Below are 72,089 nucleotides of genomic sequence, written 5' to 3' on the forward strand. Positions count from 1 at the left end.
TGAGGACTGTCATAGAAGTAATCTACCTTTTGTGGCCCATAGAATCTAGAATCTTAGGATTAATGTCAGTCAAAGGAATTGGCAATCCCATTTATGAAGATAAGCTGGGGAGCATGTGGGTGGCTCAGTCATTAAGCGTCTGCCTTTGGCCTAGGTCATGATCCCAGGGTCCTGGGTTGGAACCCCGCATCGGGCTGCTTGATCAGTGGGAAGCCTGCTCTTGCTCTCTCGTTCCCCCACTTGTGTTCCCTCTGTAGCTCTCTCTCTCTCTCTCTCTATGTGTCAAATAAATAAATAATCTTAAAAAAAAAAGGATCAGTTGGGGGAGGGACATTAGACATAAATCATAATCCCAGAAGAATTAGAACTTGCAGAAACCTTTTGTTTAGATCACCTAAAATATCAAAGCATTGTGTTAAATTAGATTTCTTCCATACAGAAGGCTGAGTTCTCTTTGGTCAGTAAGTTGGAGAAAGAGATTTACTGCAGACACCATTATACCATCAGATTTAATGCTATTTCAGGAAAACAGTGTGCAAACAGTATCAGAAATCGTTTAAATGAGTTAAAATATATTTTTTGCCAAACAAACTTTTTATCTGCATGTATTCAACATTTAAAAATGTTTTTAAAATATGATTTTAAGTAAAATAGTTCCTAATTTTGATTAATCAGCTTTTAAACAAAATCTATACTGCCAACAAGTAACTATTAACTTCTGTATAACAAATCATAAATTACTCCAAGCATCCTCTGTTCAGTGTGGGTTTGGTAGCTGGACTCTTAAGGAAACATCTTTTCCACTGAGGAAGTAAATTGGCTCTTCTGTCTGTAGCTTGTTTTCCATATGTGGCTCTTCACTGTGTGGAATTAGCACTTTTTTTATGAGGAAGCTCACCTTCTTGATCCATTTCATTACAATTTGCTGAAGTACTGTGACCATCTGGGAGAGAGGTCTTTGGCTGAGACAAACCCCGGGGTTAGTCACAGTTGGTGTCTAGAGTGAAAGAGACGAAAGTGTCATGAGGGCCTGGCAGCGAACTTTGAAAGTCAGCTACAGGCCACACCAGGGGTACACACAAAAAAGCACTTCAAAAGGAAAAAAAAAGCCCTGAGCAATTTGGGTTGAGGACACTGTGACGAGAGCCTGTGTTGAAAGCCAAGCAAGAGTTTGCTAAGACATACAGAAGAGTCTCCTCTATCCACTTCCCTGGAAGGAACGGTTTCATAAAATAGAATAACAAGTCCATCAATCTTCTCTAGCCTTTTCAAATTAAATAAAAAGCTTAGAAATGTGCATATTTAGAATGACACTAATTACAGTAAACTCTAATTTGAGGGTTGTTTCAGAATTGCCAATTAAGTGATTTTCTTACACAGTATGTAAAATCTGAAGGTGAGGTAGGTCATATTTGAGCCTTAATGTACATCATGCTGTGTTAATGATGCCTTGAAAGCATTGCAGAATTTTATGTAAGTAAAGGTTACTTTTCTTTAAATTCTTCATTATCAAACATACTATTTTTCCATCTGGCGTATTATGGATAATATAACATATAGAAATTCAAAGGAACACTTATTTGAATCTAAATTATCAATTAATATATAAAGTTGATTGAAAACACTCCACCAAACAAAACTCAGTATCCCAGCTTTTATAAGCGGTTCTGTTTCCAAGAGAAGTTGCCTTTCTCCTTTCAGAAAAGATTTGTAACTTACCTACAAGATTGAAGTGCTGTGAAATTTTAATGAAAATTTTCAAGAGATGGTGGAGGGGGATGTTAAATGATTAGAAAGGAGGAGGTCTTTAATTATATCGTTTTCTTATGCTTTCTTTGCATTTTACCATATACAGTACAACAAACAATTTAACAGTTCTTAAAAGGCTTCGACGACCAGTGGACAGGAAAATGAGAACCATACAACTAAAGACACATTCAGCTATACAGATAGGGCTGTAGAGAAATTAAAAATTTTTTTTTCCTGACTGTTGATGTTTTACTTGAGTTGGCTTTATGAGTATTAGTTAACTGGCCAGCACCTCTTCTTAAAGACTTTGCTTGGTAATTATAAGAGTCAAGCAAAACTAATCTAAATTTCTAGGGGATTTCAGTGCCTTTTTTTTTTTTAACCTTCTTGTTAATACAATTTAATAGTAAGTCAAGCGAGTTTGTGGATTGAATTGTCACATGAGGCCTGAGATTTAGAAATAAGAAACATAGAGGATGCTAAAGGAATGGAGTTGTTAGAGCAATCTTTTCTTCTTCTGAATCTTATTAAGGAATGATAGATAGTAAATTAAATATTAGAGATTAAAAAATATTTTGGTTAGGGGTGATTGCCTTTGTTTTTCAACTTCATTAGAGGGACCACCTTATAATCCTGGACTGTTACCAAAGGCACATAATCCTATTAATTGCCCTTCGTGATTTTTTTTTTCTGTCTACGTTCATTTTCAACCATTTGATAGTCAGATGTGCTCAATTGTGGTCCTTCACGTTTAAGAAACACACTTAACAAACAAAAAAAAATTCCCTTCTTCAAAGATTAGTGTGAATTTTAACGAGTTGTGCATTCTTACTGATTTCTCCAGCGATGTGTTATACTAATACATCATTTCTGAAAGCTGTCTCTTTAATGATGTATTAATATAATATATCATCAGTCTGAGGCAGAAGAAAGATAAATTACCTAAAATATGGTGTGTTCCATGGAACAAAAGATTTTTGGAATAGATTAATTTTAATTATAAAAGAAAGGGGAGTCTACTTCTGAGTAAATAATACCGGCTCTTCCCAGTCAGTATCTGCATCTCCCCAACTAAATTTAAAGATGCTGTTTAATTAGACTTCCCGCCCCCCAGTTTCATTGAGAAATAATGGACATACATTATTGTATAAATTTAAGGCATACAGTATGAAGGCTTGATTTGCATATGTTGTGAAATGACTGTAATAGCAAGTTCAGCTAAAATCCATCTTCCCATCTTCTCATGTAGATATAATAAAAGGAAAAAATATCCTTCAGATAAAAACTCATAGGACTTATTCTTTTAACAACTTTTCTATATATATCACATAGCAGTGTCATGAATAATCATCATGTTATACATTGCATTCCTAGCATTTATTTATTTTATAACTGGACAGTTGTACCGTTTGACCACCTTTTAACAATTTCCCCACTTCCCATCCTCTGCCTCTGGGAACATGGCCACAAGTCTGATCTCTTTTCTTCTGAGGTTTTGTTTTTGTTGCTTGTTTTATTCCATTTTCTTTCTTTCTTTCTTTTTTCTTTTTAGATTCCACATGTAAGCAAGATTATACAATATTTGTCTTTGTCTGTCTGACTTGTTTTGCTTAGCATACTGCCTTCAGAGTCTAGCCATGTCACAAATGGTAGGATTTTTCTTCTTTTTTTTATAGCTGAACAATACTCCTGTGTGTGTATGTGTGTGTGTGCCACAACTTCTTTCTCTGTTCATCCATTGATGGACATTTAGGTTATTTCCATCTCTTGCCTTTTGTCCCTAAAGTTACTATCAACATGGGGGTGCAGATATTTTTTCAAGTTAGTGTTTTAGGATATATTCCCAGAAGTGGAATTGCTGTATCATATGGTAGTTTTATTTTTTTAATTTTTTGAGGATTCTCCTACTGTTTATCACAGTGACAATATCAGTTTACAGTTTCACCAATAAGGCACAGGGGTTTTCTTTTCTCTATGTCCATACCAGAATCTTAAAGATGATGGCCGTTCTAACAGGTATGAGGTGATAATCTCATTATGGTTTTACTTTGCACTTCTCTAAATGACATTTAAGCATTTTTTCATGTATCTGTTGGCGTTTTATAAATCTTTGTATTGTCCTTTGTCCATTTTTAAATTGGATTATTCGGTTTTTGCTAATGAGTTGTGTGAGTTATATATATATTTTGGATACTAACCTCTTTTAGTTTGATGCAGTTCCACTTGTTTATTTTTGATCTGTTGCTTTTTCTTTAGGTGTCATATCAAAAAAATCATTACCAAGACTCATGTCGAGGAGCTTTATTCCTATGTTTTCTTCTCAGAGTTTCATGATTTCAGGTCTTATATTTAAGTCATTAATCTATTTTGAGTTAATTTTTATGAGTGATATTAAGACATGGGACTAGTTTCATTCTTTTATATGTGAATATCCAATTAGGCCAGTACTATTTATTGGAATAACAGTCTCTACTTAGTATTCTTGGTTTCCTTGTCAAATATTAGTTGATCATATATGCTTAAGTTTTTTTATGGGCTCTCAATTCTGTTCCATCTATTTTTATGTCTTTATGCTAGTACCATAGTGTTTTGATGACTGTGGCTTTATTGTGTAGCTTAAAATCTGGAAATGATATGTCTCCTGCTTGTTCTTCTTTCTCAGAGTTTCTTTCATTATTTGGGGTCTTTTGTGGTTCCATGTAAATTTTAGCAGTAAAATTTGTCTACTTCTGTAAAAAAAACATTGGAATCTTGATAGTGATTACATTGAATCTATAGATGGCTTTTGGTAGTATTGCTATTTTAACACTTTAATAATTCAAATCCATGACCAGGGTAGCTTTGCACTTACTTATGTCTTCTTTGACTTTTTCATCAATGTCTTATAGTCTTCAAGTAGTCTTCAGGATTGAGATCTTTCACTTCCTTGGTTAAGTTTATTTTTATTTTTAAGTATTTTATTGTTTCCAATGCCACCATAAATGGAATCAGTTTCTTTATTTTCTTTTCTCAAAATCTGTGGTTGGTGTATAGAAATGCCATTTATTTTTTATTAATTTTTGTGCTACTACTTTACTGAATTCATTTATTAGATCAACTTTTTTTTAATTAAGTTTCTAGGATTTTCTTTATGTAAAATCATGTCACCTACAAATAGAGACATTTTCACTTCTTCCTTTCCAATTCTGATACTTTTTAAATTTCTTTTTCTTCCCTGGTTGCTCTTCCTAGGACTTCTAGTTCTATGCTGAATGAGAATGGTGAGCACCCTTGTCTTGTTCTTGATCTTAGAGGAAAAACTTTGAACTTTTATGATTGAATATGATGTTAGCTGTAGGAATGTCATATATGGACTTTAGTAAGTCAGTGTATCTTCCCTCTAAGCCTGATTTGTTCAGAGTGTTTATTATGAATAGATGTTGATTTTTGTCAAATGCTTTTTTTGTATTTCTTACATTGACCATATGATTCATTTGTTTCATCCTACCAATGTGATGTATCGTATTGATTGAATTTCATATGTTGAACCATTCTTGCTTTCTAGGAATATATCTCACTTGATTATAATGTATGATCCTCTAACTGTACTGCTGAACTCAGTTTGCTAGTATTTTGTTGAGAATTTGTGCATCCATATTCATCAGGGAGTACTGACCTATTCTTTTCTTTTCTAGTAGTGTCCCTTTCTGATTTTGTTATCAAGACAATGCTGGTCTCATAAAATGAGTTTAGGAGTATTTCCTTCTCTTTTATTTTTTGGAAGGGTTTCAGAAAGATTGGTGTTAATTCTTCTTTAAATGCTTGGTGAAACTTACCAGTAGAGCCATCTGGTCCTTGACTTTTCTTCACTGGGAGACTTACTTTTTTTTTTTTTTTAAGATTTTTATTTCTCTATTTTAGAGAGAGAGAGAGAGAAAGAGAGAGTAAGTTGGGGGAGGGAGACGGACAAGAATACTCCACCCCGAGCCTGGAGCCCGATGTGGAGCTCAGTCCCACAACACAGAGTTCATGACCTGAGCCAAAATCAAGAGTTAGATGCTTAACCAACTGAACCCACCTAGGTGCCCCTTTGCTGGGAGATTTTTGATTACTGACTTTATCTCTTTACCTCTTTACTAGTATTTGTCTACTAAGATTGTCTATTTCTTTCTGATTTAGTCTTTGTGAGTTGTATGTTTCTAAGAATTTTTTCATTTCATCTAGGTTGTCCAGTTTTTTGGCAGGTCGTTGTTCATGATAGCTCTTATGAACCTTTGAATTTCTGTGCTATCAGCGGTAATGTATTGTTTTCATTTATAATTTTATTGATTTCCATTCTTTATTTTTCTTTCTTTCTTTCTTTTCTTTTCTTCTTTTTTATTTTTCTAGCTAAATGTCTGTCAATTTTACTTTATTTTCAAAGAACCAACTCTTAGTTTGGTTAATCTTTTCTATTGTTTTTCTGTCCTTGATGTCATTTTTTTTTTTTTCTCTGTTCTTTACTATTTTATTCTGCTAACTTTGGGATCAGTCTGTCCTTCCTTTCTCTAGTTCCTTAAGGCATAAATTTACATTGTTTATTGGAATTTTTATGGCTTCTTAACGTAGGTGTTTATTGCTATGAATATTCCTCTGGAACAGCTTTTGTTGCATCCCACAAGTCCTCATATGTTGTATTTTCATTTTCATTTGTCTAAGCAAATTTTAAAGATAATAAGATGGTTGATCAGTGGTTGACAAGGACTGAGAGGACAGAAAATGAATAAATGAGTCACAAAGATTATTAGCACACTAATAATCTATTCTGTATACTACTCTAATGGTAGGATGTATGATACTATGAACTGTGCAAATGACAAAACTTAGTATTGTAAACTATGGACTTCAGTTAATATAGATTTCCCCTGTTGCTTGTGCCACTTAGCTTTTACAAAAGACTACATTAGTAACTGTTTTCACTAACTAAAAGAAATCTGAGGAGGATTTTTTTTCTTTTACAACATGGTAATTGCTTCTTTATTTCATTTCAGCCTACCAAAAGTTTCAGAGGAATGCTTTATTTTTGGATAGTTGGATAAACTGTAATAATGTATCAATATTGGTTCTTTAATTGTAACAAATATACCACATTAATGTAAGATATTAATAATACAGGAAACTGTGTGGGGGGGAGGAAGGGATATGCTACAGGGGAACTCTGTACAATCTGCTCAGTTTTCTGTAAATCTAAAACTATTGTAAAGAAATGGGGAATAGGGAAAGAGACCACTGGAACTGGGAAACCTGGGTCAAAATTATTGTTCTTTCAACTCAAATGATCCTAGGAGGAAAAATCAGAAAATCTTTCTTTACACTTATTTTCTCTTCTCTCCCAAACTTTCTGTCCTTCGTAAACATTTGTAGTTCCTCCAAAATTTTGATCTTTGATCATTTTCAGGAAAGAACAATACACATATTAAGTTTCTATCTGTACCTAAATTACATATTAAGTTTCTATCTGTATCTACTATATTTGTGCTTCATGAGACTGATGTCAGCATATTTGGGCCACATGAATGAGGGATTTCTTAAAGGAGTATATTATATTAAAATAATCTCACCATTATTACCACTATCAGTTTTTTTCATTTATATATGCAAATGACCTTAACTAGAGATACAGTTGTCATGCTGAGAACAAGCTCTGGGGGAACAATGAATCTAATAAAATGACTGTATTTGGAGAACCCATTGTTTTCTGGAACAAAGTATTCCATTGCCATAAAATAATAAAGTGTGATGTGTAAACAAGTAAAAAAAGCTTTTGAATTTAATTTAAAATACTACTTAATTTAATATAGTATTTCCTCTTAGTTATTAACATAGATGAATTAAAAGTTATGTCAATAGTCTATCCACAAAGGGGGAAAAAAGAATGGAGATAAAGGAAAGATTTTAATTGTGCTTGAGAAATGAAATAGTCAGAAATCCTGATTAGTGTGGGAGGAATAAATTATTAAATCTACCCACACCCTCTATTTTTAATCTTCACTATTCAATTTTATATTCACAATGTTCTCATACAATGGTAAAACACTAATTAGTATTTAAAAACTGATTCATTTTATGATTGACCTTCAGTTAATTTCAGTTTGTGAATTCTATTCTTTGGGTTTACAAATAGCTGGCAATACTAATTTTTTTCAGTTCTGAAAAATTAATGTTTAATTAAAATAGCTTTAATTTCTTTTTTTCTGGTGCTTAGCATTTATATCTTAGTGAAAATAGATAACATGAAGTGTCTTCATTAATTATTTTGGGAGTAGAAAACATTACTTTTTAATAATAATTCAGTTTTAATATAGACTCCTTTTTAATGATTCTTGCAGAGTTGAGAAATATTTTAAAACCATAATTATATCATACTATCTTTTCATCATAATTAGAAGGTGGAGAGCATTAGGATCATAATAATGAAGGGGAAAAAGATAATTAAGATAATTTTTGCAGATGATCAATAATGGAAAAAGAGAGAAATTAATATATCCTGTATCTTCTTACCTTTATTCAATAAGGGTTACCACAAGAAGCATTTATTACATTTCTAAGAGTGTCTGGTGCAATTCTGGATATCACAAAAGTGCAAAGTTCACTCTTGTCCATACTTTTTGTCCGAATGTCCTAATCTTAATTAAGCAATCCTTATACGCTTTACATGTCGATTTCAGTCAGACCAAATCTTTGATTTGAGTTCATTCCGTAAGAGGATGTAGATCAAAATATCTCAATAAGAAAGACAGTTGCTTAAATTTGAGGACTTTTTGCAAGTGCCTGCTATCTACCAGTCAGTTCTCTACTGTTTTCCTTTTTTGTGTGCGTCAACTATAAACTTTTTAAAGTCTACCAGATGGGTGCCTTGGTGGCTCAGTGGGTTAAACCTCTGCTTTCAGCTCAGGTCATGATCTCAGGGTCCTGGGATTGAGCCCTGCATCAGGCTCGCTGTTTGGCAGAGAGCCTGTTTCCCCACGCTCCCCCCCACCTGCCTACCTCTCTGCCTTCCTGTGACCTCTCTCTCTCTCTGTCAAACAAATAAATAAAATCTTACAAAAAAAAAAAAAAAAGTCTACCAGAGAACAAAACAAAATGAAAAACCTGTTGATCAAATAAAGTCAAATTTATGAGATTTATTTCAGAAAGGGGAAACACCACCTCAATGGAACTTTGATCATGTTTCAGAAAAGGAAGTCAGGAGAGGCTATTATAGTATTTCAGAGTCACGACCAGATGGTTTTTAGGCATGTCTTACAAGGTAGGAGACTAGTTTGGATTAGACAGAAGTTAGGATATACTAACTTCAGATTGGAGAGCACAGTAAGGAAAAGATCTTAAAATAATTCTTGGTAAGTTTTGATAAGTACGCTGTTTTAGTTGGCTCCAAGTCTCATCATCTTCCAAGAGAAGGCATTTCTTGGAGCAAACAAGTGGGTTACTTTCATTTACTCTCAGTATTGTTCAACAAAGAGGGGACAGGATTTCCAGTATTGATTAACACAGAGATAAGGAATATGCTCATTTCGTTTCTTATTTTGTGAGTATCAATTTACAGCTACAAATCTGAGTCTGGAATGGAAGTATTTTGTCAGCTTAAATGTAATTCCCAACTTTCTAGTTAATGGACAAATTAAATATTATAATTATTGGGATGCCATTATTTTCACTAGACAGAGTCACACACAGATGTCAGTGTTCTATGTGGTACTTACAGATTGGAAGAAGGGACTTTACTTTGTAGCCCATTATAGATGCTGCTAGTAATTTCATTGTCTATAGCCACATAGTTTTCTTAAATTCCATGGATTTTGGTGTGGTGCCTGGGTGGCTCAGTGGTCTAAAACCTCTGCCTTCAGCTCAGGTCATGGTCCTGGGGTCCTGGGATCGAGCCCTGCATCAGGCTTTCTGCTTAGCAGGGAACCTGCTTCCTTCTCTCTCTCTCTGCCTGCCTTTCTGCCTGCTTGTGATCTCTGTCTGTCAAATAAATAAATAAAATCTTAAAAAAAAAATCCAGGGATTTTGGCTTCCGTGTCCTTATGGTGCATAGATATACTTGTTAATTTTACAAGATCAGAAGTGTATTTGGAGGGTAATTGAAGAAGCTTAAACTTCAAGATCCATCACATTCAGAGTCTCATCCTGAGGAATTCTGAGTGGAACTGGAAGTAAGTTAACATAGCTATAAAATTGTAAAATAACAATAGTAATAATTACTATAAATTTAGGATATTTAACAATAATTAGCTGATGTTGCTTTACCTCCCCACTATGATGTCTTTTTTTTCACTTCCCTTCCTGTCTGGTGGTATCAAAAAGTCACTGTGACAAAGGCAAAGGTAAGTTGAGGATTTTTAGGTTGGGTTTAGTAGGATATACTTATGTGTTCATAATCACGTGCCTGTGTAAATAAATAATTGTTAGTCATTGCATGTGGACATCGTTTCTAGAAATACCATATTCATCTATCACAACTCACAAAATAGGTATCATAGTTGAAAAGGTGTAGGATCAAAATGTTTGAGCATGCCTACAAAGGAAGTATGTAGGTAGTGAGTAAGAAATAGGGCTTGAGATGTCTGGAGCCATCAGTTATGTAGTTAATAACCAGAAGTGTAAAATGTAAGCAGAAGATTCACTTCTCATTGATGCACAGAATAGAAATTCTCTCATCAGAAATATACCCCAAAATGCAGTAATGGGCAACATTTTGATGAGTATTCAGTTGTAATTATTTTATTCCTTGCACCTGTAGCTGTACATGATAGTTTTCCCCAATTTTATTCTAGTAAAATATACATAATGTGAATTTTATCACCTTAACCATCTGTAATACATAGTTCTGTGGCATTAAGTACATTGTGCAGCTAGCACCCATGATTGTCTCCATAATTCTTCATCTTATAAAATTAAAACTGTTGGGCACCTGGGTGGCTCAGGGTGTTAAGCCACTGCCTTTGGCTCAGATTGTGATCCTGGGATCGAGTCCCGCACTGGGCTCTCTGCCTTGGAGGGGAGCCTGCTTCCCCTCTCTCTCTCTGCCTGCCTTTCTGCCTACTAGTGCTTTCTGTCTGTCAAATTAAAAAAAAAAAAAAAATTGGGGCACCTGGGTAGCTCAGTGGGTTGGGCCGCTGCCTTCGGCTCGGGTCATGATCTCAGGGTCCTGGGATCGAGTCCTGCATCGGGCTCCCTGCTCGGCGGGGAGCCTGCTTCCCTCTCTCTCTCTCTCTCTGCTTGCCTCTCTGTCTACTGTGATCTCTCTCTGTCAAATAAATAAATAAAATCTTAAAAAAAAAATTAAAACTGTTTACATACTAAACAATAACTTCCCATGTCTTCCTACCCCCAGCTCCTGGCAACCACCATTTTACTCTCTGTCTTTATGATTTTTACTACACTAAGTACTTCCTGTAAGTGGAATCATACAGTGTTTGTCTCTTTTGTGATTGGCCTATTTCACTTTAATGTCCTCCAGGATCATTCATGCTGTAGCGTATGGCAAAATTTCTGTTTTTTTTAAGACTGCATGATATTTCATTGTATGTATACTATGTATGTATATATATAAAATATAAAATCAACTTTGTATAATTTACAAATAACAAACTGCAGCCATTTTCATAGAAGTATGTATCTGTGAAACAAAAACCACAGTCCAGATATAGAGTATTTCTGTCATCCCCAAAGTTCCCTTGTGATTATTTACAGCTATTAATCCTGTTGTCCTCGGCTCTAGGCAAAGACTGATCTGCATTTTGTCATTATAGATTACATTTGTCTCTTCAAGAATCGTATGTACGCATATATGAATTCATACAGTATGTATTCTTTCCTGTCTGAAATTTTCCACTAAGAATAATGATTTTGAGACTTATTCATGTTGGTGAATCTATCTGTGGTCCATTGCTTTTATTTCTGAGTACTTTTCCATTGTTTGGGTATATCATATTTTGCTTTAGCCTTTCACCTGTTGGAAGACACTTGGGTTCTTTCCAGTGTTGAGATATTGTGAATAAAGCTTTTATAAATATTTGTTTACATTTTTTGTATCTCTTGGATGAATACCTAGGTGTGGACTTGTTAGAGCATTTCATAAAGAAGTGGCCACTCTTTTCAGTGGGGTCAGTAGCATCATACTCTTCCACAACTTTGTCAGCACTTGGTATTGCCAGTTTTTCTAATTTTATCTGTTGTACTGCATATATAGTAACATTTTGTAGCTTTAATTTGTGCTTTCCTGGTTAAAAATAATGTTGAGAATTTTCCATAAACTTACTGGCTATTTATATAACATCTTTTGTGTAATGACATTTCTTGTATTATGTCTGTTTATTTGGTTCCTTTTGTTGAGTTGTGGTACCTGAAGGAACCAAGTCCTTTTTCTTATATGTATATTGCAAAAACTTCTCTCAGTTGGTGTATTATGTCTTAATTTTCTTTCATTGTCTTTCTTCAGGGTAAAAATTTTAATTTTGATTAATTCTAGTGTATCATCTTTTCTTTTGTGGTATGTGCTTTTGTGTCCCATCTAAAAATTCCATAACTACTGCAAGGTTGTAAAGATTTCTTCCTGTGAATTCTTCTATATGGATATAGCATTTTTTTTTTACTTTATTTTACTTCTATTTACCTTTTAAAAGTTTGTTTATTTTTTATTCCCTTTTTCCCCATTAAGTTGCTTTTGTGTCATTAAGTGACCTTATAGTATGGGCTCATTTCAAGGGTCTCTATTTTATTCCATTTATCCAAATGCCTGATTTTATCAAATCACATTCTCTTGATTACTGTAAGTATGGAATGAGTCTTAGAAGTCAAGGAATATGTCTTCTAACTATGTTCTCCTTTACAAAACTACTCAGGCTTTTCTTGGTTGTTTATGTGTCTATAAATTGCTAGCATCAGGTTGCTAATTTCTATAAAAAGTCTACTGGAATTTTAGTTGAAATTGTGTAAGCCAAAGATTAATTTGTGTCATGTTTGGAATTATCTTTTTCAAGGAATTTGCCCATTTTATTTAAGATATCAACTGTGTTATTTATGATAGATTATTGTTATCCACTTAATGTATGAAGGATCGATAGTGATAACTTCTCTTTTTTTGGTTTGGTAATTTATCTTTCTCTCACTCTTTCTCAACTTAATCTCTTTAACCAGGGTTATATCAGTTCTATTGATCTGTTCAAGAATCAGCTTTCAGATTTATTAATATATTTATTTTTTTCCTTTCATTCCTTCTTTCTATAATCTTTATTATATCTTATTTTCTACTTTTTTAGGTTACTATTCTCTTTTTATCAAGCAGCCTAAAATAACACTTTAAACTTCTTTTAGAATTTTCTTTTGTTCTAAAATAATCATTTAAACGTATTTTGTGTCCCAAATGCTCCTTCAAATATGCTGTATTTTTATTACCCTTTAGCTTAATAGTGTGAGAGCTGAAATAAGAAGATAGAGAGTCGCTGTGTTTTTAGCTCAACAGGGAACAGGAGCATAAGGCGACTCAAATTTGTCACTATTCTCTGCATGTATGAATGATCATGAAAGCATTGCAAGTATTGATTTGACAGTTACAAATAAATTTAGTGAGAAGCAGAGTTCACAAATACAGAATCAGTGAATTATGAGGATTGATTGCATCTCTCTCTTTATCTCTGTATGCACATATATAACAAGATTGGTTTGAACTGTGTGGGTCCACTTACATGTGGATTTTTTTTTTTTTTGGAATAAATAAAATATCATACTATAAATGTATTTTCTCTTCTGCATGATTTTCTTTTTCTTTTTTCTTTTAGGATTTTATTTATTTACTTGAGAGACAGGGAGGAAGGGAGAGGGCACAGAGGGAGATGCAGAAGCAGACCCCCACTCCCTGCCCCGAGCAGAGAGCCCAATGTGGGACTTGATCCCAAGATACTGGGATCATGACCTGAGCCAAAGTCAGTTGCTTAACCAACTGAGCCACCTAGGCACTCTATGGTTTTCTTAATAACATTTCATTCTCTCTAGTTTATTTTATTATAAGAACACAATATAGGGTACATATAAGATATAAAACATGTGTTAATCGACTGTCTATGTTATCAATATGGTGTCCAGTCAACAGTAGGCTATTACTAGCTAGGTTTTTGGGGAAACAAAAATTATATGTGGATTTTTCAACTGCATGGTGGGGGTCAGTGCCCCTAACCTCTGCATTGTTCAAGGGTCAACTGTGTGTTGTTTATATATACACGCATACACACACTTGGTTTACCTGGGATTTTATGTTTAAAGAAAATGTTGACAATGTAGAATTAAGTCTTTTAATATATCCATTCTGGCTATCTTTACTTCTAATTAGATCAATAATTAATTCACATTTAATATAATTGCAGCTATGTTTATGTTTAGGTTTGACATTTTATTATTCATCATTTTAAATTAGCTTCTCCCTTCTGTTTTCTCTGTATTCCATTCTCACTTAGTTTTGTATATATATTTTTTAAAATTCTATTTTCTCTATTGGATTCTTAGCATACATGACTTTTATTGGCTCCTCCATGGAACATATGAATTCTCTGATTTTCACAGTCTGATTACAGGTAATGTTGTAATCTTTCATGTAAAATGTAAAAAAATCCTGCAATTCTATAATTCATTTACCCCACCCCTATCATCCTTTATGGTATAATTATCCAAGGTATTTTATCTCCAAAAGAAAAATCCTGAAATTTTTACCTTATACAGTCAAATTTGCCTAAATTTCTGACGCTTTTTATTTGTTGCTGAAGATCTGAATTTCTTTTGCAGTCTGATAAAGTATATTTACTATTTCTAGACATAGACTAGTCTAGTCTAGTCCTAACTCTGCTGTGAACAGATTCTGTTGATTTTCTTTTACCTAAATGTGTCTTTGTCATTCTTGAGTAATGTATTGCCTAGATATGTAATTCTGGGCTGATAGTTTGTCTTTAAACACTTCAAAAAAGTTTTCAAATGTCTTTTGGCCTTCATTATTTCTAAAGCAAAGACCACAGTCATTTAAATCATGGTTTCCCTGTGTTTCCATTGCCTAGTGTTGCATAAAAACCATCCCCAAACTTAATGGTTTCACAGCATTTCCTTTCCTCGTGAATTTGTACTCTGTGCAGGGCTTGAAAAGGATAAGCTTGTCTGTGCTTCACTCAGTGTGTGCTCAGATGGCTCAGATAGTGGGGTTGAAATGATCTGAAGGCTCACTCATGCAGGGTCTGGTCCCTGCTGTGGGAAGACTCAAACAGCAGCAAGTTAGAACAGCTTGGACTCTTCTGGTGCCTTTCTTCCCTCTAAACGGTAACATAGCTAGCTCATCACATCATCCCTTTTCACGTTTCCTGTGTGACCTGGGGCCACCATGGTTCTTTGTGAACTTTATCCACTGTGGTCGCTGCCATCATAACTTTCATAACTTTCTATAGAGTCAAGGAACTACAATGAAAAGGGAAGTGCATAGAGGACCAGAGAGAACTGGGTGAGATGCCAGATCACATACATGTTTAGAGCAGCACTGCTCATGCTTGTCATCCTTGGGGTAGAAATCTTCAAAAAACACAGATTAGAGAAACTGTGTTTTTAAATACAAAATGGAACTCATTTTTACCACCACTAGGTTGCAAAGCAAAAGGTGAATTCCTTAGAGCGTTATGATTCCAGAAACCACTCATCTCAATGTTGCCATGGAAAGGTGACAGTGAACAATTTCTGTCCAACAACAAAACAGGACTGACTTGCACTCTTTTCTTTATTTTTGGTGCTTGTATCTGTACTTTGACTTACTTTTACCTTTTCTGTCTAAAAGACTTCTTTGACCTTTTTTATACCATTTAAAAAGAAAGAACTAATTTTTCTTGATTTTTACTAACCTTTCTTTTTCTTTTGTGATTTTGCCCTCTGTGAGATGATCTTGCCTCCTTTGTTTGGCATGAACGATTCACAGGGGGAGAGATTTACCAATATATGTAGTAGATTTTTCAGATTTCTACTATCTCCAAAAATAACAGTGTACTAGGCAAAACAACATTTCACACATCTCTGAAGTCTAAGTATGGATATTAAAAGTCACACTAACACATTTATCCAGCATCTTTGTCCCAGGCTTTGTTAAATTTCTCTAGGTGATATAAACAATTATTAGAACCACTTATTTTGAGCGCTTTACAGTTCAGTTGGAGATCAGATAATTTAAACACTGTTAAATAACAATATTTGAAAAAATGCTAAATGAATGCTAGACAAAAATGACATAAGTTCTGTCTCACCTTTTTAGTTTTAGGAATGAAATAACAGTAGTAACAACAAAGCTATAGCTCAGTTTCTATAGAAATTGCAGAAGTAAAAATTACATAAACCAATTTCACAGTCAGCTGATAATATTCTCTATGTATTTCACATAAATACAGATACAACCCAAAGCAGTAAGTATCGACCACTAATCATAAGCCTTGTTTTGAACAATAGTTACTTCTCATTTCCCATATTTAAAAATAAAGATGCATGTGGAGCACAATTTCCAGATTGTCATCTAATTCTTACTTTTATAAATATTTAAAATACTCCTGACCCTTTGAGGTTGACATCCGACTGTATGATTTTTGATGATATTGCTCACAACATTCTTAAATATATATGGTAAGGTATAACAGTAATAACTCTTAGCCAGCAAAGTAGCTGGCTTATTCTCTGGTTCCTCTGTATTTGCCAGCTGATTCCAAAGGTTAAAGGTAAACTGCACCTAGAACTTAAGGACTCTCTCTGTTGCTGTTCAGGATAGGAGCTCAGCCTGCAGTGGGCCCTTTGAAAATCTCATCTGGGGACAACATACAGCTTCCTTTCTCAAGTTACTCAGAAGTGCTGTTAAATGATTTCATCACCTTCTATGTTTAGAAAACAGAGACTTGGTGCTTTATAATCTTTAGGGTTTATTTGAATTTTATTATGTTAACTTTAAAAATACTTTTCTGTAAGTTGGAAGGGCACTCTGCCAACTATGTGTTTTTTTTAAAGATTTAAGAGATACTCCACAGTCTTCAGTGCTTCCTATTTCAATGAGAAATAGTTCTTCAAACTTTGTCCTTCACCAATGGCCTGAGAGCTGGTTTGTGAACTGGCCCTTGGTACCTCTCTGACGTCATCTCATTCTTCCTCTGTCTCTCCTTATTCAGTTCAGCCATTACTTCTTGCTGTTCCTCAAACACACTGCTGCTCTTCCCAACTTAGACCCTTTTTATCTTGTAATGCTCTTTCCTCAGATAACCTCATAGCTAACGGTCTTGCCTCCTTTAAATCTCAATCATTCATGCCTATCATGCCCACCCTATTTAAAAATGAAATTCACCCATCTACCTCCCTTTAACCTGCTCAATTTTTCATCATAATGCTTATCACCTTTTTAACACACTCTATCATTTTTAATGTATTCTTTCCTTTGTTTATTGTGTCTTTACTTTTAGAATCTAAGCATGTAGATGCATGCCTGGGACATATTGGATTCTCAGTAAATATTTATTAAAATAATTTTTAATGCTGGGAATGTATTGTAATCATTACTTTTTCCTGATCCTCTGAGAATTATGAAACCTACTGCAGACAGAGGCTTTTCCTTTGATCTAAATTCACTTCTCTGCAAATGCAGTCTTCAGTATGTGGCTAAGATTCCATACTTAAAATAGATAAAAGGTTTTTTCTGAATATAAAAGAGATTCTCGGAATCTATGAGGGGTTGAGATTCTGGGGCTTCCATGGCAAGAAGACTTACTGGCATTGCTGTGAGGAAATTGTGGGACTGCAGGACATTGACTCCCCAAAGATTAGTATGGCCCCATCATAGTAGAGGAGAGGCAAGGCAAAAAGAGGTAGAGCCAGGTGGGCCTGAAGAAACCCTGCAGACAGACACACCGGAGTATATCCCAGATTGAAGAAAACAAGGGACTGAGCAGGGACTGGGAATTAGGGAATTAAATTTAATTTCCCACCTGCCAAACAAAACGAGAATTCTTAGACAAGATTAAGTTAATTTAAATAATGCAGTGGTTTGGGTTTAGTTTTCATTTGTTTGTTGGACTTTTTTTTTTTTTTTGGCACTAGATTTGCGGACTGAGATCTATACATCCTAGTTGAAGGCTAAAAAACTATTCCAAGAATAGTAAGTAGGAAGCTAAGTGCTGAAGCTACATAGGAACCTCAGTGCTGATGAATGGCATATTTCCCATTTCTTCCCATGATTTCCAGTCATTCTTTCTTGCCCAGAGTAGCTGAGTGTCGTATGTGGGTGTGTGTGTGTGCACGTGCACACGCATGTCCTAATGTTCTTCGTGTCAGTGTGTGCCTTTAATGCTATTTGTTGCCTGGAAAACTCCTTAACCTATTCACTTCAGATTCTATTTCCATAGCTCCAGGTGTAAATCAAGTGCTTCACTTATTTTCTCATAGCATTTTGATTATATTGAAACCATTTATTCTCCTAACTCCTGAACTATAACCATTTTTTTTTCTAATCATCTTTATGGTAATAATTGTCCTTTTGTTATTTGTTTCCATGGTGCTTGGAACATAGATACTTGGTGATGTTACTGAGATCCTTCACGTGTAAGTACTTGGAAGTGTACTGTTCTTTAAGATAAGCCTTAGCACATTTTTTAGCTGGCAATCAAGTAGAAGAGAAGTGGCCTGCTTAGGTGGTGTGGTGGCAGTGTGCATTCTAGTCCTCGTACATCTGCATTCTAAACTCAGGCACCTTCTTCTCTACCAAGCTGTCTTTTGACATATGAGATGTCTTAACAATATGATTCCTATGTTACAAGGAGTTTTTATTTAAAAATCATACCAGTTTTAGAACATATAGTATGTAGTGGTGGGAAACTAAGATAATTCATGCAGTGAAAGTTCCGGAATAAACCAGGAGAAGCAGAGACTCCAAGAGTGGGAGAAGCCTAGAGGCCACTTACTGCCAGCACAGCCTCTTTTAACCTCAGATTTTTTTAGTACTGTTTTCAGTCTCCCACACCGGCATGCTTTGTGTTCGTATATATGTAGATCTCTAACCAAAGGAGACTTATAAAAAAAATCCCAAGGAAAGATTCTGATCCCAAGGCAGCACTGGCCCAAAGTGGAAGGAATCAGTCTCAGTTTCTTACCTAACCTATGAGCAGGGATCAGAAGCTGTAGAGCTGGAACCCTCCACACAGCGGGGACAAGAGGGGATGCAGAAGGGGGAGAGAATCAGTTCCCCAAATGAAATGAAGTGTCATTATTAGAAGAAGGAGTAAAAAATGTTGGGGAGATTAAAACAACATGATATATTCTCCCAGATATCAAAATGTAAAGTCCCAAAATACTTCTAGAGGTCCCAGGAGCAAGAAATATTAAATATGTTTAATTTAGAATTTCTTTCACAGTTCTCTGCCTTTGGAATAAATTGAACTGCTTCCAATCAAGAGAAAGATTTGAAAGGATTATCTTATTCATTGTTTCTCAAATCCCGTCTTTATATGGAAGCTTAGGGGGAACTAGAATGACTCAGTGAGAACAACTCTTATTGAGTTATTCTACTTCTAAATCTGAAAATTACTTTGGAAATAGACCTGAATAGAATACTGTAGTGTATTCTACAGAATACTGTAGTGTAGTGTTCCAGTGGAACACCCTTAACTGGTAATTTTAACACCTCCTGAGGCTACCAAATGCACTGAAGCAGTTACTTGAGCACCTAGTTCTTCTCTATCTCTTTCTTATGGAAAACAGTTGGTTAGCTGCGCAGCTATAATGCACCTTTCCCAATATACTGATTGTCATTTGTAAAGCCAGTCTTTCCCATTTGAAACCATGTCTAAAGGCAAATGCTTTAAGCAATGATACGCTCTTCTCAGGTCTACATCCCTTAATGATCTGTGTTTACTAATGTAGTTCAAGGTATCTGAAAGAAATTTAAGGTAATGTGAGAAAAGTAAATGGCGTTTCTCATCTTCTCCCTTTATTTCACTATAGGAACGAACATGGCAGACTGAATGCATTATTTGCTGAAATGGCTGTTTTCTGATTTGAAATAAATAGATGCTTGTTGGTGGCAAAAAGACCAGTAAAAAGGTCGCTTTGAAATCACTGTAGGAAGTGATGAACATTGATAACAGGCTGTAGACCCAGTAGAAATGGAAAGGAAGATGCAGTCTAATCATCTATAAAAGCAATATGGATGTTTCTACAAAATTTTATAATGAAAACGAGCGTGTCATAAACATATAAATTGATATGAAAAAGAAATAATTGGAAAACTGATGAGATTTCAAAGTGGAGGATATTTAAAAAGAAAATATGAATAACTATAAAATACAATGCTAGGGGGAATACTCACCCTGTCAGTAATGTCACATAACAGAGTTCTTCACTGATCAATATACATGGTTGACCAAGATCAATCAGAGGGGAGAAGAGTGACACCACAAAAAAACATGGACTCAAATGGACAAACAATACAGAAACAGAATATCAGTCAAATGATCAATCAAGCATGAGGATAAAATAAACTTAATTTGGACATGCATGAGCTCAGACATTGTGCCTCTCATAGGCCTTTTCTGTACATTTACTTACGCGGTATCATAGCTATTTTAAAGAGTCCAAGACATCTAAGAAATGGCCTAACGTAGAAGAACAAAAGTAAGGGTAATTCTAAGATGAAAAGCAATTAGAGTAAATTGAAATAGAAATTCTCTGGACAGGAGCACCTGGGTGGTTCAGTCCATTAAGCATCTGACTCTTGATTTAGGCTCAGGTCATGATCTCAGGGTCGTGAGATTGATGCCTGTGTTAGATTCCATGCTGGGCATGGGGCCTGCTTAAGATAGTCTCTCCCTCTCCCTCTGCCCACTCCCTTCTCCCACTCGAGTGCACTCTCTCTCCAAAAGAAAAAAAGAAATTCTTTAGACTCTCAGAAAAATGCCTTTTAAAAATAGTTTCTTGGGGCACCTGGGTGGCTCAGTCAGTTAAGCATCTGCCTCCAGCTCAGGTCATGATCCCGGGGTCATGGGATCGAGTTCTGCCTCAGGCTCCCAGCTCAGTGGGGGGCCTGCTTCTCCCTCTCCTCCCTGCTCATGCTTTCTCTTGTTATCTCTGTCGCATGCACTCTCTCTCTCTCTCAAATAAATAAATAAATTAAATATTTTTTAAAATGGGTTCTTTATAACAAATACATGATTAAGTAGCTAGAGGGCCTTAGGCATAAAGTGAAGGTCTCATTAAGAGAGTATACAATAAAACAAATAAGTAAGCAAATATATTAATAAAGAGTTTGTAAAATAAATAAATCCAATCTACTTCCTCCCTGTCTTTCCCTGCTTTTATAAGGCAACACACTCTTTAAAAATATTTGAGTAAAGAAATAGACATTTATGTGTGCTCTATACAAATATAAGGGTTATAATAGAGTAAGAAATAGAAATAAATAGGAGTTTATATTGTTAGCAAAGATTTAGAAGTATAGAAGGAAAGGATGGAACTATAAGTGTCAACTTTTTTTTAAAGATTTTATTTATTTATTTATTTATTTATTTATTTATTTGACAGATAGAGATTACAAGTAGGCAGAGAGGCAGGCAGAGAGAAGGCGAAGCAGGCTCCCCGCTGTGCAGAGAACCTGATGCAGGGCTCGATCCCAGGACCCTGAGATCATGACCCAAGCCGAAGGCAGAGGCTTAACCCACTGAGCCACCCAGGTGCCCCAAGTGTCAACTTTCATGGAAGGATAGTTCATGTTTAATACTGACAGATTAGCAGCTAGATGTACACAGGTAACATTTATCCTTCTTGAAATTATCTCAAGTCCTAGAAATAGACTATTTGAAAATATCTCTAAGTGGAAGGTAGTAAACTTTCATCTTCATGTTCTATCCTTTAGAACTGACTGGACTTTATGATCCAGGACATGCATTTCTCTTATAGATAAAACAAATTTAAAACAGCAAAATGAAGTTATATCCATAAAGCATCATTGAGAAAATGATTACAAAACTGAAAAAAAGATTAACACATAATTGCTTTTTACTATTGCTCATGTTTATTGCCACCAGGGCTCCTGGCCTAATGCTTTCACATTCTCACCAAATGTCATCACCCTTTATTGTGCTAGCGTATAAAGCAACCGTTTTTATCCTTTCGACAGCTTTTCTTGTATTAAGTCTGGTCCAGCTCTCAGCCACTGTCTCTTTAGAAGTAGTAATGATCTGTGTGAAGAAAGCAGTGACCTCCAGAGGACAGATCTCTTTAAGTTTCTAATTGCATTAAAACATTCACAGTAAAGAAGATGTGTCTATTCTGGTGAATCCAAAAATGTTGGCATACTATAGATTTCTTAATAATAAATACATCAGATGTGACACAGAGAAGAACCAGACAGAAGCTTGCATAAGCATTCAGAGATAGGTTTTCCCAGCACTCATTCCATCCTGTAGGACACTTTTTTTTCCCCCCTCTGTGAAGAAGGTTAGGACTTGTTTAAATCAGCCAGCTTCTCCTTTTCCCAGGAGATAAAAGGAAGGGGGAATAAATTGCAGCTGGACTGTTTCTACATCAAAGAGAGTATGGGGAAAGTTCTTAAAGAACTTTGTTATGATTATCTTTGTTTGGGAAAAGGAGGAATAAGGTTCATTGACAAAGCTGAGAAAATGGTTTGTAAAGCACACTCTTCCGAATGAAAGATGTAGAAGAAATTTTTATATATATGAATATACACACATACTTATTTCCTTGTGGTATCTCAGAGTCCCATACTCGCCTTCCGAAAACAGCTGAATTAATAATAACAACACAAATGTTCCTGCTTGTGATGAAATCGACTTAGAAATGATAGAACAATTAGGAATGCTGATGTATATAAGAATCGTAAGGAGAGGGGTTCTCGTGCATCGACTGCCACTGGTGCCAGTGACCTAGGTGAGGTCTGTTGTACGAATAGAGCCTCGGGTGACAGGCTGGAACTACTGCTGTGCACGTTCTGTGTATCAAAGCAATGCTAACTCCAGGCCGGGTCTGTTGGTTTCTTCTCTGAAACTGAAGTAGCTGTGCAGTGGTTAAGCCCGGTTCAAGGAAGTTACTAAACTATCCTTATTCATCCTAAGTGAACACACTTGGACTGTTAAACTGTATGGTGTCTTGGGTTGGTTTCCTGATTGTCCAGGATGGTTTTTGTTTTGGGGTTTTCTTTGTTTTTGGTAAGGGAGGGTGGGGGCAGTAGAGTGGTGATTTTCTATAAGTTAGTTTACCATTTTGCTCTTCCATTCCACTCCTGGTAGTGTTTTGTTTCAACAACTTGAGTGTAATAAGCACTCAATTTGATCATGCCAGAAGTACTCACTGAGGAGTTTCAGGATAAGTGGCTATCCCTCTTGCTGTCTGAGGTGCCATTCAGACCCAAGGTGAGAAATCAGATTCTGGAAGCAGCAGAAAGAGGATTGCCATGTATGATATTTTTGAACCAGGCGCTGATCTTACTGAATACATCAGAGGTATTCTAAAGGGAGTAAATAAAGGTGAAGGATTTTGAAAATAGGAATTCATATGGGACTAATTTTAATTTCCTATGTATTTTACCCTTAAGTAAGTTGAGGCTGTCCAGTAGCCGTCATGTACTATGTACTATCAACACATGCTTGAAAAATAACTAAATATATTGGTTACTTACTAAGCCAGAAGCTTTTAGCAAATAAGCTCTATATTTAGTCACTTTATAAGGTAAATGTTGTTTATTTACTATGTAAGTTGAAGAAACTGAAGTTCACCCATTATAGCGACATGCTTCAGGTAACACAGTTCCTAAGCATACCTAATCTAAGATTCAGGCTAGCTTATCTGACCCTAAAGCCCTTTCTCTTCTCACCATACTGTTCTGGATATCAGATAATATGTGTTTTAACAATGGTGTTTGCATATGATGCCTTTTCCCTCCCTTTGAACTTGTTGTATTATCAACTAGTCTGGGCCATGGAAAGTTAGGGTGTGAAGTATCTGGAAGTCATCAGATTTTGAGGTTTAAATGTAAGCATTCCCTGAGTGATGGTTCCAGAGGACCTCTGACTTTCCTGTTCTCCCACTTGCTTTGCTTATATTAAGAAGTAAGTCCGTGGGTGTGATGATGCTGAATCTTAACAAATCTAATTTATACAGCCAGTGCTAAGTTCAACTCATGTTTAAAAAGTTCAAACGATATTTTAAAGGATACAAACCCAAGTATGTCATATGCGTATTGTGTTCTTACAGTTGAAATGTTTTATTTTGTTGTTAATTTGTCATTTAAAAGAATTAAAAACCTCATCTTAACAGATATATGTTAATAAGCTCTTCTGCACCTGACCTTTTTAATAAGTTATTTATTAATCAGTTTATACAGATAACATTTAAAAGTCCTGGTGCATTATTTATCTCTGTCCCCCACCTCCTCCCCTGAGTGCCGCTCTGGCTGCACCAAGCTAACTCAGGGTTCCAGGCTCCTGCTAAGCTAGTGCCACTGTAGTCTCTCTCCAGCCGCAGTCATAATCATCTCCGGGGACCTCATTAGCCATGAGGAGATGTTCTCTGACATCTACAAGATCCAGGAGATCGCCAATGGGCTGTGCCTGGGGGCAGCGGGGGGGCGATGGTTAGTAAGACAGAGGGTAACACTGTTGACTCACTTCTTGGTGGAAATGTCTCCACTGAAGGCCCCAAGGATGAAGGTGCCAAAAGCACATAATCACTAGCGTTGCTATTATCATGAACCATCATTTGTGCTTCCTGCAAGTGATGGAAACTAGCTTCACAAAAGAAGCCTCCAAGAAGTACATCAAAGACTATATGAAGTCAGTCAAAGGCAAATTTGAAGAACAGAGGCCAGAAGGTGTAAAACCATTTATGACAGGGACTGCAGAACAAATCAAGCACATCTTTGCTAATTTCAAAAACTACCAGTTCATTACTGATGAAGACAGAAATCCAGACGGCATGATTGCTCTGCTGGACTGTCACAAGGATGGTGTGACCCCATATATGATTTTCTTTAAGGATGGTTTAGAAATGGAACAATGTTAACAAGTTTGGTTATTACATTGGATGTATCACCTGTTGTCACGATTGGCTGCTGCTCTTCATCCACACAACACCAGGACTTAGACAAAGGGGACTGGTATCACCTTGAGCTCTTCATTTATTTTTACCTTGATTTATCTGGAGCAGAGGCACAGTTTTTAAGAAGAGAAATATGTCATGTCAGTTGTTTACAGATAAAATGCATTTCAACTACTGAGAGAATGCCTTATAGTTTAAGACATAGGTAAATCCGTATCATGCAGTGTCCTGGAGAAACTGGAGCCTGGTTCTAGACTAGTGCTGGAAAGCACAAGATGGCCTGGGGATAACTTCTACAACGAAAACTGCTGCTGAGACTGGAATATAAAAAACAAAACCAAGAGTCTTAATTCTGAGTTCAAGGAAAGGGAAAGAACATAATCATAGCCAGGCCAACATTGGAAGTGGGCTCCTTACACATTTCATCACCTACAAATGGGTGTAATTCACTCCAGAAGAGATTACCAAAAGAACATAGTTGGAAGGAAAAAAAAAAAAAAGTTGAGGTACATTATGTAGTAAACCCCTGTCTCATAAAGGGATTTCACTAGGAAAATGGATCGTCTATATAGAGTCCTAAGAATTGAAATACTAAACCATCCATTATTTGGAGAGCTATTAATGGACTCAAAACACTTTCTAGCAAAAAGTATTCTATGTTCAAAAGTCACTCATTTGTATTGACATAATGAATTTATATAGGACTAGTTTCAACAACATATGATTATGTTAGTATGCATGAATTTGATTTTGAATACACTTACATTCCCATTTTTATTGTATGTGGAGACAACTCTGTTAAAATAATGAAATACCAAGATCATTAATGGAAAAAGTCCCAGTTGCTCCATGAAAACAAGTGAGTTCTTTATTAAATAAATAAATAAATAAATAATCATCCAAAATAGAAAGTTTAAATCTTAGCAGTTTATAAGGTTGTCTTTTTAAAAAACATATAAGAAACCTGGTGAGAATGACTTAATATTTACAATCATATTTTAGTTTTAAAAGACTGTCACCATATTTTTAAAAAATAGCTACACCATTTTCCAATGAGCAACATAAAAATGTTTCATTCTTCTAGTATCTGTGGAAGTTCACATAGATAGTACTTTCTAGTATGTAGTATTAAAACTGCAATTGTATAATTTCATGGTGATTTATTTCTAAAAATGTGTTTTATCATCTAAATCCTCATTCAGTGACAATTATGAGGAACTGGGATACTATATAAAAGGACTTCAGGTCATTCCATATCAGAAAGCTATAGGTAATTGCCAATAATAAAAATTGTTATTTGTTTAAATTATGGGTTAAGTTGTCAAAGAGATTTGTGAATTCTTACTAAAGAAATCACTATTCTTAAATGATTTTAAGAGTAAGTGACTTCTATTTTTATGAGGCATTAGCTCAGAAAATCAGACTGCTATTTAATTTTGCTCTGGTGAGCCTATTGTCTTCATTTCATGTCCTTCTTGGGATACATTTTTCTCTGGAATTTTGAAGATTTATTCATGAAGTCCCATTAGCATTAATAGAGGTTGTATAACTCTATCCCCTACACAGCCAGTGGTAAATGAAATCCCTTTGGCATAATTTTCAGGCATTTAAATGAGTCTTGGGCTTTATAAAATACAATTATGGTGCAATGTTACTAATGTAAATACTGAGAAGGTGCGGGAGAGGGAATTAAAGGTGCCCTTTATAATGACACATGAGAGGCCACACTTTCTCAAATTGAAAGACACAATTGAGAGAACTTGTCACATTATCTATCTGATGATCATCACTAGTTTGGGGAATAGTACTGTGTCTCATGGAATTAATAGATATTAAATCCAAAATCTGACTTAACCATCAGATCACACAGCTTTTTTCTTTTTCCTACTAGAAACAATGGCAAAAATTTTTATTGCTAGTATTTAACTTATTAAAGTGCAGGTATAGTATTTATGGTTTATCTTGCTTGCAAAAGACTGTAATTACAGATTCGTTTAATTTGAGTAACTTCTGTGTTAGAAGAGTTACATAATTCCCAGTAAGAAAGTCACAGATAACAATAAGGCATCTGGGAGTAGGGCTAAAAAATGTCAAGCTCTTAAAATACCAAGGTAGGGAACTCTTCTCTGCTCTCAAAACAACTGCTAGTGGCCTAATATAAGGTAAAATTGCGTTTCCACCTTGTAAATAAGTGCACTGCATATTACGAATAAAATATAGGTATTTCAAGAAATCTCACCTTTCACAAATTTTACCCCCATCTCATGTCCCTGTTCCTTTAAATCTGCTAGTAGTAATTTGTCTCTTAATCTCTAAGGAATTTCAAAAATATCTTCCAGAGCTTTTTATAAAAGTGAGCCAGCAGTAACCTACTGGTTATTTACAAGTCAGGAAGGAGTAACATGTTACAACAGTTTAGTGAGACTTCCACCCAGCAAAGTAACCAAGAATCTGTATTTGTTTGAATGGAACAAGTTGCACCCTGAGAGAAATGAGACCACAGAATCACAGGAATGGGGAAAGTACTAGAAGGGGTAGAGGGAACATCTCTGACCACTACTTCACACTGAGTTTGAAACCAGTTCTGCTTTCCATAGTGGTTGAAGGTTACAATTACAACCCAATCTCACTGATTCAGTTCGGTAATTGCTTTATGATACTGGGCTAGGAGGGATGGGTTTGGATTCAGACAGACCTAGAGTACTGTCTTTTATCTTTACATAAATAAATGAAACCTTCAGAACTTCATTTTCCTAACCTGATCGTTGCTTATAGTTATTAACATTGATCGTTGCTTATAGTTATTAACAATGAAGAAGACAATGAATGAGGTGGCAACTAGTTTTTGATCTTCGGCATGTAGTAACGTTCCCTTTGCTTCAAGGCAGAGGGTCTCTGGAACTGGTAGCTACCATTATCAACAGTGAGGTCGTGTTCTTGTAAGTACAGATTCAAGAGGAAAGGTAGTTTTACTCTGGGCACATACTATGTTTGAATATCTGCTATTTAAACTGAGTTTCATCTCATGAACAAATGATTTTATATACATTTTGGTATTTAATGGAAAACTTCAGTTGTTATGGTATCCTTCCCATATGTCCTGCCTCTCCCTGTGGTGGTTATCACCGTGCTTCTCTACCCAGAGCAGCTGTCTGAGATCATGATATTTTGGAATGTAGTTTGACTCACAGACATCAGTAGAAGTACACTAGAACAGGCCCAGAGTGGTACGAGAAGTGTGCATAAAATGCCACACAATGATATCATGTCACTTGGTTTCAGATCAGGTAAGCTTAATTACATTTCAAATGAAAAAGGCCTGAAGTTCTGTTAGAGTTATGGTCTCATGTTAATTTTCTCCTCTCTGCTCTTCTGAAACCCATGATGTTTGGAGAAAGCTAAGCTGTCAGCTTCTAAAAGATGAACTGGGGAATGGAGATATTTGTTGAAAGAAATAGGGAGATTGAATTCTTATTATTTTTCAGAACAAATACAAGGTCTTTGTGTACATTTAATCAGAACAAGTGATGTTTAAGTTATTTTTAGAGTCCATTGATTCTAAGAAACCCTCTCTGGTCACACAGGTAACATGGGGAAGAACCAAGATATGGTCAAAGTTCCATTAGGCCATTTCCTGGAAATATGTTAATCTCTGCTGAGTCCACCTGCAGATGAGAATGGAAACACACACACACACACACACACACATTTACTCACCAACATGTGGGAACTTATATCACTTGGGATTTGATTATTAGGGCTGGTGTAACTTTACCAGTGACATGACCCACACCATTCAAATAAAACACTCCCTCTCTAGAATACATCCTCAAACAAAAGTTAACTTGCTTCTAATACCATGAAGGTTTGCAAGTTGTGCTGTCCCTACCTCAGAGACAGATTGAAAGGACTTGAACAGCATAAATGTTTATGAGAAGAGTCAAATTAATTATCTTTCCAAATCCCTTAGTTTCAGTAATATGATTGCAAGGGATTCTCCCATTTATTTTCTTTTCAACTCTTTATGTTATAATTTGTGATTATGAAAGTCCTCATGAATTATTGTGATATTTCTTTTTTTTTCCATTTATTTATTTTCAGAAAAACAGTATTCATTATTTTTTCACCACACCCAGTGCTCCATGCAAGCCATGCCCTCTATAATACCCACCACCTGGTACCCCAACCTCCCACCCCCCCCGCCACTTCAAACCCCTCAGACTGTTTTTCAGAGTCCATAGTCTCTCATGGTTCACCTCCCCTTCCAATTTACCCAAATTCCCTACATTTCAACAGTTGTGTATGAAGCCTGGAGAAACATGCCAACATTAAACAACTCAAATCACCCTTAAAGTTAAGTTTATGTAATTCTAAACCAGGATTTAGCAAACTGTGGTCCACAGGAAAAATCTGGCCTTCTGCCTATGCCTGGAAGTGTTTCTTTTGGTAACCCAGTCATTCTCATTCATTTACGTACCATCCTTTTGACTTTCATGTTACAAAGACAGAGCTAAGTCGTTGTAAAAGAGCTGTATGGCCCAAAACCTAAAATTATTACTGTGTGTGTTTTTATAGAAAAAGTTTGGCAGCTCCTGAATGTATATAAAAAGTATTTCTGATTTTCATATTGGCAATTGGATATACAATTAATGTTAAAATCACAGATAGTTTAATCTTTCTGAAATAATTATGTTTAATCTAATCTTAGTTACATGAAATTAAACTTCAGATAATTTTACTTAACTTTTTATTTTCTTCACTTATAATTTGTATATTGTCTATGAAATTGAATAGAAATATTGAATATTTTGGAAGAAAACATTTTAATTAGCAATATTTGCACCTCAGAGAAGCCTCATTGGCTATGATACTGCCACTGCATGAAGCTAGAAGAAAATATTTTAAACATTAAAAATAATTTTGATTTTTAAAAACTTTTAAATTAGCTATATTAATTTTTGATTAAAATACATTCAGAATTTTTACCCTTTGAATATAGTTACCTTTTATATTTAATTCTTTAAATCACTGAGAATGCGTACAGGTGCAGTTCGAGAGAAATAAAAAATATGCAGGAAAGAGCAAAAGGTGAAAAGAAAAATAGAAATTTTGACATAATGATGTATTTTATGAAGATGGGAGGTAGAGCATTATTATTATTAAGGAGTTTCTTGGCTTTATTGCTAACTTTGTTTATTTAGGTTTCTAGTATGGGGACTTTCACCTATGTTCTTGTCTAATAAATGCCCTGATCAGTCTGAAGATGAACAGGAACCAACTGCTTTGCGGTTTCTGGATCTGGATAAGTCATCCTAATTTTCATTAGCTTGTCTGTGTGCTCAAGAGTGAACCCACCCTAATTCTGGCAGGCTTGTTGATCAAAAGGCAGAGAATCTCTTAGCTTCTCATTGAGTCATACTTGACATTTGGAGCTATCGTTAAAGATATGATTGGTCCTAACACTTCATAGTTTCCTTGTTTTTCCATAATTATGCACCTGCTATTTGGGCAAAGGCAGTGTTATTTTTAGCAACTAGGATTTATACAGCCTTTCTGACTGAAGTGTTAACCTGTGATTGAAAAGTCATGTTTTCGGAGAAAATATGCAATACTATAAAGCATTTAAATTAATGTATCTTGTTTCTTAGGAATGCTCTAAAAAGCACATGCAACAATTTTCTCCAGCAAATGAAATTAAACTTCTGTCTATTCATTTCAGCCTTAGGAAGAAATGACTGGATTCATTTTAACCAAATATAAATGGTGAAATTAAAATACAGGCCATAGTTATTTGCAAAATTTACCCAACTGAGGGAGAGGCACATTGGAAAGCACATCAACAGGGCAGGCAGTCATGCTTCAGGAGTGAAATAGAGGTAAGAGAGATCCTTGTGATTTCTGCAATGAAGGGATACGCCTTAGGTAGATGACAGTGTGAACCAAGAAAAAGCAAATAGCTTGGAAATTGCAGCAGCTCACGTTCAAGACTGAACTTGCAAGTGAACTTCCTCATTATAACCCAGAGTGAGGCAGTTGAGTTTATTTACTTAACAATTAATGTTTCTTCCCAGCAACCCTTACAAGTGTAGGTTTCTAATAAAGACATTTTAGAACTACATGTGCACACGCTGTCTGATGTACTTTGAACAACTCCATTAAACTATAAGCTTTTCTTAAAGACTTTCTGAAATCCTCTCCATTGGATAGCTTACCTACTTCTACCTCTAGCTGGGCTCTGAAGCTTCGTACTGATTTAACTCAATCAAAACATACACAGCCCTTTTACTTTAGGGATATGTTATCCTCCTTGTCTAAGCAAGTGCTTCCTGGCTGTCTCAAGTGCTCGTAAAGGCTGTTTGTCTCCTCAGCACAAGGCACACTGTGAGTCTAACTCATAAACTGAAACGTGGGTTGTTTGCCTGTTTGTTTCTGATGGCTCTTTTGTTCAAACACGATGAAGACCAAAGAAGTTCCATCTGTGTATATCCACTTTCTGCTTGACATCTCTGAGGCTCAAAAATATTTAAAATGAAACATCTAGGGGGCTCTGGGAGTTAAGCATCTGCTTTAGGCTCAGGTCATGATCCCAGGTTCTGGGATGGAGCCACTCATTCCTCTCCCTGCTCAGCGGGGAGTCTGCTTCTCCCTCTCCCTCTGCCTGCCAGTCAACCTGCTTATGCTCTCTTTCTCTTTGTCAAATAAATAAGCAATCTTTAAACTATTTTTTTAAATGAACTTGGCAATCCCTTCTTATTTCACTCCCTATCTCTATATTTAATCGGCCTGTTTACTAGTCTCTGCATTCACTTTAATTCAGGAAACGTTTGTTGTTCAATGTAAATTCCACTTTGCCCCTTCTTTTCATCTCTGTTGTCTTGAACTTATTTGGCCAAAGTCTGCATCATCTTCATCTTACAGGATGGCAGTTGCCTCCAAACTGGTTGCTGGCTTCTAATTTGGCTCCCTTTCAGCCTATTTTTTCTATGGCAGTCAGATTGGTTTAAAAAAAAACCAAAAAACAAAAAAAAAAAACTGTCTTTGACTTTCAGTGTCTATCACCTTTCTGTGAGACCCTCAACACTGAGGTAGACTCCAACACTTCCCTGCCTCAGATTCTACATCTTCTCTAACTTAATCTCAGACATTCCTCCCTTTTGGAATTGTGCTCTGGTGGCACTGGCTTTCCTCACGGCATTTATTCTTGACTCATGCAGCACAAACCTAGACTAGCCTAAGTCTCCCAGTGTAAAGTGGATTCTCCCTTGGGTCATTTTGTCTCTCTCACCCTGTTCTTTTTCTGTATAGCACTTATTATAATTCTCAGTGATATATTTTTGTTTGCTAATTTGTTTATGGTCTTTCTTCTCTATTTAATTCTAAGCTCCAAGAAGGCATTGACCACTTATTTTTTTGTTTGAAACTACAGTTTTTGCTAGATCTTACTTTATATAGTGTCTGACCCATTGTAGGCCCATAATAAATAGTGAATGCATAATTGATAGATTGAATCGAATGAATTGAATAAATTAACCCATAAACTATTTGGAGGGAAAACAGATGAGAAAACTTTTAATACTGCCTTGAAGGAACATTTTTCTTCCAGGGAAAGAGCTTAAAATACAGTTAATATCCATCAGATAGATAAAGGTTAGGTCAGATAGATAAAGGTTATATCTGTGATGTTCAACATATCTAAGGAAGAAAGTTGAAAGGGACACAATAATGATCACAGTTATATCTGGAGAGGTTTGTTGGGACTCAGTTTGATGGTGTTAAAGTATTTGAATTTTAGGTTATAGGGGAGTAAAGGTTTTTTTTTTTTTTAAGATTTTATTTATTTATTTGACAGAGATCACAAGTAGGCAGAAAGGCAGGCAAAGAGAGAGGAGGAAGCAGAGAAGAGAGCCTTCCCTGCGGAGAAGAGAGCCCGATGTGGGGCTTGGTCCTAGGACCCCGGGATCACAACCTGAGCCAAAGGCAGAGGCTTTAACCCACTGAGCCACCCAGGGAGTAAAGATTCTTTTTTAATTAGCAGACTGATATGGTCATATCTGTGTGTGTGTTTGAGCAGAGCAAGGGATTAGTTTGAGCAGGCAAATGAACGGAAGTAGATGGGACTATTTAGCAGGACACTGAGGTAGTTTAGAAAGAGACCATGAGACGGTCTGTCAAAGAGTAGCATTAAGTCGAACTGACATCACAATAATGTAAGAGGAAAGAATGAATCAACAATGAATGCAGATTTCTGAGTGATATCCGAAGCAGTTTAATGTTTATAAACACACACACATAGATCTTCCTCAATTTACAACAGGGTAATGTCCTGATAAACCCATTGTAAGTTGAAAACATTGTTAAGTCAAAAACACCCACTTAATACACCTTGCCTATTGAACATCATAACTTATTCTGGCCGACATTAAGTGTGCTCAGAGCACTTACGTAAACCTACAGTTGGGCAAAACCATCTAACACAAAGCCCATCTTATAACAAAGTATTGAGTGTCTCACGCAATGTGGTGGATACTATACTGAAAGTGAGAAGCGGAACATTTGTAAGTGTATCTACTGTTCACCCTGTGGCTGGCTTCACTGGCCAGCATCACAAGACAGTACAATTTATGCCATATGTCACTAGCCTGAGAAAAAAATCAAAATTTAAAATGCAAAGTATGGTTTCTACAAAATTCACATGACTTTCAAATCATTATAATGTTGAAAAATCATTAAGTTGAACCATCTTAAGTTGGGACCATGCATATTTTTCTGATAAATTGATATGTGTCATAATTAAGCAATATAGTTTTATGCATACTTAAAATACTGTCTCCAACTGATACTTCAGTAGCTGAGTTTCTTCATTCAGTTTCCCCCTGTTATTTCCACCAGAGCCTAGAGTCCTTGTGCCTGCTACCCTGTGGACCCCACTGGGATGGATGAGAACACTGATTTCTCAAAGAAATATTGACATATAGTAGCAAGAAAATCATTGCCTCTTGGAAGAATGAATGAATGATAATATTAGACACACTTTCATCCTTACCATATAAAATATCTATAAAACTCCTGGTTAAATCATCTAGTTGACAATGGGGATAAACACACTAAGCAAAGGGTCGAGTCATTTTAAATTTACAGGGAATCAGCCACGGCCAAAATTTTGGTGTCCAGTTGAATAACCTAATATTAAACAAAGCAAATATTTGTTTATCCAAAGAAGATAAGATGACAAGGGGAAAATATGTAACCAAGCTGATGTTACTCCACAGAAAAAGTCAATTGGTCAGTGTTCACATACAGTTTAAGTTTTGAAGTTTATACAAACTCATTAATAATTCCATCCAGAGTATTGCCTGGCTCATGAGCGGCTAAGAATTATACACCTTTCATAAAATCAATCGCAGTTCGGTTTTTGAGAACATATCTTTTTGGATTACAAACAGTGGGGGGATGCAACCGGCCTTCCTATTCCACTCCATGCCTCATTCCCACTTCGAAGCTGTTACTACTTAGACTAGTTTAGAGCCTTGAACTGCTAAGAATTGATTAGACTTCATTAATGAGGTACCTTACTTTACAGACAGTGATGGAGAGAAAGAAAAAAAAAAAGTCTTTAAGGGTTTCCAGATAGTGAGCTTAAATTAGCCTTAATCTTTGACAAGCAATGATTTATATATTTTCTTAAACATATTTGCAGTCCTAGAAAGGTTCGTGTTGGTTTGTTATGTTCTGAGAAAATAGGCTTTTCATCAATTTGATTCAACCAGCAGAATGCCCATAAATTGGAGAAAGTAGAGCCTTGGGGTAATGATGCATTACACTTAGGCTACTACAAAACTATCCTGAGCATTCAGATTTATCACATAGGAGGGGTTACTATATCTTGTTATGGTATTATCCAAGACAACCAAACCTCCTAATAAATTTCTGAACTGTTTGAAATCCAGAAAGCAGACCATACAATCTAGAATGTTGTATTCTAATACTTGAAGAGATTCGCTCTAGAAAGGAAGCAATTTGTCTTTAAAATAGGCCTTACCTACCAGATTACACAGATATGAGTTAGTTTTGAAAACTTTGCCAGCTCTCAAGCACGTATAATAAACTAAAAATAGAAGTAAGTCGGTCTTGAAAGCTGACATGTCTATCAGCAACAAAATTCTGCAGTGGTTTTGCAATATGTTCAGCAGCTAAAATAAAAATGGCATGTTTGCCCAGTGCATTTTGAAAATATAATAACTTACAGCATCTCTTTGCTGTTGATTGAGCTGATGACAGAATGGCAACAATTATGCAGGTGTTCTTTAGTCCATAATGGCATTGACAGAGGGAAAATATGTTCATCACTGGGGCTGAGGTGTCCTGACATTCCCAGATACATACATTGGAGATAACAGACTTTACTCTTAGTTTTTGAAAGTGTATTTTTTTTTTTGGAGGAATGGGATTACACAAAATCATAGTTACTGAGAAAATAGAAGTAAATCTTTAAGAAAACTTATGAACAATATTCCCTTTAATGTATATTTCATGAAATTAGAGATGATAATTTATATGACAAAAATATAAGGAATGCAAATTCAGTCTAGCTTTTACTTGCAATTTGTAAGAGCCATTTACAAAATCTCTTTGAAATGCTATTTTGCATACCTCATGTATTACCCATGTATTCAAGGTTCTACTTGAAAATGACATCATGGCATAGTTGTTGAAAGGTGGAAAGTGTGTTTTCCATGTTATAATCCTCAAAGATTTGAGATTTATCTAGTGAATCCATATGTAAAGATTTTTGTCAATTCTACAATGCTATGCAAATAAAAGAAATTAGCACAATTTCCCCTTGGCTTCCTCTACATAAGTATTATTAAAAAATCAGTGGGTTAAATATCACGCAACAGAGTCAGTTATCTGTGATAGGTGTGTATTTTAATATGTGTTGGGGTATGTGTGTGTAGTTGTTGTTCAGGATTACTTCTTCCCACTCCTCATGTGTACGTGCGGATGGCCTGCCCCAAAGTAACACAGCTGGTCTTCTGTTCTACTCCTTCCCATGCCATCCTATGAGGAGAAGGGAGTGATCTACAGTTCTTAATTGGATGGACCTATTCTACTAATGTGCTTAAACGACTGCTTTAAATCACTGGACAGGTAAACTATCCAAGGTCTAGACTTGGTAGGATAGAATGGGGAAATCAAGAGGGTCTAGGAGCTCATTGGCCACACCCTTAGCCACACTGTACAGCTTAGATTTTATTAGTGATAATGGTGACACATTGATGTCTACATTTCTGTTACCTGTGTTTCTCAATATAGTGCAGACTGGGACAAGAGGAATATAAGTTACTTGAAGAGTAAGACCGATCATAGTAAGCAACAGATCACAACAAAATTACTTCAAAGTGCTTCTCTACTATCTGATTCATTTATTTTTCCACAAAGTAGAATCAGCACAGTGGAGGCCTTCCTACAGAGTTGTGTATGTACACATACACACATAAAACTTGCTGCTGTGGTTTTTTTCCATTTCCTCTAGTCCTAAATCAAAATAAAATGGATAAATTATAAATATACCATCAATACAAGTAATGACCTGTGTTCTTACTTCTAGCTGGTTCTTGCTTCCTGACTCCATTTCTTTTTTTCCATTTTGTAAAACAAAACAAAACAAAAACAAAAAACCTATCAACTATTAAAAGACCAAGTAGTACAAAGTTCACCTGAATAACTATTTTATTTCACTCTACTTTGAAAATATGATTGAATAATTTGGCTTACCTTTGAAAGGTGTTCTTAAAAACTCTTAAGCCCACCTGAAACTCTAAACATCATCACCATGGGCAATGACACCAGCGGTTCTTACTAATAAAAACTGCTTTATGGGCAAGCAGGTCTCCCATCACCAGAGGTAAAACTCCTTTGATTCTATTTTAGAGCTTGGTAGAGGCAATAAAATAATTTCTTTACAGATGAGTACAAAGAGGAAATATAATAAATTGTGCATGTTTGGTTAATTATTTTGGCTTGACATTTAGTATTGGCAAACAGTAAATTTGTAATTAACTGGTTTTGTCTTAATCTCCTTTAGTTTAAGATATTTCTCTTAGTTTAAGATATCTCCCTTTAAGACACACTTTTAATGTCTTACATTAGCATAATGCTTTGTACTTTTCAAAGGACTTCTAAACACATTTTTTTCATTTCATAATCAAAGAGTGGGGTAGTCTCTTCATTTTATATGGATGCACACAGAGATAAGAAGAAATTAAGGGAATTCCTCAAGGGTCCATGACCACACCAGGACAAATGTTAAGAAATCTCTCGGAGTCTATTTCATGGAATGAGACTTGCCTTAGAACATCCCAGGACTACTGGCTAAATTAGCCTTAAGCATAAAAATGTAAGCATTTTGTTGAATGTTTTGAGTGTTGGTTTGATTTTGAGCAAGGTTAATTGATTAGTTGGGGTAAAGTGGAGAGTGAAGCAGCTGAGCCCATCTGGTGTCAGCTGATAAGAACCACACCACACATTCAATTTCCCTGGAAAGGGAGGAGCTGCCCTCTGCTTGACAGCTCCGTAATGCGCTCCCGCCTCTTCCACCTAATGTCACCACAGGAGCTCCTGATGGAAACAGTCTCTCTCCACTGACAGAAGAAAGAAGGTGGATTTGTGATTTAAGGAGACCTTTAGGATGCTGAAAGAAGCTCTATTCCTCTCGTCCTCCATTAGTGCTCACTGACTGCTGACTGTGAAACTGTGGGGCGGACATCCTGCCTTGAGAAACTCTCTGCAGCTTTCAGGGAAAAAAGCATCAAATAAAATAAACTTACGTGTTTCACACAAAAGCCTATATGTAGGTGTACTTTTTTTTTCTTTAGCCATGTTCATACATGTACATATATACTTATGGAAGAGACGAGTCTGAGCAGCAAACATTATTGTGGTTCTAATGCTCTTAGCTTCATTTCAAAAGGGAACAAAAAAATGCTCAGATGACTAAAATACTCTTTAAGGTGAAGACAGTCTAACAGGTCTGGGGCGCCTGGGTGGCTCAGTGGGTTAAGCCGCTGCCTTTGGCTCAGGTCATGGTCTCGGGGTCCTGGGATCGAGTCCCGCGTCGGGCTCTCTGCTCCGCGGGGAGCCTGCTTCCTCCTCCTCTCTCTCTCTGCCTGCCTCTCTGCCTATTTGTGATCTCTCTCTGTCAAATAAATAATAAAATCTTTAAAAAAAAATGAAGAATGATAATCTAGACCATACTTTGAAAGTTTAATGTACAGAGGAGTCAGTGAGGGATCTTGTTAAAATGCGGATTCTGAATCAGGATATCTGATGGGTCTTATAAGTCTGTCTTTCTAATGAGCTCCCATGTGATAATAATTCTTCTGGTCTTCAGACTGCACTTTGACTAACAAGTGTGTAAATTACAGACTGATGGAATGGAAAACAAAAACAAACACAAATCTTTGACTCCTCACAGTTTACTTGCAAGTAAATTTTGCTTTCCCATTTTGGATTTGCTTTCTTGTTTTCTTCTGGAAGTCTTGAAAAACATTAACATCCCTGAGGCCACACTTACCAGGTTTTTCTTTTTTCCTGCTTGAACACAACATAAAGATTTTTAAAAATCATCTCTCTCTATACATATATAAGTGGAGTTTAAGTTGGCATATTTATCCAGTAAATGGTTTATAAATATTAACATTTATTACTAAGCATCTATTACGTGGGCTGTGGACTAAAATTTTGTGTTTTGTAAATTCAGTTACATCCACAATTTTCTTAGTTCCATAAGTAGCCATTAAACCTCAGAGTCCCCACCAGGGAAATGGGGATATATATTTAAGATAAGTGAGGAGAATATGGTCCCATGTCTAGCCATCCATACATATGTCTCAGTCACTGTGTAAATGGCAAAGTTCACCTGTCTCATGACCAGGAAGGAAGTAGATAAGAAGACAGCCAGTCCCCCTCATGAGACCAGAACAGATTTCCTAAACATTTTTCATGTTTTAAATTCTATTGAAAAACACTTGAATGAGGACTCTGGTTAGAGGGTTTTCCCTTCAGCTATGCAATACTGTTCACTAAAGTTTTGCCTACTCAGAACACTTCATTCATTTGGCATATGAATGTTAAGTGCACATTCACCAGGAGATGCAAAGATGGAAAGAGTACTCTAACCTCACGTTGTTACAGTCAGAATTGCAAACAGCAGGCAGTTACATGGGATGAACTGAGATAATGTCTCTCTCTAGCAGATTATACATGATATACAGCAGGAAGCCACAAGGAAGGGACAAATTCATGACCTCTTAAGGAAGATGCAGTGTTAAAACTGGTGCATTAAGGCTGAGCATAGAGGAATGAAGACCAGGCAGGCCAGCTGAGGTTGGGGGAGAAGAGTAGGAGATGGATGAGAACATCCCAAGCAGAGGAGGTGGCATATTCAAAAGGCAAGGCTGCTATATTACAGGATGTGACTTACTTAGGGGATCTGCTTGTCATTCAGAAATGATGGAGGGTGATGTGTGAGGGGGAAGGGGGGGGAGGTCAGGTTAGGTACATAGGCAGTATCACAATATGAAAAATCGGCCATCTTAAAAAAAAAAGTGTAGATCCTTAAATCGAAAGAAGCCATTTAAAATTTCAGCATTTATAATATTACAGCCTCATATTAAAATGAATCACATATAATGTCTCTTCTCTGCAAAACTAAATATGTGAATAAACTTTTTGTAAAATTCCTGAGTTTTTCACATGGATGGGCTTAACATTACAAATTAAAAGAGTCCCAGTTTCTATCCATCATTCTTCCTACCTACTTTCTACCTTTTGCATGTGCCTCTCAGGTAAGCAAAGAACCTGCAATCTTCTTGTACTTCAAGCCTCTATCTCTCTATTCTCTTGGTTTCCTTGCTTTGTGAGTAGAAGGAACCATATTTCTATTGGTATTACCATCAGTGCCTCTTCTCTCCTACTGCAGGTCTAAGATGTAACATATTCATTGCTCTATCCTTTCTTCAAGCATCACAGTTACACATCAGATAATCAAAACTCCTCTAAACATTTGCATTACTCAGATTGATGTTCTGAGATACCTATATGTGGACATCTCATTGTGACCTGAGTATCAGAGCTATGGATTTGACCCTTTATTAATAATGCCAAGGGCAAGGGGAAAAGGTGGGAATGTGCAGATATTTACCAAGTATTGGCTGGCAATATACCTTGTGTCATTTTCTTTGCGCACTTAAAAATACAGAATGAATCTCCTTTGGCAATCTTGGGACACTAGCTTTTTAAAATGCATGCCTTGGAAAACTACTGTAAGTTCAAATTAATTACAGAAAGAGCATACATTACCAGTTTCTACTGTGAGTATCAGGAAGTCTTTCTTTTTTTCTGAAATTACAGATTTGGAAGAGAAGGTATTTATGTAACACAGAATTACTGAAACAATATTTTCTTTAGTAATTAAAATAGTGTTTATTCTCTTTGCAAACAGTTTATGATGGGAACATCTTTTAAGTGATGTGCATTACAGTCTTGTAAACAGACGTCATTTAATGTAGCGCTTCGTAGGATTCTCAAATTTTAACTCGAAGTGTTGGCAAAATGTGGCACGATGTGGTTGTTTCTTCAAATTGACTCAAACACTTAGGTAGAAATTTGTGATGAAAACTTTTGATTTGGTAGTGTTAAGTAAGCAAAATGCCTCTTAGAATGGTTAGACAATGTTGCCTTTTATAAGTATCCTATGCTGCCTGATATCTCCTTTTTTCTTTAGTAGCATACGGTTCTTGAATTAGAAAACATCTTTCTAAAGGCCTTTTCAGCTTAGCTCTGCTTCATTGGTCATACCTCCAAGAGTGCAGAGAAAGGATTTGGGGACATATTTGACAACTAAGCATCTCGACAGGAACATAAAGTGTGAATGTCTGACATCTATATGATACATGAATCAACAGAAGAAAAAAAACTATCATAATTATGAATATATTTTTAAACTAGAGAAAGCATGAGAAAGGGCTGATTTCTGAAGATTGTTTATTCTATAAATATGCTTATATACACACAACACCATACTAATGTATGATCTGTGACAACAATCACTAAAAGGGCTCAAAGGGAACATGGGAAATTTCTGATCCATGTTCTCGTCTGAAAAGTGCTACCAGCACAAATTTGCTGCCTTGTCCTACAGCTCCGATTCTCTTCTGGTTCAGAATAGAGCAGCCTACAGGGAATTTTGAGATTTGGATCATTTTTGTTCCCAATTCTCACCACGATTCGTCAAATATAATTAAATTAGTGACAAAGAACAGTTGTTCTCAATGTCCCCAAGTCCCAAAATGGACTGGATTAAAATATGAGGTAGAATTTTTCTGGCTTCACTTGTTCTCTTCCCTACTCCAGAAACAGATAATTTTATCTTCCTTTTCAATAATACCCTACAACCCCCCCATCCTACTCAAATTTCCCTAGCGATCATGATCTGTTTCCCAAACCTAGGCACCTATCATCATATTATTTCTTTGTTCTTTTTCATGTGTAAAGTATATGGAGGAGACACAAAGACTATAAAAACTTAATCTGGCTATGTGGTCATTATGTCAAATTTCAATGGAGTCCTTAAGTTTTACATTTTTCATGGCTTTTTCGTCCTTTATTATTTCCTCAAAAATAAATCTATAATTTCCACTTTTGTCAAGTAGTCCCTCTATTTCCACTAGGTTTCAGGAAATAGTCTCATTTTCTACGTTGTTCACTATTAACTGTCAGGTATATTGTTAACTAATTTGAACATATCCTAAGGTAAACACTATTATTAATTCAATTTTACAGATGAGATGACTGCAAATAAAATTGTTTGGTGTTTGGGAAATACTATTCTCTTAATATCCTTTTTATTATCATTTGCAATTCCCTATCTCCAAGTCAGAGCAGTGAAATTTACTGCCCTGGGGAAGGAAAAGGGTGGGAACCACCAAGAAGAAAACCGCTGTTAGTCAGCTTTGAACCTCATACCTTATATTTTTATTGCTTTAACTAGAAAATTGTGATAAAAAAGACCAGTCGAGAGAGACAAAATTTTTAAGAATTTCTTCTTTATATTCTTTTAATATATCTAGGGGCAAGTTAGTGGACTTTATTTTAGCTATTTTTTAACCTGAAGTGTCAGAGCTATGAAAAGAACAGGAAGAAAAGCCTCAATTTCCAAGAAAATAACCCATGGGAATAAATATGTGTTGACCTGCATTTTCTGACTACTTCTGGCCTGAGTTCCAGAGAAGAGTCCTGTTAGGAAGATTCTCAATTTCTCAAGGACAAGAAGTCTTTTATTTCATTTTCTATTTGGGACTTTAACAAGAGTGTCCTTTTCCTGTGGTTGTACTGAAGCTGGCTTAGATTGTTTAGGGAGAAGATAAGGGCCTATTCAGCCTTCCTAAGCCCCCTTGGCTCTCTATAGTTGGAAAAGAGCTATTCTATTACCATCCCAGTGGGGTGTGTGTGTGTGTGTGTGTGTGTATGTATGTAAATGGAACAGGTAATGTGGCTATTAGCCTCCTGGCTATTGAGAATGTCAGAAGCAGATGTTGTAGGGGATTAAACAGCCCTAGAAAGGAGGTCTGAAGGACAGGCTTCCTAGACCAGATGTTAAAGAGACATCAGGGCAAATAGGAATATCAGTGGAATCAGTCAATGAAAAGACATGGATCATTTAAGAAGAGCATAGTCTAAATTAAGAACGTAGATCATCAAACCTCTAGCATACCTCTAAGAACAGAGATCACACCTCTGCAAAGACTAGCAATGGTCCCAAGAATGTGAATAGATCTCATTGGGCTCCACTCTTAAATTTCATTTGCTTATATCCCATGCATTTTCGCCATCCTCTCATACACCCAGATAGCATCTTAAAAAAGAAAGGAAAGGTGAAATTTCTTTTTAGGGTGGCAAAATGTTTAAAATTTAGATGGTCTCGATTGTTTCACAGCCTTCTATACTGAAAACCAGTACATTATATACTTTAAATAAGTAAATTGTTTAGTATGTAGATTATATCTCAATAAAGCTGTTAAAAACAGATAAATATGCCTGGGGCAAATGATATACGTTAATAAAAATAATTAATTAAAAAAGTTTTAAAAAGATAAATGTGATTATCTCATAATTACTTGTATAGAATAAAGGCCATGGAGCAACTATTACTGAAAATTTATTTTGCATGAATAGTTCCAACTATTATTGAAAACTTATTTAACATGTAAATACATGTTAAAAATTAGTGCATAATAGTTGGAGGGGGGAAGGAAAGGTGGAAATGGGAATATTTCTGAAAGGATTACATTTAACTGAGTCATCTAGGTAGATATCAACATCCTAAAGAGATAAGCCAAATTGTTTAAATTGGCTGAGATTACCAGATCAGAATTCACCTAGATTCTCTCAACTCCAAAACATCCCTGCCCCTTGTCAGAGGGTTGGGGGCTAACAATAAGGATAATTTTAGTTATAGTGAATTAAAGAAGACATTTTTCTTTACATATCTAAGTGTAATGTGAATAAATTTTCTTAAGAACTAGAGCCCACTATACTGTGAGCTCTGAGACCAAGGACCATGTCTTTTTGTTCACTGTGTACAGGATGAATGTCTGCTTCATCAAATATCACACTTTGGGAAAGTAAAGGGAATTTAAAGAACTTGTTCTTTTTCCTTTAAGCAGAAACATAATCACGATTTTAAGAACTAAAACTTTCACTACGGATGATGAACCCATTTCCTTTCACATTTCCTGGAGCCCTCATATTTCAACCACCCTGCTCAATTCTGATTTCATTAGTGATTTTTCCTCTACGTCTATAAACATGCAAACATTGGCTTTTCTTGAAATAAGGAATAAAATGGAATGTATTTGAGTATTCTGATCCTTTGGGTAATCATTCAACTTCTGTCTCTTTCAAATATTTTAATTAAGATTTATAGTACCTGAATCCATGTCCATACTTCTTTTTCTTTTGTGTTCTCACTAGCATCAAAAATCTTGCCTAAGAACTAAGGACCAGTCTTTAGTTACTAAGGACACCATTGATTTCCTATTATTAAATAAAAGAGCATATTTCTGTTCTCCTTCCTCCTTGACATCTCCAGAAACCTTGATTCTGATCATACTTGCTTTATTTCATCTCTTACAGATTTAGTGAAATGCAGTTATCCTAATTCTCTTTCCACCTCTTTGTTACCTCTATTTTTTTTTTTAAATGCCTTTACCTTGTTTGCTTTTTACTCACTGACCACACAGCCTTTCCATTTCTAAGGCTGTTTTATTAACTGCCTTCCAAATATTCTGTATATTTGTCACCTCCAAAGCTATTAGTCCTCTAAAGACCATCACTGTGAGAGCTTAAGAGCACAGGATTTGTATTATACATGTCGAGGGTAGTTTTAGCTCAGCTATTTAATAACTGACCTTGGATAAGTTCTAATCTCTCTAAATATAACTTTCATTATCTATAGGGCTTGGATAATTATGTTTACATTAAACTGTTGATTGATGATTTAAAACAACAAGACTTAGAAGTGGTACCAAAGGCTTGCATACAGTATATAGTAAAACATAGTAGCAATTTTTATTCTTGGTATTTTGAGGATTATTTCATGTTCCTTTTATTTTCCTACTAAACTCCTAAACATTCACTGGGGCTGGGTCAAACTCTTACCTCTTTGAAGATGAGTGTCATTTCTATTCTAGATTTAGGGCTTTATTTGCTCCACTGAGCAAATTTTTAAACATATATTATCCATTAATTACATCTTCATTTTGTACAGAAATTATTATTTAAAAGGTACTTCTGTTAATCATAAAAATGATCATCAAGGGCGCCTGGGTGGCTCAGTGGGTTAAGCCTCTGTCTTTGGCTCAGGTCATGATCTCAGCATCCTGGGATCAAGTCCCATATCGGGCTCTCTGTTCAGCAGGGAGCCTGCTTCCCCACCCTCCTGCCTGCCTCTTTGCCTACTTGTGATCTTTTTCTCTCTGTCAAATAAATAAATAAATAAAATCTTTAAAAAATGATCATCATAAGTACTGTATAAGAAGAGTAAGTTCTCACTCATCAAAGGTTCAGTATAAGAACCTTTCAATAGTATATAGCATTTTTTTCCCTCTTAAATTTTGTACTATGGTGACAATACATTTTACTTTTACGTATGTTATAAACCACACCATACATTTGTATTATTTTTGTTTAAGTAGCAAATCATGTTCTATAGAGATTTATATAAAAGAAAATTGTTATGTACTCACCAACACAGTTACCATTTCCAGTTCCCTTCTATCCTTTGTGAAGATCCATATTTCTATCTGGGGTGATTTTCTTTGTCAACTAAGGACTTCCTTTGGTATTTTCTCAAGGGGGTCTGACTATTTTCCGATATATGTGTGCAAAAGTCTTTATTTTTGTTGTTGTCATGTTTTAGAAAAATTATATAACTAGGTATAGAATTCTAGGTTGACAACACTTTTCTTTCTGTACATTAAACATGTTACTTTCACATTGTTTCCAGTAAGAAATATGCTGTCATCCTTTTTTTCTTTATATAGAACATGTATTTTGTCACTGTCTGCTTTTAAGAGCTTCTTTCACACTAATTTTGAGCAATTTGATTTAGATATATCTCATTGTCATTTTCTTCTGTGTCTTCCTTTAGAGTTTGCTGAGATTCTTGGATCTATAGATCTATAATCACACTGCAGTTTGGAAGATTTTCAACCTGTATTTCTTCAAATAATTATTCTGTGTCTCTTTCTTTCCTCTCGCTTTGGTGATTCCAATTATATGTATTTTAGCCCCCTTGAAGTTTCACTTAGTTCCTTGATTTCTCTCTGCTTATTTTCCCTGCTGCGCTTTGAATAGTGTTATGTGCTATCTACCAAGTTCATTTATCTTTTTTTTTTTAAGATTTTTTTAAATTTTTTATTTGATAGAGAGAGATCACAAGTAGGCAAAGAGGCAGGGAGAGGGAGTGAGAGGGAAGCAGGCTCCCTGCTGAGCAGAGAGCCCGATGCGAGACTCGATCCCAGGACCTCGGAATCATGACCTGAGCTGAAGGCTGCGGCTTAGCCCGCTGAGCCACCCAGGTGCCCCATTCATCTTTTTAATGTAAAATCTATTGCTATTGGTTTGATTTCATTCAGTCCATGTTTCATTTTATGCATTGTAGTTTACCTCTCTATAAATTTACTTTTGGTATTTTATCTTCTACATCTTTACTGAACTTTTGTACATATAGACAAAAAGCGTCCTGATATCTTTGCTAATTCTAACATCTGTTCTGATTTGTTTTCTACTGATTATTTTCCCCTCACTATGGGTCCTATTTTCCATGTCTTTCTGGCAATTCTTATAATTTTTTATTGGATATCAGACTTTGTGACTTTAACTTGTTGTTTACAAGATAGTTTATATTCCTACAAATATTATTGAACTTCATTCTGAGATGCAGTTAAATTACTTGGAAACAGTTTTATCCTTTCAGATGTTATTATTTATTTATTTTATTATTTTTATTTTTCCCCCCTTAGGTAGCACAGGAATAGCATCAGTATGAGGACAATTACTCTATATTACTGAAACAAAGTTTCTCTTCCCACATACTTGTGAACAATAGAATTTTTACTTCTCACTGTTAGAAAAAAGCATTATTACTAGCTGTATGGGGGCACTGGGCACTAGTACCACTAATTCTTTAAGAGTGGTTCATTTTCTGGATTCAAGTAATCTCACATATCTTCTGGTCCAGCCTCAGCTGAATTCCAGACAGGAAAATTGTGTAGATCACTGAATTTCTATCTTTGTGCACTTTCTCTTATAGTCTACATGTGAACACTTACTATCTTGGTGTCCCCAGACTCAGCTGTCTGACCTCAACTTTGCCTGCATTCTTACTTACAGGATTTGAAATGCTTTCTAGGCAGTAAGTTTCCTGTCTCTCAGGGGTCACTTTTCTTTATTGACAGATGTTCATCGTCTTGACAATTGTTGTCTCTTATATCTTATCTGTAGTTTGATTTTTCAGGTAGGAATACCTTGACCTATTCTTTCATCTTGACCAGAATTATAAATCCTCCTTAATTGTGTTTTGACTTATCCTGATTTAAATTCATCAAGATTATTGAGTCAGGATTTAAATGTAGTATCCTGGCTGAAAGCTATGTATTTCTTAATATAAATTTGCATAATTTATAAGAATTTAACATTATACACATATAGCACTTATCTAAACAACACACATACATATATACACACACACGCCTAACTGCATGTATGTGTATATATGTATATTCTTCAAATTGAGTGATATGTTGCTAATTTGATTCATTTTTTCATTTAGTCATATATTCATTTATTTCCTTTTTTGTACATATGAGATACCTCCTTTTTGTTCATCATGCTAATGAAAATGAGAAAAACAGTAAGTTTTCTGCCCTTTAGGATCTTACTTTTAAAACAAACTATTCAATAAAGTAATATATTTCATTCTTTTTATTTCCCTTATACAAGATCCTTGTACACTGGGGCTCAGAAGATAGTTAAGCATTCATTGAAAATGTGATTTTAAATTAAAAAAAAAAGATTCTCAGATAAACAAGGTTTTAAAATTTTAATTCTCTGTGTTTTCCTATGTATATAAAATTCAAGGGGTTTGAAATTGCTCTTAATGTGAATAAAAGTTAGCTTAATTACTAAGATATTGATTCTACATGCCACCTCTCCACATACCCACATTCTTCTAAGATCCTGTGTTTTTTCTATGAATTTGTTGATACTTAATGAATTCCAGTATTTCTTAAGCCAGCTCTTTTCTCCCAATGATACAATTTCAAGTTTATGCTCCCATTTTCTGTTTCTTTTATTTCTTAAGTCATTTGTTACAAGCATGAAATAATAAATAATTTTTTTAAGATTTTTTTTTTAAATATTTATTTGGCAGACAGAGATCACAAGCAGGCAGAAAGGCAGGCAGAAAGAGAGACAGGGGAAAGCAGGCTCCCTGCCGAGCAAAGAGCCTGACGCCGGGCTCAATCCCAAGACCCTGAGACCATGAACCAAGCCGAATGCAGAGGCCTAACCCACTAATCCACCCAGGCGTCCCCATAAATAATTTATTATTAATTTGACTTTGTTTTATTTTTTAAGTTTTTTTAAATATTTTATTTATTTCACACAGAGAGAGGGAGAGATAGAGCACAAACAGGGGAGCTGCAAGAGGAGAGAGAAAAGTAGGCTCCCCACTAAGCAGGGAGCCTGATACAGGGCTCAATCCTAGTACCTAGGATCATGACCTGAGTCTAAGGCAGACACTTAACTGACTGAGCCACCCAAGCAACTCCATTTTATTTTAAAATTATTTTTAAAAGTATATTATTTATATTTTCCTGGGCTATAGAGCATGAGTAATAAAAAATGTACAAAATATAAATAAACTAATGTTTTTCTTAACTACTATCATGGCATTGATTATTTATATACATTAAAGTTTCCATAAAAAAAACAAAGAATTAAAGTCGAAACCTCTATATACAAGACATTTCTAATATTATCCTTAATTGTAACATTATAGAAACTTCTATGTATTTCTGCATAATTTAGATAAAGTTTAGTTACTTCAATATGAGAAAAGTATGATTAAAAATATCCTTATGGGGGCACCTTGGTGGCTCAGTGGGTTAAGACTCTGCTTTCAGCTCAGGTCATGATCTCAGGGTCCTGGGATCGAGCCCCACATCGGGCTCTCTGCTCAGCGGGGAGCCTGCTTCCCTTCCTCTCTCTGCCTGCCTCCTTCGGACTGAAAACTCCGAAATTTAGTGTAAGTGCCCCAAGATGATTCAAAGAAGTTTTTTTTCTCTCTCTCTCTTTTTAAAGATTTTATTCATTTATTTGAGAGAGAGCAGGAGGGAGGAGAGGAAGTATTGGGCTCAATGCAGGGCTTGATGTCGGGACCCTGGGATCATGACCTGAGCCAGAGGCAGATGCTTAACAAATTGAACTACCCTCACACCCCCAAAGAAATCTTCTCAATGGAATGTTGACACTTGCACAGAGACATAAAATTGGAAGTGCATGCAAGCCTACTTACATCATAACAGTGCTCCTGGATGAAGATCCCTAATTCCCACTACCTTTTGCCCCAGAAGTTGCCTGGTTTCTAAAGACTAATTGATCATTTTTGTTCAGTTTTTAAATGACCCCACTATGCTTTTGATAAATGTTCTTTTTGCTTAAGTTAGGCAAGGTTAGTTTTGAGGTGCAGATCCAGAAATTTGGTCTAAAGTAAGACAATGATTATAAATGTATAGATTGCAATCTAGTATACACAGATACTAGGTGTTAGTTTTGATTACTTAGGTGTCCTGTTTTAAGGATGGGTGGACTATTTTTATACTTGCAGCAATTATATATTTTTTTCTGATTTTTTTAGAATAAACTATTTCAGTGACATGGTTCATGTCAGAATACGAGTCTTCATTTTGAAAACAACCTTGATGAATGTATTTGGATCTAAAAAAATGAACTTTCTTCTTCTTTTGGAGTATCTTGAAATAAAGGCCAAAGCAAAAGAATAAGTGAACTCCTCTGAATAATAAAGAATAGAATTTTGAGGTTTTATAAATCAACCCTGCTTTGATGGGTAGGAGATGAAACAGAAATGTAGGGGAGAGGCCTTGTGACCTAATCATTATGGCCTGAGAAGATGTTCTTTCTCAGTAATCCACAACAGAGGATAGACGGCAACTACCAGACACACTGAAATTAAAGTTGCTTTTTGTTTCTGCTATATGGTAGAAAGAAAAATGATGTTAGGATTGCTTTGGCTGAAGTTAAGTAAAAGGAGCTGTGTCCAACGGGCAGTGAAATGGGAACAGAAATAGGATGGAAGGGTGATTGTGGAGGGCGTGTGTGGCAGTTGGGAGGAGGTTGCGGCAGGAGCTGAATCGGAAGATGTCCTGCTCTAGAGTCTCTTGGAAATAATCAGGTGTCCAGGCTTCTTATGGCTCAAGAGATAAGCAGGCAGCTGTTTTACATGGATGTTTTAGGAAGGGTGCCCCAGAATATCAGAAGTCTTTAGACTGTTCAAACTTAAGTCTTACTCTTCATAATGTGGAAGTTTCCGAGAAATAAAAATTGACAATACAATGAACGAGATTAAGTTGTTCTGTCATTGAGGCTGTTGAAGTTTTATAGCACTTTAGGTAAATCACTTTTCATTTCCTCAGTGCCCTCACAAATATATTAAATGCAAGTGACATATCTTTCCTGCCCAAGTTTATTCTTGATTTTGCTTCAGAATATTGACTAGCATTACTTTTTAACAAGCCTCGAATTTTAGAACAGTTTTAGATTCACAGAAAAATTGTGAGGCTAGAACAGGCTTTGGTGATAGTGAGTAAAATAAAAAATATTTGCATGTAGGTGTTTCTTGGGCATAAGTTTTCAACTCAGTTGGGTAAATACCTAGCAGGGTGATTACTAGATTTTATGGTAAGATTCTGTTTAGCTTTGTAGGAAACTGCAAAAACTGTTATTCAAAGCAGCTCTACTATTTTCACATTCCCAGAAACAATGAATTCATATTCCAAATCCTTTTTTTTTTAAGATTTTATTTATTCATTTGATAGACAGAGATCACAAGTAGGCAGAGAGGCAGGCAGAGAGAGGAGGGGAAGCAGGCTCCCTGCTGAGCAGAGAGCCAGGTACAGGGCTCGATCCAGGACCCTGAGATCATGACCTGAGCCGAAGGCAGAGGCTTTAACCCACTGAGCCACCCAGGCGTCCCACATATTCTAAATCCTGACCATAAATTAATATTGTGAGTTTTTTTGGATTTTAGACATTCTAATTGGGATGTGGTGGTATCTTGTTGTAATTTGCATTACTAAATGACAAATGATGTTGAACATATTTTCATATGCTCATTTACCATCTGTGTATCTTCTTTGGCATGCTGTTTATATCATTTTAAAATTAGATGATTGTTTTCTTACCATTTGGTTTAAGTATTTTCTGTATATTTGAGGTAAAAATCCTTTATCAGATTATCTGATTTGTTATTATGTTCTCCAGTCTATGGCTTGTCATTTCATTCTTTCATAGAACTGAAGTTTTTAATTTTTATAAGTCCACATTGTCAATTTTTTTTTATGTATCATTCTTTGGATATTATATATAAAAACTTATCACCAAATCCAAGGTCACAGAGATTTTTCTACTGGAAATTTTATTGTTTTGAATTTTACATTTAGGTCCTTAATAATTTTAAGTCTATTTTTATCCAAAGTGTAAGGTAGGTGTTGAGATTCGGGGTTTTATTTTGTTTTTTTACATATGGCTATTGAAAAAGTTACCCTTTCTTCATCAAATTGTCTTAGTAAAAAGACAATTTGTTGTTTAGTTTTATGTAAATCTGTTTTACAGAAAACAGATTTTACATATTTATGTAAACATTTTACATATTTATATTTACATATAAATTTTATTTATAAATTTATTTATATGTAGTTATATTTATATATAGACATAATTTATATTTACATATAAATATTTACATATTTATGTTTTACATATTTATGTAAATATGTTTTACATAAATCTGTTTTATGTAAAAAAACAATTGTTGATTAGTTTTATGTAAATCTGTTCCTGAGCTTTCTATCTATGATATATATGTCTGTTCTTCTTCCAATATCATGATCCTTTGAGTCCTGTGTTCTTCAGTACTGCATTGGCTCTTCGGGGTCCTTTGCCTTTCCATATGAAGTTTAGATGAGTTTATAGCTATTTATAAACATAGTTTTCTGATATTTTGATTGGTTTTGCATTGAATTTATGGGCACTTGAGAAGAACTGTTGTCTTAATAATGTTGAGTTTTCTAATCCATTATCATCATGTATTGGTCCATGTAGATCTTTGGTTTTTTTTCATCAATAATTTATAGTTCTCTACATATAAATTTTATACATATTCTGTTACCTTTATGCCTAGGTATCATTTTGGGAGTGCTACAAATGGTATTTAATTTTCTTTAATTTTACTTTTTCATTGCTGGTTTATAGGAAAACAATTGACTTTTATATATTGATCTTAAATATGCTGCAAATTTGCTATATTTGCTTATTGATTCCAGGAGTTTGCTTATAGCATCTTTGGAACTTTTACATAGTTAGTTATACCATCTGGGAAGGAAATCAGTTTTATTTCTTCCTTTTCAATCTCTAAACTTTCTTTCTATCTGCTGTCTTTCCCCTCTCTATTACTTCCTCTCTATTCCTTCCTGCATCCCTCCTTCATCTTTGTTTTTCTGTTGGTTTTTTTTTTTTCTATGTTTCTGTCTCTTTTCTTCTTTCTCTTCTTCCCCTGCCCCATTGTCTCTTTCTTTTGTCTTTCCTTCTCTCTCTCCTTATCTCTCCCTCCCTTCCATTCATCTCCTTCTCCTCCTGCTGCTCTTTCTTTCTTCCCCTCTCTCCCTCCCTCCTTCTCCCGTTCTCTTTTTTCTCTCCTTTTCTTCCTTCCTTCCTTCCTCCCTCTCTTTCTCTCTTTTCTTCTTTTTTCATTTCTCTCTCTCTCTCTCTGTCTCTCTTTCTATCCTTTCCTCTTTCTTTCTTCCTCTTCTCTCTCTGTCTCCCTTTCTATTTTTTCCTCTTTCTTTCTCTCTCTCTCTTCCTCCCTCCCTACTTCCTCCCTTCCTTTCCTGGAAGGTCATTCACTAATGCACAATTCCTTTAATGGGTATTGGACTATTCATATTGTCTATTCCTCCTTGTGTGTGTTTTCATAGTTTTTGTCTTTCAAGGACAAGTTATCAAATTTGGGATCCTTGAGCTCATCATAAGTATTCCTTTATATTCTTTAATGTAAACAGTAATAGACTTTTTTTCATTAATATTATTGATAATTTGTGTTTCTTCTTTCTATCCTTGGTGTGTTACGCTAGAAATTTATCAATTTTATTGATGTTCAAATTATCAGCTTTCAATTTGTTAATTTTCTCTATTATTTTCCTGTTTTCACATCTATTTATTTATTTATTTGTTTGTTTGTTTGTTTTTAAGTTTGGGGGGTTTTCTTTGAGGGAGAGATAGAGCAAGTGGGTACATATGAACAGGAGGAGTGGGAGAGAGAGAGATAGAGCAAGTGAGTACATATGAACAGGAGAAGTGGGAAAGAGAGAGAATCTCAAGCAGATTCCCCACAGAACATAGAGCCCAATATGAGGCTCAGTCCCACAGCCATGAGATCATGACCTGAGCCGAAATGAAGAATAGAACACTTAACCATCTGAACCCCCCCCCACTTCTCCCTTCACTTTTATTAAGTTGTGTTCTAATTTCTCCTTGCTTATAAGAATTTATTTATTTTCTTATGCTTGTAATGGGCATAAATTGCTCTTATTTTTCTAGGTTTCTAAGATGAAAGCTTAGATTATCAATTTTAAACACAGATTTTTTCCTAATATATGCATTGATACTATACATTTACTTCTAAGCTCTATTGCTGTATCCAAATTAGATAAATTGTATTTTTATTTTCACATATGTCAAAATAGCTTTCAATTTTTCTTGAAATTTCTTCTTTGACTTTTGTGAGTTTTAAACTGTGTTGTTTAATTTCCACATAGCTAAAGATTTTCAAGCTATCTCTTTGTTATTTATTTCAAATTACAATTTTTTGTGGTCTGAGAACATATTTTGTTTGATTTCTGGTATTTTAAATTTAAAGTGTATTTTACAAGTTAGAATTAATCCCTCTTGCTGAGTGTCCTATGTGAGCTTGGGGAAAATGTGTAATTCACTGTTGTTGGATGAAGTATTCCTTATGTCAATTATATCCAATTGATTGATAGTGCTGTTCAGTTCAACTATGTTCTTGCTGATTTTATGCCTACTGGATCTGTCAGTTCCTTGGTACACAATAGTGGCATTTTCTGTTTCTAAATCTATTAGGTTTTGCCTCATGTTTTTCTGCTCTGTTGTTAGATTTATACATGTTTAGGGTTTTTATGTGTTCTTCAACAATTTGACCCTTTTTCATTATGCAGTGCCCTCTTCATCCCTGATAATCTTGTTCATTCAAATATCTCTTTTTCTAAAATTAATAGGCTAGAAATTTTTATTAATTCTCACATGGCATATATTTCTCCTATTCTCCATTCCTTTACTTCTAAGCCATCTGAATGTGCACATTTTAAATGGGTTCTTGTAAAGAATACGTAGTCACATCTTTTTCTTTTCATTCTATTAATCTCTACACTTTAATTGGTATATTTAGCTCTTCACATTTAAACTATTTGCTGAGATAGAATAATATCTACCCCTTTGTAATTGTTTTCTATTTGTTAGATTTGCTCTTTGTTTTTTTCTCCCTCTTTTTTCTGCCTTTTCTGATTTTTAACTTAGCATTTTGTATGTATCTATTTTATGCCATCCTTTAGTCTATCAATCATACTTTTAAAAATTATTAGTTGTCCTTGACATACAATATACAGTCCTAGGTAATAAGTTTTCTTTCAAATAACATTATTCTACTCCAGGGCAGTGAAGATACTTTATATCTGTGTCTTCTCGGTTCTTCCCTCTTGATCCTTGTGACTTGGCTTCATTTATTTCAGCTATTTATACATTACATCACCCAATCCATAGTTACTTTTATTGATTTAAACTGTTATTTTCTAAATTTATCCAGAATATAAAAAATAGGTTTTATTTTACCTTATTATTTCTTCTCCAACATTCTCCCTTTCTTGAGGTAGATCTAAGTTTTTTACCTGTATCTTTTCCTTCTTACTGAAAATCTTTTTAACATTTCTTGCAGAGATGTTCTTCTGGCCACAGATTGACTCAGTTTTGTCTGACTTTTGATAAAGTCAGACTTTTGATAATTTCACTGGCTATAGATTGGTATTTTGTTTGTTTATTTATTTTCAACATCTTAAAATTTTTATACCACCCTCTTCTTGTGTGCATGGTTCCTGGTGAGAAGTGTTATAGAATTCACCTTTTTTTCTCTCTAGATAAGATGACTTCCCACTCTCAATGTGTCTCAAAATTTTCTTTTTGTCTAAGATTTCCCGCAGTTTCAATATGATATGCCTAATTATAGTTGGTTTGGTATTTATCTGGCTTGGTGTTTTCTCTTCTTTGGTGTCTGTCATTAATTTTGTAAAGTTCTCAATATTTATCACTATAACTATTTCTTTTGCTTTCTTCTTTTCTCTCCTTCTGATATTCCAATCATATATATGTTACATCTTTTGAAATTATCCCACAATTCTGGGATCCTCCATTTTCCTTTTTTTTTTTTACACTTCATTGATCTATCTTCAGACTCCCTAATTCCCTCCTGTACTGTCTAGTCTACTGATCAACCCCTGAAGGCATTCTTCATTTCTATTCAGTGTATTGGTTCCTCTCATTTCCTTTTAAAATAGTCTCTTAGAGTTTCCATCTTTCTGCTTAAATTATGCATATATTCTTGCATGATGTTTTTTCCCAACAGAATCCTTAACAGGTTAATCATAGTTACTTAAAATTGTATCTGATAATTGTATCCAACTTCTGTACCATGTCTGAGTCTGGTCCTGCTGCTAAGTTTGATTATGCTTTTTCTTAGCTTTTGGTATGCCTTATAATTTTTTTTTATTGTTGTTGATAACTGGATGAGCTGAGTTGGATAATAGGAAACAAAGTAAATAAGTGAGGATTTATTTTAACCTGGCTAAGTGTGAGACTGTGTTTAATGTTTGCTGTAATTTATTTGCCAGGGGTTTCAGATTCTCCTCCTGCCCTTGTTTTGTTTCTCTTATCATCTTTGGGTTTTCTTAAGTGCCCCTTATCAGGAAAGTGGGCATCTTGCAGGCCTTCACCTATAAATCCCTATGTCTTAGGGCCCTATTTGTTTGGAGGTAAGGTGTGGAGGAGGACAAGTGTTCTCTGAACTTACGATCAAATATCCATCTTTTAGTAGGTCTGAGTCTCTAGTAGGTCTGCGTCTTTAGTAGGTCTGTGACCTTCATCTTCATCTAAAAGAGGGCTTTGACCTCCATAAGTGATTCCCCAGTGGCATAACTTCTCCCCTTCCCTTAGTCTAGGAGGAGCTAAAGTGTGAACAATGCCTTTTGACTCAACTGAGATAAGGCTTTATCAGTCTTTTACCCTAGAGTCTATTATTTTTTTTTAATTTTTTAAATTAATCTTTTAAAAAAAATTTTATAAACATATAATGTAATTTTATCCCCAGGGGTACAGGTCTGTGAATCACCAGGCCCACACACTTCACAGCACTCACCATAGCACACACACCCCTCAACGTCCACAACCCCATCCCCTCTCCCAACCTCCCTCCCCCCAGCAATCCTCAGTTTGCTCTGTGAGTTCAAGAGTCACCTATGGTTTGTCTCCCTCCCAATCCCATTCTGTCTCATTCACTCTTCTCCTACCCCCCCAACACCCCCATGTTGCATCTCCACTTCCCCACATCAGGGTGACCACATGATAGTTGTATTTCTCCGATTATTTAAATTTTATTTATTTATTTATTTATTTATTTGACAGAGAGAGAGATCACAAGTAGGCAGAGAGAGAGAGGGAGGAAGCAGGCTCCCTGCTGAGCAGAGAGCCCAATGTGGGGCTTGATCCCAGGACCCTGAGATCATGACCTGAGCCGAAGGCAGAGACTTAACCCACTGAGCCACCCAGGTGCCCACTAGAGTCTATTATTTTAATGTGAAATGTGTTCTGGACACATCTCACAATGTTACTCTTCTCTCTTTACCAGAGCCAGGAAACAATTTTTCTCAGATCCTTATCTTGAAAATCTGGAGATAAAAGTCCATGAGCATATCTGGACACCCCCTGCTCCCCATGATTCTAGCCCCCAGGAGACTCTCACTTTAAGGCTAGTCCATTCATAGTCTTCACAATTTGTTGAAATTACCAATTATATTTTCCTACCACTTTATGGCTCCAGCAGTTTCTGGTCTAGGTATGCATATAATAGAATTTGTATATGACTCTGACTTGCCAGTATCTCCAGAGTTTGGTGTGGCTATTTGCTCAACAATGTAAGTTCCCTGTCTCTCTAATGATTCAGAGAAATTCACTTGTTTTAATTATTTTTCCAGCTCTCTCTTGTTGTATAAGGATGGAAATGAGGTCTGCCAAGCTTTTATATATTCAAGGTGAAACTGGAAGTCAAATGATTATGAAGTCGTTGATATATGCATATTAATTAATATGTTTATCCAGTTAAAAATTAATATGTTTATCCAGTTAAAAATAATCCTTTTTTGAGTTGAAAGAACTAGGTTTGAGTCTGTGATCTATTAATTGTCATCATATGTCTTTCTAAGTCACTGAATTCTTCATCACTTTAATTTCTGTTCATCTATTAAATGGAACAGATTCTAGTGTCCATGTCTGGGGTAAATTAATATGGCTAAATAGCAGCCAATAAACCATTAATAAGTATTCCACATAATAACATAAAATTAGACTTTAAAATTTCATCCTAAATTATTTTATTTTTGTTCTTTTAAATTGTATCATGGCAAGTATACTTTGCATGCTGTAAAACGCATTATCCCAAGATGTAGAAAAGTATCACCTCTATGTTAGTTAAAGATTTAAAGCATCTTTCCCTAAAATATAATCTTTTAGTGAGAGGTCTCTTGGTTGAACAAATGTCACCCTTGTTTGCCTGCCAATATTTGTCATTACTTCATTTTGTTTATTTGTTGTGTTGTTTTTATTGCCCGATTTCAATTATACAGAACTGTTTCTTAATTCACCATTTCTGCATATTAACTTAGCAGATTTGTATTCTACTTCTGTCTTTCTAGTAGTTATTGTTAAAGATTTTATCATCCATGTTTGATAAAGCAAGTCTAAATTTAATATTATTTAATTCTAGCTGTGTAATACAGGGTCATAAAATGTTTTAACTCCAAATCCTTTTTTTATGCTATTTTCTAGAATTTTCATTTCACTCCATTTTTGAATCCTTTCTAATTTTAGTCTCTATTTCTCTTTCTCTTATTTTATTTTATCATGTTTTTTAGAGAGGGACAGAGAGAGGGAGAAAGCATGATCAGGGAAGGGAAGAGAAAGAAGGAGAGAGAGAATTTTAAGCAGGCTTCATGCTTAGCAGAGAGCCTGATGTAAGGCTTGATCTCAGGACCCTGAGATCATGACCTGGGCCAAAATCAAGAGCCAGAAGCTTAACAAACTGAGCTACCCAGGCTCCCTCACTTATTTTAATAAACACATGTTTGTTTGTTTGTTTGTTTTTTAGTAAACACACGTTTATATTTAAATAACTGTTTACTCTTACCTTAGTGGTTCACTTTTTTTTTTTTTTTTGGCTTTCATTTCTAAAGCACATTTTTTGGAAGTTCTTTTGGTGAAGGACTAAGAGGAATAAACTTTCTCAATCTTAATCTAAATCTGTTTTATTTTACTGCATTCTTGATTTATGGATAAGTTGGATATAGAATTTTACATTATTGTTATTTTTCCTTTGCACTTTGAGGAAATCATTTCTTTATCTTCAGGCGTCTATTGTGGCTGATTAGAAATCTGGATAAAGTCTAGCTGTTATGTGTTTATTATTAATTTGACTTTTCTTTTGACTCTTTGTCCTGGTGTTCTGTTGTTATTCTGGAATACATCTGTTGGTTCTTATTTATCCTGCATACTCTCTTTCTTCCAGGTAAATACTTCTAGATTGAATAAATTTGGGAGGCTTCCCTTCTGAGTCATTATTTTTTGAGTTGCCTGTCTCTATTAACATTTTGTTTGTTTCTTTTCCCCCCCAGTTCCACTTCAATGTATGTTGAAACTTGTCCTCCTATTTTCTTGTCTACTCTTTAATGGGTCCAGTTCTTTATGTCTCTATATCTGTGTTTTATATTTTGTGTGATTTATTCCTATATTTAATTACTATCCTATTTTCCAGTTCATTCAATTTCTCTTTAGTTGTATGTGATCTGCTATTTATCATGTCCAATAAGGCTTTAATTTTAATAGCCTTAAATTTCATTTTTAAGAGTTCTTATAACTTGGGTTTATTTAAAATATGTTTCTTGCTTTTCCAATTTGCTTTATTCTTTCAGTGTTGTTTGTATTACACTTTTATATTACTTTAATGCTCCTTAACAGACATTTAAAAAAATAATTCTTTGAGATTGTTCTGTTATCTATATGGTTCTGAGGTTATATGGTCTCAAGTTAATTTTTATGGTGACTTTTCCTCAGTGATTTGTAGTGCTTCACTGCTAAGTCATTATTGCCTAAGCTATTATTTCTGTAGGATTTCTGTACTCTCTGAACTATGAAAGTCTCACCACACAACAGTTTTGTGTTTGCTGCTTTTGAGACCCTAGGGATTTCAATGGTACTAACCTGGTTATGTTGATTTCTGTGCCTGATCCCATGCTACAGCAGTAGTATATATTTTTACCTTATACCTTTACATGGCTCAGGCTTAAGCTTTAGTTTCTTTGTTTAGATGACATAGCTTCTCTACTGATGTTGGAAGAATGAATTCTTCAACAGTATTCATATACAAGGTTGTGTGTGCCTCTATTCTCCAAAACGTTGAAACTTGTTGCTACTCTCTCCCTAACTTTTATATAAGGTCCCCCAAAGCAACAGAATTGTCCTTTTTGTCTCTTCATACTTAACACCTTCCTTTCCGTAATAAATATTCAAAAATGTTAAGTGAAATAAGTGCATGTGATGATCAAATTTTAGATATTGGCCAAAGTTGTTACTAATTGAAGAAAACTAAAAAAAAAAAAAAAAAAAAAAAGCAAATGTAATTCAATTTTGTAAGCAGAAACTACATTTTACATTTGCTTAATGGAGAATTGTTTCTCTTTGCCATATAATTTAGAGCTGAATAAACTTGATATTAGTTATCACACCCAAATTATGTTCTTTAAAAATGTAGCAATACACAGTTATAATATATAAATATCAAAGAGTTATGGAAAGTGTGTAAACATTCCAAAATTTATCTGGTAAAGATACATATAAAACACATATATCTATACAAAGAACAGTGAGTTTCTTATTTCAAAGAAAATACAAAAATTAAATTTTATATCCAGTGAATTTCAAAGAATGAGCAAAAAAACACATCATTCATATCATTCATAAGCTTTGCTAGAGAAAAAAATGTTTGCATTTCAATTATGCAAAATAATCATTCAAAATATTGTTCCAGACAAAATGATAAATATTGTATGAATTTTCTGACAGTTTTGAGCATGATGAGCCACTGTTAAATTTGGGGGGAAGTTATTACTCTTCTATTTTAGAGATATATTCTGGAGAAAAGATTTTTTTCCATAACTTCAAGTCTCTGGAAATATTTATGTGTATGTTAATGTGGATAACATTAATAATTGGAATAGATATTTAACTTATTTGAGTAATCTTTCTTAGTGGTTTGTTTTTGCTTAAAGAGGTTGAAGGAAAACAGCCTATAGTTTGAATTTGCTATAAAGTAGGCTTAAAAAACTAACTACCTGTGGGCTCTTAGCAGACATGTAAATTTTAGGATCTCTATGTCATTCAGTTTATAATGTAATTAGCTATTTTGGGATAATATCATCAAAACCTTTTAAAAGTATTGAGTCAGCTTAGTGAACCTATATTTGTGTAAACCATTATTATAATTCTAGTTTTCAATATTTCTTTTGTATGATTTTCCTCTGTGACTTAATACCAATTTATTTCTAATTATTGGAATTTAAACATTTAGCTTTTAATTAGCATGTATAAAATAGGAAAGATTAATGTAATTAATAAATTTAGTTTTCTGCATTTTGTATTTTAATTCTTAAGATTTTATTTATTAGGAGAGAGCAAGCGAGAGACAAAGAGCATGGCAGAGAAAGAGGGAGAAGCAGACTCCCCACTGAACAGGGAGACCAATGGTGGGGCTTGATCCCAGGACTTCAGGATCATGATCTGAGGTGAAGGCAGTCACTGAGCCACCCAGAGGCTGAGCCACCCAGGGGTTCCTACATTTTGTGTTTTAAAACAAAACAAAAACAAGTCTTTATAATATTGCAATTCCTCAAAAATTTCTTCAAGTCGTAACACCTAAATATGTTATTTTAGTGTTCAGTCCTTTAAAATAATCTAGAGCACAATTTTGTTTCAGTAAGCATTGCTATAGCATGTCATTAAATAGAGTGATAATTTTTTTTTAAATTTTATTTATTTATTTATTTGACAGAGAGAGAGAGAGAGATCACAAGTAGGCAGAGAGGCAGGCAGAGAGAGAGGAGGAAGCAGGCTCCCCAAGCAGAGCCCAATGCGGGGCTTAATCCCAGGACCCTGAGATCATGACCTGAGCCGAAGGCAGAGGTTTAACTCACTGAGCCACCCAGGCGCCCCTTAATATAGTGATCATTTTTGGATAATTAATACATCTCACAATGTATGTTTCTTTAAACATTGAGGATTAAAACAAAGTGATCTTGTTTTTATGAAAACAATGTAGAATTATTCCAGTTACTCTAAATTGTATGAGAAGAGTATTTATTTGAAAGCAAACATAGTAGGGGACACCTGGTGGCTCCGTTGGTTAAGCATCTGATTCTTGATTTTCACTCAAGTCATAATCTGAGGGGTCGTGGGATCCAGCCACACTTAGGCTCCCTGTGAACATGAAGTGGACTTGGAATTCTCTTTCCCTCTCCCTTTGCCCCACCTCACCATGCTCTCTCTATCTCTCAAATAAATAAATCTTAAAAAAAAAAAAAAAAAGAAAGAAAGAAAAGAAGCACACATATTAATGAAGTCACAATTCTTTGGTGGAATTACCAGACACACAATAGATTCCTATTAGATTTTCAAACCATTACATATATGGGTTCCCAATTGATTTGGATTCCAAAAATATTATTATTTGTATGTATTGTATGTATTTGTATGTATTATTTGTATGTATGAAAGAAATATGTTTGATTTTTTATTTGTATAATCAGTTTTTCAAATCCTTACTGATCTGTTGGTACAAATGGCTTTATATTAACTGAAGTATGACTAACATCCAGAATATTAATAGAGGATATGATTTAGGTATTATTTGGATTTTTGTTTTTGACTGAGAGGTCAAGGCATTTAAATAGGATATTTTATGTAAATAAGATGGAACCATGTTTTCAATAAGTTTATAAATAGTTACTATTATTCATGACATTTAAAGAATATTTCCTTAAATTATACTTTCAATCTGTTTTGTTAGACACTGTGGGGACTGGGCATGAGGTGGGGGTCTAAAATTCATGGAAGGGCATAACCCACAGGAAAGAGTAGTTCAGAATGCCAATAGACTCTAATAGTTTCAAGACTTTAAATGGAATGTTAATAAGTCATTTAATGTTTCAAGAACCTTGAAAAGTATATTAACTGAAATATAAACAATATCTCCTTCATCTTCACAGTTAGATTTTAGGATTCTATCAATAATGAAAAGAGAAGAAACAGATGAATCCGTTGATAGGGTAGGAACTGATTAACAGAATGGAGTTTCATGGATAAACTACAAACAGGAAATGTAGGTGGGAAGCAGGATTATTACCATGTGGAAGGAGATGGTGGAGAAGTGAACTATCATAAACCTATGTATTTAATAATCAACTAACTATCTGCTCAAATAGCCATAGAGCATTTTTACTTTTAGATCATTTCCAACATTGCACTTAGAGAAATATTACTCTAGATTAATACTGTTTCTTGCATCTCATTTGTGCTCGTTTATTGTTTTAATTCTTTAGACAGGCTTTGTTGTTAAATTCAGATCCTTGATCTCTCCATAGTCTATTGTATCTATAGTTATAAATGATTTGTCTCTCAGGAGTGTCAGTAAATATTCAGCCTCAAACCACTAAAATCACTGTATTAGATTGTCTTTAACAGGACTTGATAACAATTTATTGTTATTACGGTACTATTTCATACAAAGGCACCATTCTAGTTTTTGCATCAATGCTAACTAGCAGTTTTCTTTGTAGACTGAATATGGCATATGAGCCATAACTGAAACCAACTTCACTATGCCCATATTGCAATTTCAAGGTGAAATGAATAGCAGGTTTTAACAAGATAGATCTTTCTCCAAAGACCTTTATATTTCAAGTGTTGTTCAATTTTTTCATTTGTCATAAAACAAAATATACCTCTGTGATATGCTTTATGTCTTCTAATATCTTGAGGCGAACTGGCTGGCAAATGTATTATTCTCTCATAAAGAAGAGGAGCCCGGGATGATATTTGCAGCTGTATTACCCATGCTGGACCAACCAAACTGCTGCTTTTGTTCATGCCATCTTAACTGCCATAGAAATAGTGTGTGAAGTTCAAGCTATAATGCCGACTTCATAATGCTGTTTTGTTCTTTCTGCAAAGATTCCCTGTCTTATATTAAATATGCCCATAAATCTCTCAGTAATTGTATATTATTTTTTCTGTTCCCTCTACAGTTTACACATTGTATTCAACTTTGAGTTTATTCTGCTTTGTATGGGGCTATGGCAGGTTTATGGGATGTTGTAAAGCTGAGAAAAGTAAGGCAATTATTGTTAAGCCCTTGTAAGCTGTTTGAGAAAGACATTTGCTGTGAACAGGGCATGGGGATCAATGCTGCTGGGCGCAGGTTTACTCGGATTTTTAGTTAAACTCTTTCTAAAGGGAGTGAGTATTGCTATGAGCAGTTTTAAAAATTGAAAACTGGGAGTTTTCCATTACTTTTTAAGTAACAACTAAGGACTACGAGATACATAAGTGATAAAAATAACATGAATGAAAAAAGTTATTTTGTTTTTTTATCCTGTGTAAGTGAACTTCAAAGATATTTTAAAGGAGTTATAGAAAAAATTATAATCAAGTATCTGCAAGTTTTCTATAAAGTAAAAATCTTTGTAGACTAGGCTAGTTTGAATAATATTAATACTTCTCATCATTTAACTCCACAGAAGGAGTTGTGGGTATTGAAGAGTATATGCTACACCACACTATGACTGTAGAAGTTCAGGACATACCTCTCCAAAATATCACTTTGGCATATTGATTCTTTTGAGCTGTAGGCACTTAAAAAGCTGCAAATGCTGGGAGAGGCTTTCTCTGAACTCCCCTTTCTGTCTGAAGATACATCTTCCCAAAGGAACTCAGTTGCATAGATTCCCTCCCTGGGTATTTCATTAAGCAGGCAAAATTGACTTTTATCATAGGGGAAGAGAGTAGAAATTGGCACCACACCCAGAAAGATGTCACAAACTCTCACCACCTCCCAGCTGTTTTTCTCAGGGCTCATTGATCTTTCCAAGAAATCATTTACCTCCCCTAGGAGACCTACCTTCCCTCTCCCTTTCCCTATTAACATGGAATTTAATCCTGAATTTTAAAGCCATCTCTTTGAGAATTAGTCACTTTCCCTAGGTATCCCCATGTATTATGAGGTGTCCATGTTAGCAATCTTGTTTTTCTCTTGTATATTGTCTTATTACAAAGAGTTTCAGCCAAGAACTCAAAAGAGGAGAGAGTAAATAATTTTTCCTCCCCTATACTCTATTATCACTGTAATAGGTAGGAGCTACAGAGCCTGAATATCTATGTGTTTATGATATGTGAAATGTACAACATTAATTGATTATGCACACAGACACACACATATAAAGAATATCAATTTTATTTTTAAAAGGATTAAGTTCAAAAACTTTGGTAAATGCTATAGTATGTATAAAGGTAAAAAAAAAATCAGACATTCACATGAGAATACTTCAGACTTCAGGACTGCCATCTACTTGTGTCACTGATACGAAGATCAAATGAGATCAAAATAAAGCCCTAAGCCTACTGCCTTAATGATTTATAAATGCAACAATGGATCTTGTTATCAGTCTTCAGTTTATTCTTTCCAAGGGACTAATGATAACTTTAATTATAGATAAAGGAATACTTTAGTCCGCACTATTATTTTTCTAGATCTGAAGATCTTTTTTGTTTTCCTCAGGAGGACATTCCTTAATGGACTTAGGATCATTAATGAGGAAGTAATATTTCATGTTTATAAATATTTAATTCCAAGATTATATTATTGGATTTTATCAGAGACTTCCTTTTATTCCAATTTGTCTAGAAAAATATCTGCATGGTCCTTCTCAGTGTGCCTGTTACCCCTATACTACTTGAGTTCTTTTTTTTTTTTTAATTTTTTAAAAATTTAAATATAGTCAATGCATGATATTTGCTATAGTTTCAGGTATACAACATAGTGATTCAATGTCTTTATATGCCATGCTGTGTTCTCCACAGTGTAGCTACCATCTGTCGCCATAGGACACTAATATAGTTCGACTGACCATACTGTCTCTGCTATAGCTTCATCCCATGACTTATTCATTCCATAACCTGAAGCGTGTTCCTCCAACCCCCTCACCCATTTTTCCCATATTCACACCCTGACAACCATCAGTTTGGTCTCTGTATTCTTAAGTCTGATTCTGCTTTTTATTTATTCATTTGTTTTTAAATTCCACATATGAGTGAAATCATGTGACAATACAACTAGAATTCTAAATATAAGGATGATTCAGGTGTAGCACTGCTTCTGTTTCTTAAAAAAAAAAAAAAAAAAAAAAAACACATCGAATCTATAAAGAAAATATTGACCTGTCAAATCCTGGCTGCTTTGGTAATCTCGAATGACTAAATTGGGCTTTAAAGTTTTATCTCCTGATTTATCAATTGACATTGGCAGGATGTTGGGTCAGATAAAGTCAGTCCATCAATCAGAAGCACAATTTCCCTGATATCTAAGATATTTCCCTAAGTCCTGTCATCAGAGATATTTAAAAATTTTTCTTTTTATTTATACCTGAAAGTAGACATTCAGTAAATGGCCGTTGAATGACTAAATAACTGAATGAGTGCTTGTTACAATTCTGTTTGCTCACCTATAGTTAATGGTACTATACAGCGAGTAAATTCTCTCCAAAATGTAAACATTTCCCTTTCTGCAAGCTGTGGTTGTGTATGTCACTTTATATACATAGCAGCACGTCATTTTTTCCCTATCAATATAATATCACAATATAAACAGATTCCTCTTTTATGCAGGAATTTGGAAATATATCTCTTCTGATATTTCTAGTTAGGTTTATGTGTTTATCCATTAATGTTCTTGTCATCCCTCTGAGAAGAGCCTGAGAACCAGGGTTATGCTCTTTCGTCTCTTTCTGATAGCTCCATAATGTCTAGAAATAGTTATTATTCAATGGATTCAATAGTTATTATTCAAAGTTATTATTCAATTATTCAAAGGCTATTATTATTATAGAATGAAAAAAAATGAGGTTCGAGAATAACTTCTGTCTCACTCTAAACTGTGAGCTAAACTTTTAAGATAAGAGCAAAGCTGCTTTTCTTTTCTGATTTTTCTGACTTGGACATTATCAAGAGCTCACCCAACTTTCCTGCTCTGGGTCTTATTTGATTATCTGCCAAGTTACAGCCTTCATCTCAGAGCCTAGATCAAGGAGGGTGTGTTCACTGATCACTCAACACCAATGACTTCAAGTCAACATTTGATTCCTCACTTCTTACATTGCTAATGGAATACTGGATTTTTCCACTATATTCATCATATAGGTCTGCCTTTCAATGTGTCTTCTCATCTAACTTGTTTTTTTTTTAAAGGTTTATTTATTTATTTGAGACAGAGAGATTGAGAGAGACAGAAACAGATTTGGGAGAGGAGCAGAGGGAGAGGAAGAGAGAGCATCCTAAGGAGACTTTGTGCTCCCACAGAGCCTGATGCAGGGTTCAGTCTCAGGACCCTGAGATTATGACCTGAACTGAAATCAAGAGTCAGATGCTTAACCAACTGAGCTGCCTAGGCTTCCCTGTCTTCCATCTTAAAGATAAAATCTCCACTGAATTATTTTATTTACCATTAATTCAACACAAAAATTGTGATTACTGACTTTGAACTAACTGATATATCCATTCTTCCATTTCCATTATATTGTGGTTTCCCTGATTAAGACTTTGTATTTATACCATTAAGCTATCTCTAATTCTCCTCCTCTTCCTCCTCCACCCCCTCCTACGTCTTCATTTCAGCATTTGTAGTGAAAAAGCTACTCTCTTCAAGTTCTTTTTTCATGTCCTTAAGTGATGTCACATTGTTCTCCAGAATTTGTCAGAATTCCTCAGATTAGCTAGCAAGGCCACCTTTGATTCAGTCACACTTATTTATGCAAATACCTCCTACTCTCTACTTTTCTTCCTGCCAGAGCAGAGCTCTTACTAATCTATGAATGCTACTCGTTCTTTTTCATGTCTGCATTTTGGGGAAGTATCTGTTACTGATTCATTACATGGTTTTCTCTTCCGATGGCTCCCTTTCCTCATAGCATGCTTGTTTTCCTTGTGGAACATTCCCCAATTATTCTAGTTTGTGTTAGTTCTGGTACTGGACCGGGACTTCTCACTGTTCAAAAGAGTTTGTTCAGTGCTAATTATTTTCTGACACATTGTAAAGAATTGACATGTAAATACAAATATATCCTACCTTCCTCTCTAGTATTGACTTTTACTATGACATGTGCCTCCAAATAAACATAAACAAGGTGTCATGGCAGCAAGGCGGAGTGGAGCAGTTACTGTCTATACCATTTTTTTTCTCTTGTGTAGCCCGTGTCATCTTAAGTATTTGGAAGGAAGGATATACTATTTAAGGTTTGTTTTCCATATACCACCTGGCACATTGTAGTAACAAAGAACTTCAATAAAAGTATATTAATTTGGATTTTGTTTACTGCCTGTTTTAATTATCAACCTAAAAAAAATCACATTGTAAATGTAAATATATTTACAACCCTTTTATTTTTTTATTTTTTTTTAAGATTTTATTTATTTATTTGACAGAGAGAAATCACAAGTAGACAGAGAGGCAGGCAGAGAGAGAGAGAGGGAAGCAGGATCCCTGCTGAGCAGAGAGCCCGATACAGGACTCGATCCCAGGACTCTGAGATCATGACCTGAGCCGAAGGCAGTGGCTTAACCCACTGAGCCACCCAGGCGCCCATATTTACAACCCTTTTAAAGTGAATTTCAACAGGGAAATTCAAAAGCACTAATTCATAAACATGGTTGGATTTGCCTTTGAAATGGAATTTTATGCTTACCAGTGAGCATGAAACTGTCTTACATATCAATGTAACACCTGTGCAGGCTAAAATGAGCTGAAACACTACTTGGCTTTTCTCATTTTTAACCATTCTTTCCACATGCCAACCTACATGTAGCATAGCCAGCTTGGTTATAGGAGCTGATACTACTCAAACATTGCCTGGAGCAGAACTGTTGACAAAGGTTTCAATAGTTCAAAGAACTTCCCCTTTAAGGTGCAAGAATTAAGAAAAAGAAGTACCAGATATCAACAATTAAGTATAAAAAGTATTTGACTACTTAAGAGATGTCAAAAGTTTAGTCAGAAGCTGGAAGTTGCATTTATGTAGACTGCATGTACCAACGAGATCCTTTACACCCCTCCCTCTTTTTTTCCTCTTTAAAGATTTTTGTTTTGTAGTAGACCATAGGAATCTATTAAGTTAACTATAGGAACAACAATACACACAATAATATTAAGGTATGTTATGTTATATTGACATGATATTTCACAGTCTCATACTAGAATGTGGGCTCTTTGAGGCAGGTATTTTGTCTAACTCTGTCGTATACTCAAAGTCTAAAAAAGATCATGGTATAAAATAGATAATAAATATTTCTGGAATGAGTCCGTGGATACTTTAAATGGTTTTGTAAAGAAAGAGTTAGTATTATAAAGGAGTAAATGTAGACTTATTTTGTTCAATAATTAAATGTAGTGAAAATCTGTGTTGTTTTAGATTCAGCTAACTTATTTGCTGTTTCTCAAATGTTTTACATTAGCAAAACCTTTAATGAGTTTGACCTCAAGGAGTTTTTCTTTAATCCATATGTTTCTGATTCCCATAGAGTTAGCTGTTACCAAAACTATTTTAATTATTTATTTGAGTTCCAAGAAGCCTTTTGAAAGGTTTCATTAAGGAACTCTTTATGTCTGACTTTTAAAAATAAAAATTCTCATTTTTCTCAGTATTTTTTCTGTATCTTCAAAAACCTATAACTGTTGTGAGATTCATTATTTTTATGCTGGTTCCACATTTTTATTTCTAAACTCACTAGAGCAAAAATGTTTTTATATTAGTTAAATGAACAAATAAATTCTCTGCAATGCCTATACTCTCCATTACCAATGTGGATATTGCAATAATTTATAATGACTTAGTTTCTCACAATTTAACAGTAACATTTATCTTATGAAGTATATACCTATTAACCTTATAAATGGCATTTTCCTTGAGTTACTACATGGAGTTTAAGTTCTAAGTTTAACTTAGGAATGGATTTTGACTTTATATTTGTGAGAGTTGAAGAGAAACAGCATAAAAAAGAAGAAATCAAGAGGATAATAGATTTCCCGACCATGTTTAAATTCACCGCATCACTACTAAATGCATTTTTTGTTTCTGTGAGATTGTTTAAAATTCAGAGTATCTCCTTCATTTTTATTTTCAGTAAAATGAAGATATTTAGTTCAGTAAAATTAAGATAAAAAATTAATTAAATAATATATACTCTCCACTAGACAGTTCAACTACCAAAATTTTATTTATGTATTTAATTTTTTTAAAAGATACATCATATATCTGTAATGTGGCAGGGGTTGAGGTGGTAGGGGAGTATATTTCTTTTCTGTGAAGTAAAAACTGCTTAGGTGTGCCATGAGTGACTTATGAATTAGGTATATTTAATCAATACCTCTAATTAACTTAATGCTAAAAGGGAATTAGCCTCTGTCTTTCACTTATTTTCACAGCTCAAGTATTTTAGAGAATATTGTTCTTGATTATATTTGATATTCTCAAATAAAAAAATTTAATTTCACTAAGATTGTTTAAGTAGTTGAATAAAATAGACTCTATATAAACTATTATATTCTTATATTTCCATATTCTAATGCAACACTATATATAAAAATAGATTAATTATGTTAAATTGATAATTCGGTAAATTGAAATAAACAAAATGACAAAAAAGTACCAATAACAGGCAGGCATGTAACAGTATAAAGAAACTCCTATTTTGAAGTACTTTCTTTTGAAATAAAAAAAAAAATTCCAGTAGAGACAAATGAAACACAATAATCCAAAATCTTTGGAATGTAGCAGAAGTAATTCTCAGAGAGAAGTTCATAGAGATAAAGACCTACCTCAAGAAGCAAAACAAAGAAAGAAACAAACAAAAAAATCCCCTCAAAAAAAAATAACCTAAACTTACTCCTAAAGGAACTAAAAAAAGAACAAACAGAATCCAAAACAAGTAGAAGTAGAGCTATAAATAATGAAATGGAAACCAGAAAAATAAATAAACAAATACATACATACATAAAAATGAATAAATTAAAAAATAGAATAAATCAATGAAACTAAGAGCTGATTCTTTAAAAAGATCAATGATTGATAAACCAGTAACCAGACTTATACAAGAAAATTAAAAAGGACTCAAATAAACAAAATCAGAAACAGAAGAGAAAATAACAACCAACACCACAGAAATATAAAAGATTATAAGAGAATATTATGAAAAATTATATGCCAACAAATCAGGCAAACTAGAAGAAATGGATAAATTCCTAGACACACAAAACCTTCCAAAACTGAGTTAGGAAGAAGTAGAATATTTGAACAGACTGATTACAAGCAATGAAATTGAACCAATAATCAAAAAACTCAACAAATAAAAAATCCAAGACTGGATGGTTTCACAGGTGAATTCTACCAAACATTTAAGAAGAATTTATACCTATTCTTTTCAAACTCTTCCAAAAACAAACAAACAAACAAAAAACAGAAGAGGAAGGAAATATTCTGAATTTAAGACCTCATTTTATGAGGTCTGCATTATCCTGATATCAAAACCAGAAAAAGATACTGCAACAAAAAAAAAAAAAAAAAGAAAAGAAAAAGAAAAAGAAAAAAGAAAGAGAGAAAGAAAGAAAGAAAGAAAAAGAAAGGAAAAGAAAACTACAGGCTAATATTTCTGATAAAGGTATAAAAATCTTCAACAGAATGCAAGCAAACCAAATCCAACAATACTTTTAAAAAAGCATTCACCCTGATCAAGTGGGCTTTATTCCTGGGATGAAAGGGAAGCTCAATATTTTCAAATCAATATGACACTTCACATTAACAGGAAAAAGGATAAAAAATAGATGATCATCATAACACATGCATAAAAAGCATTTCAGAAGTACAACATCCATTCATTATAAAAACTCTCAAGAGGAACACCTGGGTGGCTCAATAGGTTGAGCATCTGCCTTTGGATCAGGTCATGATCCCAGGGTCCAGGATCAAGTACTGCATTGAACCCCCCAGTGAACAAGGAACCCATTTCTCTCTTTTCCTGCCACTCTCCCTGCTTGTGTCCCCCACTTTTCTGACAAATAAATAAATAAAATCTTAAAAAAAAAAAAAACCCTCTCAAAACAGTAGGTTTAGAGGGAACATACCTCAACATAATAAAGGCCATATGGGAAAACCCACAGCTAATATCATACTCAATGGTGAAAAACTGAGAGCTTTTCCCCTAAGGTCAGAAACAAGAAAACAATGTCTACTTTCACCACTCTTTTTCAACATAGAACTATAAGTCCTAGACACAGCAATCAGACAAGAAAAGAGAAGTAGAATGCGTCCAAACAGGTAAGGAGGAAGTAAAACTTTCACTATTTATAGATGACATGATACTATGTAAAAAAACTTCTAGAACTAATAAATGAGTTCAGTAAGATTTCAGGTTAGAAAACCAATTTACAAAAATCCATTGCATTTCTATAACCTAATAATGAAGTAGCAGAAAGAGAAATTAAGAAAACAGTCCCACTTACAATTGCACCAAAAATAATAAAATACCTAGGAATAAACTTAACGAGAGGGGAAAAGAAAAAAAAACAACTTACAGTCCAAAACTGTAAAAACATTGATGAAAGGAACTGAAGACAACACAAACAAACGGAAAGCTATTCCATGCTCATGGACTGGGAG

At 34.9% G+C, this 72,089-nt stretch overlaps 2 pseudogenes; one reads left to right on the plus strand and one right to left on the minus strand.

The window, feature by feature from the left end:
- The first annotated feature begins 24,296 nt into the window (after positions 1-24,296).
- Positions 24,297-24,828, plus strand: LOC122908575 (annotated as a pseudogene).
- A 4,800-nt stretch (positions 24,829-29,628) lies between these two features.
- Positions 29,629-29,752, minus strand: LOC122910950 (annotated as a pseudogene).
- Between the last annotated feature and the right edge of the window lie 42,337 nt (positions 29,753-72,089).

Source organism: Neovison vison, chromosome 6, assembly GCF_020171115.1.
Source record: "Neovison vison isolate M4711 chromosome 6, ASM_NN_V1, whole genome shotgun sequence".
Taxonomy (NCBI): Eukaryota; Metazoa; Chordata; class Mammalia; order Carnivora; family Mustelidae; genus Neogale; species Neogale vison.